Source organism: Zingiber officinale, chromosome 8B (assembly GCF_018446385.1).
Source record: "Zingiber officinale cultivar Zhangliang chromosome 8B, Zo_v1.1, whole genome shotgun sequence".
Lineage (NCBI taxonomy): Eukaryota > Viridiplantae > Streptophyta > Magnoliopsida > Zingiberales > Zingiberaceae > Zingiber > Zingiber officinale.
Window position 1 is genome coordinate 62,476,957 of NC_056001.1, and position 72,089 is coordinate 62,549,045.

The following is a 72,089-nucleotide window of genomic DNA, read 5'->3' on the forward strand; positions in this document are numbered from 1 at the left end:
AACTTCTTGTAGTGTAACAAAATCATGATCCACAACATCTTGTGGTACTTGTTCAGTTTCCATCAAGGCGTCGGTGCTAGTTTGTGTATCTTGAATTTCTTCAAGATCGAAAGTACTCCCACTAGTTCTTCTAGAAATAAATTCCCTTTCTAGAAAGACACCAGTTCTGACAACAAATACTTTGCCTTGCGTGGGATTATAGAAGTAATATCCCTTTGTTTTCTTAGGATATCCTACAAAATAGCACTTGTCTGATTTGGGTCCTAGTTTATCGGAGACTTATCGTTGAACATAAGCCTCACATCCCCAAATCTTCATAAAAGACATCTTGGGACTCTTCCCAGTCCATATCGTATATGGTGTCTTTATGACAACCTCGGATGAAACGCGGTTAAGTGTGAAAGCGGCCGTCTCTAGAGCATGTCTCCAGAAGGAAGCAGGAAGTTCTGTTTGACTCATCATCATTCGTACCATATCTAATAAAGTACGATTTCTCCATTATGATACACCATTCAATTGTGGTGTTCTAGGTGGAGTGAGTTGAGATATTATCCCACACTCAACGAGATAGTTATGAAACTTTTAGCTAAGATATTCCCCACCTCGATCTGATCGAAGCATCTTAATATTCTTACCAAATTGATTATGTACTTCATTCTTGAATTCTTTGAACTTTTCAAAGGATTCTGACTTATGTCACATTAAATACACATAGTCATATCTACTAAAATCATCAGTAAAAGTAATGAAGTAATTGTAGCCTCCTCTAGCTGCTATTCTGAAAGGGCCACATACATCTGTATGTATAAGTCTTAACAAGTCATTAGCTCTTTCACTATGTCCACTAAATGAAGTTTTTGTCATCTTGCCTTAAAGACAAGATTCGCATATCTCATATGATTTAAAATCAAATGAGTCCAAAAGTCCATCCTTATGGAGTTGGGATATGTGACTCTCATTTAGGTGACTCAAGTGACAATTCTAGAGATATGTTTGGTTCAAATCATTATCCTTGACCCATTTGGTATTTATGTTATAGATTGGGTTGTCAAAGTCTAGAACATAGAGTTCATTCACAAGATGTGCACTACAATAGAACATTTCATTGAAATAAACGGAACAACATTTGTCCTTTATTACAAATGAGAATCCTTTCTTGTCCAAACAAGAAACAGAGATGATGTTCTTAGTTAAGGCAGACACATAACAACACTCTTTAAGTTTTAAAACAAGTCCAGTGGGCAAAGATAAGGAATATGTTCCTACAGCTATAGCAGCAACTCTTGCGCCATTGCCTACTCGTAGGTCCACTTCACCCTTTGTCAATATTCTACTATTTCTCAAGCCATGCACATTAGTACAAATGTGAGATGCACATCCGGTATCTAATACCTATGAAGAAGAAATAGATAGATTGACTTCTATAACATGTATATATGAGGCAGAAGTTTCATTTCTCTTCCTTTTCACTTCCTATAGGTATAATTTACAGTTCCTCTTCCAATGTCGATCTCACCACAGTGGAAGCAGGTTCCTTCCTTAGCCACCCCACTTTGGGGTTCAATGCATGAGCTTTGACCTTGCCTTTGGCTTGGGTCTTAGCCTTACCTTTGGGCTTCCATTTACCTTTGCCCTTTAACACCATTAAAATGGTGCTAGGCATTGCCTTCTTAAGGTTGAGTTCAGCAGTTCTCAACATGCTCAACATCTCAGGCAATGATTTGTCAATTTCATTCATGTTATAGTTCATGAAAAATTTACTATAGCTTTCAGACAATGATTGTAAATTAGGTCAGTGGCCAATTCTTGGCCTAGTGGAAATCTCAGTCTTTGTAGGTTCTCCATATACCCGATCATTTTGAGCACATAAGGCCCTACGGGACTTCCTTCTTGAATTCTGCATTGAAATAGAGCTTTAGAGATCTCAAATCTCTCATGCCTTGCTTGTCCTTGATATAGTTGTCTAAGATGTCCAACCATATCATAAGCGTCCATGTTCTCATGTTGCTTCTGAAGCTCAGAGTTCATGGATGCGAGCATAAGGCATGATACATCTAATGCATCATCTTGATGCTTCTTATAAGCATTCTTATCAGCTCTAGTGGCAGTAGTGGGGGGGGGGGGGGGGCTTCAGGAATGGGCTGCTCTAGGATGTACAGTTTTCTTTCTTGCTTGAGAACTATTCTCAATTTTCTGTACTAGTCTAGGAAGTTAGCTCCATTGAGCTTGTCCTTATCAAGGATAGATCGCAGAGAGAGAGTATTTGACGTATTTGACGATATGGTAATCTACAACAATAAAATGTAGAAATAAGTATCATATTTTGATCATTTAACTAGGCCTTTAATTAAATGATTATCTCACTTAATTGTAAATCTTTGGTAGAAGCAAGTCATGGATGTGGTTTTACCCAGACTACTAGCTCCAAATCCAATCGCGATAGCATTTATATGGGATAAGATCCGTATTATACCGCATCTTGAGTTAGCTTGGCTAATCGGCCAAGAATTAGTATAATTTAGGTAGGCAACATTTACCAATTACATCATATGTAACTCTTGTATCATTGTGTGAACAAGACTATTTGTTCATTTGTCCATCTTATGAAATCCACATTATAACACATCTTGAGTTAGCTTTGGCTAATCGCCCAAGATTAGTATAATTGAATTACAGCGTATGGGATATGCCTCTAAGTTCTCAATTTAGTTAAGTTACACCCAAAGTTCAATAGTCGAACATCATTACTGTCCTGTCACACTCTACCAAGATAAAACGAGTCACTTTGCTTTGACAAACTTGACTACAAATGATCGAGGTAGTAGTGAGTATCAAACTTTGGTAGGCATATTTGAAAGACCTAATCATGATTAAACTACACATGCATCGTATACAATCATAGCATATCATGGCATACATCACATATATGCATAAAAGAAATCGTGACATGGTTATGGCCCAATTATCTATGATCCTCTCAAGCCAATGAGAAGATCGAAAAGTCAACCTAGGCAAAAGTATCTTATCCAAGTGCTTCCTTGGTCACCATGTGTTGTTGTCCTTCTCCCTTTCTCACCGTCGTCAAGTAGACTTATTCTTCTCTAATTTGTACATTACAAAATCTAAAGAAAACTCAAGTTACATTCGAGTGTAGTCTAAATTTACAACTAGAATAAAAGAGGAGAGGCACGACACGTAGGTCGTATTATGAATTACAACACACACATCCAATCACATTGGGGTTTAAGAGTCATAACCATGCACCATGTCATATAAAATTCTCAATCTATTATGACAAAATTTACTATGATTTAAACAACTAATTATGAGCCACAACGCCATGATGGTTTCGCTAAAACCTCTTGGCCGAAACTTGCTCATAATCATGCAAATCATAATAAACATGTCATGCAATTTCTATATCACATATGAAATTCTAACTACTTAGTATATGCCTTCACAAGTGGCTCTGATACCACTGTAAGGAACTAGGGCGCTAAACACACAAAAGCACAGTGGAAAACATCTAGTTCCTTTCCAGAAGATCCATGCGAAAGGAAACCATATACTAAGTACTAATTTTTATACATGAGAAAGTTATACCTTTGTTGCGTGCCCTTCGCAATCCCGATAGCAATGTTTCTTTAAATGCGGATCTTAGCGCAATCAAGTGGTCGTGCCTCTATGGTATCCACACGAACAAGTCTCGTTTGTCTCACAAACTCACCAAGTGGAGAATGAAACAACCAAAGGTTGTGCTAGCAACCCTTCTTGGAAGTTTCATCCAAGTGGAAGAGAGGAGGAGGAAGAAGAGCAAGGACACCAAAAACTCATCATGAAAATGAATCCAAAAACTCCCTTTTATAGATTCATGAAATTGCCTCATGCCTTAATGTCAGTTGCCTTGATTGACATTAATATTTGTCTTCATCCAATGAATCCAATGCATCCTATGCATGAGCAATTCAAATGGTTCACTCTTCATCCAATGAATCCAATGCATCCAATGCATGAACAATTCAAATTGTTCACTCTTCATCCAATGCATGAGTAATTCAAGTTGTACACTCCTCTTTCTTCATGAATTCAAATTCATGAAATCATATAATGAGTCCAACTCATTAATCATCAAATAATTCATGAAATCATATAATGAGTCCAACTCATTAATCATCAATCCAATTGATTCAATGAGTCTAATTTGAATTGGACTCAATCCAATAGTTGGATTTAATTGAGTCTTATTCAATGAGTCCAATTTGAATTAGACTTAATCCAATGATTCATCATATGAATCCATCTCCATTGACTTCTTCTTTGTGTGTGACCCAATAGGTTCTTGTAACGTTGGCAATGTATCCAAATCAATATTTAAATGCATAAGCAATGAGTGACATCTAGCAAGACATCATTGCTACCCAAGTGATGAGAATATCGAGATCCGACTTAACCTTTCCATGGCTATTATCTTGTATGACTCAATCCTTCTATCCTCGATATCTAGATTGATTAATGAGGCATAGACCGTGTCATCCTCTTATCAATCTTTATGTTTCTTGATCTCTAAGTAGACACACTCAATTAAATAAGCTCAATATCGCATATTGACTCATTTAAGCATGACCATGCATTCTTGTGTCCTACTAATCAAGGGGTCCATAGATATCACTTCCATCATATGGAAGGGATAGATCTCATCTACATCACTCACAAACCTCCGCATAATTCATTGTATACCCAGTGATCGACTTTATGGTCCACCCTATTACGGGTGACGTCTATCGATACCAAAGTACACAACTCCTTATGTAGGGAACCGTAGTGACTTCAGGTCTAAGGACTATTCATACTAATAGTCACATGAGAATGTTTATGACGCTCATATAATGATCTATGAAACATTCTCATGGCGGGTCATTCAGTATATATTCTCTAATATATACTCATGTGTCAACTTGATATATCATATTCATGACTTATGAGATTAAGTCATCCGTTGACCTACATGCTAATTTCAACGCATTAATATTGTCCTTGCATATTAATGCTTGACTAGGAATAGTTAAGAGTAGTGTTTTATGTATATCTGCAATATCTCACTATCAATTCACCAATTGATATGTTGTAGATTAAAATCTCCTACTCTAGGACATTATTATACTTATTCATTTGACACTGAATTGAAGTAAATATGATAACCAACTTTGCCTTTATTAATAATGAAATATGATACAAAATAAGCCCTTTACAATCATCTCATAATTGGTACTAGGGCTAATACTATCAGTTAGTTCCGGAGCAGATCCTGTCTTACAAGTTTCACCTCCGATGTCCCTTCATGCAAGGCTTGGAATTTCTCCAAGAGTTCTTTGGATGACTCATAGGCTCTAATCCAGTTGATTTCTTATGGTGGTAAGATGCTTATCAAATGAAATTCTGCTTTGATGTTTGCCATGAAGTCTTGATCATTTTTTGTCCACAGGTATTCTTTTTTATCGACTCTTTGCTGATCTTTAGGTGCTACAAAATCATATTAATAATAAATTAAAATTTGTTTTAAAAAATACCTCCATTTTATTTTTTTCATGTCGTAAACTCCCCCTCGAACTTAGGTAGGTAGATGCTTGGTCCGTCCATTTCTTGTGTGCTTCGGTCTACGGTTAGTCCTTCTGAAGTGTCCTCACTCTGATACCAGTTTTTGGTCTCATGCAGCTGACAATAGATGGTGAATTGCCTGCAAGTTAGAAATATACCCTTTTCACAACTTTCAACTTTGATTAAAAAACACTTGTTAGAAAATCAGAAATAAATTGCATAAAAAGAGGCTACCAAATTTTACTTGGTTATAATTGGGTAGGTTGTTAATCTAAGGCATTAAAAGCACTAACAAAGTTCTCCTTTGATGTAGGCAGAGAAGCCTCATACAGAAGTTGAAGTACGAATACTAAAATAGAAATCGAAGTAGTAATACAAGTGTTGTTCCTAAACTAAGTGAACCAGTGCTCTATTTATAGTGCTTTGGTTAAACTTATCTGTAGCTAACATGGCGGCCTTTGGGCGCCTGGATGGTGATCCGAGAGCCTCCAACGTGGCAAAGTTTATATCCACGCAATGGCTGAAAGATAGAATTTTCCATGTTCGGGTGCCTGGACCATCTCCGGGCGCTTGGACTATTGCTGATGTGGACCCGAAGAGTGATCCACTGTGATAAGACGCTTGTTCGGCACCCTAGTGGTTTGGGCTCTCGGACCAGTCAGCCCAGTCCTGACTCGTCCGGCGTCTTTTCCGATTGTTGGCTTCATCTCTAGTCGCTTGGGTGATCCTCCAGCCTTCCAGAGTTGAGTTCACCCAAACCCAACTCAGGCCTTCTCCTTGAGCAGTCTTCCTCTCCGGCTTCTCGTCCCTTGGAAATGCCACGCACATCCTTCTCGCTCCACTGGCATACCCTTTCGCAACTTCCCGTTCCTCTGATGCACCAAGCCCGTTAACTTGATTCCCATGCCATCCTTCTCATTCGCCGCATCTTCTACTAGACTTCTTGTGCTCCTAAGTCCCTGCGCACTTAGGCGCAAGACATCAAATACGCAGAGCCTAACTTGACTTGATTGATCACATCAAAACCACCACGGGGTACTTACATCAACAATTCATCTGTGATTATAAATGCATGGTAGCATAGGAGAATTCATTCAAGTTTATAGTACAGAGTTCATACTTTCATAGAATAACTAACTATGATTAAGCTAAGATATCATGTTTCATTAAGTTGTTGGGTCTGATATGTATCATATCATGCCCAACGTGGAGATTTTTATTGATTTTTTCCTTATTATATTTTAATAGCTCTGAAAAGTTGAAATAAATAATTGATAGCAATTTGAACTTCTTACAACCTTATAAATCCATTGAAACTGAAAATGGAGTAATCAGATCTCTCTAAGTCTATTAGTGGATTTCGGTCAAAATCCACTAATGAAGTTAGATATCTTAAATTGCACTGATTTCAGTTTCTGTGGATTTTTTGAGTTGTAAGAAGTTCAAATATATTATCCATTGTTTATTTTGACTTCTCATAGGTATTAAAATGTAATAAGAAAGAATCACAAAAAATCTCCACGTTAGGCCTAATATATCATATCAAGCTCAATGTGGAGATTTTTAGTGATTTTTTCTTATTACATTTTAACACCTCTGAGAAGACAAAATAAACAATGAATAATATATTTGAACTCCAGATATTCACAAAAACTAAAATTGGTACTGTTAGTATTAACCCTAGTACCAATTATGAGATGATTGTAAAGGGTTCATTTTTGTATCATATTTCATTATTAATAAAAGGTAAAGCTGGTTATTATATTTGTTTCAATTTAGTGCTGATTGAATAAGTATAATAATGTCCTTGGGTAGTAGGTTCTTATCTACAACATATCAATTGGTTGAATTGATAGTGAGACATTATAGATATACATGGAACACTACTCTTAACTATTCCTAGTCAAGCGTTAATATACAAGGACAATATTAATGCGTTGAGACTAGCATATAGGTCAACGGATGACTTAATCTCACAAGTCATGGGTATGAGATATCAGATTGACACATGGGTATATATTAGAGAATATATACTGAATAACTCGTCATAAGAATGTTTCATGAATCGTTATATGAGTGTCATAAACATTCTCATGTGACTATTGGTATGAATAGTCCTTAGACCTGAAGTCACTACGGTTCCCTACATAAGGAGTTGTGTACTTTGGTATAGGCAAACGTCACATGTAATAAGGTGGACAATAAAGTCGATCACTGGGTATACAATGAATTATGCGAAGGGATGTGAGTGATGTAGATGAGATCTATCCCTTCCATATGATGGAAGTGATATCTATGGGTCCCTTGATTAGTAGGACACAAGAATGCATGACCATGCTTAAATGAGTCAATATGTGATATTGAGCTTATTTAATTGAGTGTGTCTACTTAGAGATCAAGAAATATAAAGATTGATAAGAGGATGACACGGTCTATGCCTCATTGATCAATCTAGATATCGAGGATAGAAGGATTGAGTCATACAAGATAATAGTCATGGAAAGGTTAAGTCGGATCTCGACATTCTCATCACTTGGATAGCAATGATGCCTTGCTAGATGTCCCTCATTGCTTATGTGTCTAAATGTTGATTTGGGTATATTGCCAACATTACGAGAACCTATTGGGTCACACACAAAGAACAAGTAAATTTGGAGATGAGTTCATACGATGAATCATCGGATTAGACTTATTGAGTTAGACTCAATTGGATCTAATTATTAGATTAAGTCCAATTCAAACTAGACTTAAGGAGTCAATTCAAATTAATGAAATGTGATTCATTGAATTTGAAATTGCATGAGATTAATTGAGTAAGACTTGATTGAATTAGATTTGAGTTAGACTCAAGTGAATTAAACTTGAGTTAGACTCAAGTGAGGATTAATTGAGATATTCATTGAATTTCAAAATTCAATGAATTATTTCATTCAATTTTCGAAATTGAATTTGAAATGAGGAGTTTCAAGTGTGGTTCTTAATGGAGTGTAAATACTCATTAAAGCTCATTAATTAAATTAATGCTTATTAAGTGTTTTCATTGGATGAAAATAATTAAGCATTTTTCTCTTCATTTTTGGATAGATCTTCATTCTCTCCTCCCTCTCTTCTCCTCTTGGCCGAAACCCCTTCTCTAGGTTGCTAGCACAACCTTAGGTGGTTTCCTTCTCCAACTTGTGAGTTTGTGAGACAACCGAAGGCAAGGCTTGTTCGTGTGGATATCATAGAGGTGCAAACGTATAATCGTGCTGTGATTCAAGCTGTCTAGAGTCCGTGTGCACGCACCAAAGGTATAACCTTTCATGCTCTTGTAGAAAACTTAGTATATTTTTCTTTTCCCTTCAAATGGATCTTTTGGAGGAACTAGATGGTTTCCGCTATGCATAAGCGTGTTTAGCGCTCTAGTTCCTTACAGTGGTATTAGAGCCACTTGCGAAGGGATATACTAAGTTGTTAGAATTTTATATGTGATATAGAAATGCATGATAGGTTTACTATGATCTGTAAATTATGAGTTTCAACCAAAAATTAGTGTTTTATTGAGAACGAAACATAGTTGGTATGTGACCAGCAAGGTCTCGGGCAAAGGTGTTTTGTTCAGAACGAAACATAGTCGGTCTTGAGGGTAGGAGGGTCTCGAGTATACAACAACTCATAAAATGTGACCAGCAGGACCGTCGTGGCATTGCGGCTCATACTTTGATATTCACATCATAGTATATTTATGTCATAAGGATATTGTGAATATATATATGACATGATGCATGGTTATGACCCTTGCACCCTTATGTGATTGTGTGTGATGTTGTAATTCATAATACGACCCGCGTGTCGTGCCTTCATCCTTTTATTCTTATTGTAATTTTAGACTACACTCGAATGTAACTCGAGTTTCTTTAGATTTTGTAATGTACAAATTAGAAATGAGTTAGTCTACTGGATGACGGGTGAAAAGGAAGGAAGGACAACAACACACGACGACCAAGGAAGCGCTTGGAGAAGCTGCTTTGACCTAGGTTGACTTATCGCTCTTCTCATTGGCTTGAGAATATCGTAGTTTATGAGGATCATAACCATGTTACATTTTAATTTATGCATATATGTGATGTGTGCTTTGATTGTATTCGATACATGTCTAGTTTAAATATGATTAGGTCTTTTTAATATATGTCTACCAAAGTTTAATACTCACTTCTAGCTCGATCAATTGTAGTCAGGTTTTGCCAAAGCAAAGTGACTCAATTTATCTTGCTAGAGTGCGATAGGACAATTGTGATGTCTGATTATTAAACTTGGGTGCGACTTAACTAAGTTGTCTCATTTAGATTGAGATCTTAGAGGCATATCCCATAAGATGGAATTCAAATTGTACTAATCTTGGGTGATTAGCCAAAGCTAACTCAAAATGAGCTATAATATGAATTTCATAAGATGGGCAAATGAACAAATAGTATTGTTCATCTAGCTATACAAGAGTTGCATTTGATGCAATTGGTATATAATGCCTACCTATATTATATGAGTCTTGGGCAATTAGCCAAAGCTAACTCAAGATGAGATATAATATGAATCTTGTCCCACATGAATGTTATTGTGATTGGATTTGGAGCTAGTAGTGTGGGTAAAACCACAACCATGACTCGCTCCTACCAAGCTTTATAATTCTGTGGGAGAATCATTTAATTAAAGGCCTAATTAAATGCTCGATATATGATACTAAGTTTTACATTATGTTATTGTAGATTATCATGTCGTTAAATACGTCAAACACTCTCTCTCTACAATCTGTCCTTGATAAGGACAAGCTCAATGGAGCTAACTTCCTGTACTAGTATAGAAACTTGAGAATTGCTCTCAAGCAAGAATGGAAACTGTATGTCCTAGAGCAGCCTATTCCTGAAGCACCTCCTGCTACTGCCACTAGAACTGATAGGGATGCTTACAAAAAGCATCAAGATGATGCATTAGATGTATCATGCCTTATGCTCACCACCATAAACTTTGAGCTTCAAAAGCAACATAAGAACATGGATGCTTATGATATGGTTGAACACCTTAGACAACTATATCAAGGACAAGTAAGGCATGAAAGATTTGAGATCTCTAAAGTGTTGTTTCAATGCAGAATGCAAGAAGGAAGTCTCGTAGGGTCATATATACTCAAAATGATTGGGTATGTAGAAAACCTACAGCGATTGGGATTTCCACTAGGCCAAGAATTGACCACTGATCTTATCTTACAGTCATTGCCCAATAACTATATCCAATTTATCATGAACTACAATATGAATGAAATTGATAAACCACTGCCGGAGATGTTGAGCATGTTGAGAACTATTGAACTCAACCTTAAGAAGGCAAAGCCTAGTACCATTTTGATGGTTTCTAAAGGCAAAGGTAAGTGGAAGTCTAAAGGTAAGGGTAAGACCTAAGCCAAAGGCAAGGGCAAGACTCATGTACTGAAACCTAAAGGTGGGGTTGCTAAGGAAGGAACCTGCTTCCACTATGGTGAGACCGAACACTGGAAGAGGAACTGTAAGGTATACCTAGAGAAATTGAAACGGAAGAGAAGTGAGACTTCTGCCTCATGTATATATGTTATAGAAGTCAATCTATTTATTTCTTCTTCATGGGTATTAGATATCGGATGTGTATCTCACATTTGTACTAATGCGCAGGAGTTGAGAAATAGTAGAGCGTTGGCAAAGGGCAAAGTGGACCTACGAGTAGGCAATGGTGCAAAAGTTGTTGTTGTCACTGTAGGAACATACTCCTTATCTTTGCCCACTGGGCTTGTTTTAGAACTAGAAGAGTGTTGTTATATGCCCGCTTTGACAAAGAACATTATCTCTGTATCTTGTTTGGACAAGAAAGGTTTTTCATTTGTAATAAAGGATAAATGTTGTTCCGTTTATTTCAATGATATGTTCTATTGTAGTTCACCTCTTATGAATGACCTCTATATTCTAGACTTTGAAAATCCAATCTATAACATAAATACAAAACGGTTCAAATCTAATGATTTGAACCAAACATATCTCTGACATTATCGCTTGGGTCACATAAATGAGAGTCGCATATCCCAACTCCATAAGAATGAACTTTTTGACTCATTTGAGTTTGAATCATATGAGGCATGCGAATCTTGTCTTCAAGGCAAGATGACAAAGACTCCATTTAGTGGACACGGCGAAAGGGCTAATGATTTGTTAGGACTCATATATACTGATGTATGTGGCTCTTTCAGAATAGCAGCTAGAGGAGGCTATTATTACTTCATTACCTTCATTGATGATTTTAGTAGATAGGGCTATGTATATCTGATGAGACACAAGTTAGAATCCTTTGAAAAGTTTAAAGAATTCAAGTATGAAGTACAAAATCAACTTGGTAAGAGTATTAAGATACTTTGATCAGATCGAGGTGGGGAATACCTTAGCCAAGAGTTTCATGACCATCTCGTTGAGTGTGGGATCATATCTCAACTCACTCCACCTGGAACACCACAATGGAATGGTGTATCAGAAAGGAGAAGTCATACTTTATTAGATATGGTAAAATCGATGATAAGTCATACAGATCTTCCTACTTCCTTTTTGGGACATGCTCTAGAGACGGTCGCTTTCACACTTTACCGAGTTCCATCCAAGGATGTCATAAAGACACCATATACGATATGGACAGGGAAGAGTCCCAAGATGTCTTTTATGAAGATTTGGTGTTGTGAGGCTTACGTTCGACGATAAGTCTTAGATAAACTAGGACCCAAATCAGACAAGTGTTATTTGTTGGATATCCCAAGGAAGCAAAGGGATATTACTTCTATAATCTCACACAAGGCAAGGTGTTTGTTGCCAGAACTGGTGTCTTTCTAGAAAGAGAATTTATTTCTAGAAAAACTAGTGGGAGTGAAGTCGATCTTGAAGAAATTCAAGATATGCAAACTAGTATTGACGCCTTGATGGAAATTGAGCAGGTACCACAAGATATTGTGGATCAGGATTTTGTTACACCACAAGAAGTTGTAGAACAACAACCTGTTCAAGTAGCACATGCTCTATGCAAATCTGATAGGACTCGTCGTCAACCCGAGAAATATTCATTTCTCTTGTCTGACCACGGTGATGTAGTGCTTATTAATCTCGATGAGCCTACATCTTATCAAGAAGTTGTACAGGGCCCATATTATGAGAAATGGCTAGAGGCCATGAGATCCGAAATTGAATCCATGTACACTAACCAAGTATGGACTTTGGTTGATCAACCTGAAGGGATCAAACCCATTGGGTGTAAGTGGGTCTTCAAAGTGAAGACTGACATGAATGTACATATGCATACCTATAAAGGTAGATTGGTAGCTAAAGGTTTCAAGAAAATTCATGGTATAGACTATGATGAAACTTTTCACCAGTTGCGATGCTTAAGTCCATTCGGATTTTACTTGCTATTGCAGCTTACTATGATTATGAGATCTGGTAGATGGATGCCAAAACCACATTTCTTAACGGAAATCTATTCAAAGATGTGTACATGACACAACCTGAGGGTTTGTAGATCCAAAGAATGCTGGAAAGATTTGTAAGTTACAAAGATCCATATATGGATTAAAGCAAGCTTCTAAAAGTTAGAATCTTCAATTCGATGATGTGATCAAAATGTTTGATTTTATTAAGAATGAAGATGAACCTTGTGTCTATAAGAAGGTTAGTGGGAGCACAACCATCTTTTTCATATTGTATGTAGATGACATACTACTCATTGGAAATGATATCCCTACTCTTCAGTCAGTGAAGACTTGGCTTGAGAATTATTTTTCAATGAAGGACTTAGGTGAAGAAGCATATATTTTAGGCCTTAAGATCTATAGAGATAGATCTAAAAGATTGCTTCACCTAAACCAGAGTACGTACATTGACAAAGTGCTTAAATGTTTTGCCATGGAGAATTCCAAGAAGGGATTCCTGCCTATGTCATATGGTGTGAGTCTTTCGAAGACTCAATGTCCCTCTTCTAAGGAAGAAAGGGACCGCATGGATCAGATTTCTTATGTATCTGCTATAGGGTCTATCATGTACACCATGCTTTGTACTCGCCCAGATGTCTCGTATGCGTTAAGCATGACGAGCAGATACTAGTCAGATCCAGGTGAAGGTCACTGGATAGCAGTCAAGAATATTCTTAAGTACTTGAGAAGGACTCAAGATTATTTCTTAATCTTTAGAGGCGATAAAGAGCTTGTTGTAAAGGGTTACATTGATGCTAGTTTCCAAACCGACAAGGATGATTACAAATCGTAGTTAGGGTATGTGTTTTGCTTAAATGGTGGTGTTGTGAGCTGAAAGAGTTCAAAGCAGGTCACAGTCATTGATTCTACAACAGAAGCCGAGTACATTGCTGCTTCAACTGCAGCAAAGGAGGTTGTTTGGATCAAGAAGTTCATTACAGAGCTTGGTGTTGTTCCTAGTATAACAAACTCAATAGACCTCTATTGTGATAACAATGGGGCTATTGGACAAGCTAAGGAACCTCACTCTCATCAGAGATCCAAACATATACTACGGTAATTTCATCTCATTCGAGAGATCATCGATAGAGGAGATGTGAGGATATGCAGAGTACCGACCGATGCTAACATTACGGACCCTTTGACCAAGGCTTTGACACAGAAAAAGCATGATGGTCTGGTTGCTACTCGGAATATCGTACCGGTTCCCTTATATAAAATTTTGTACAAGTCCTGAACCTTTCCTAACAACCTATCGTGTTCTTTAGAAATTAAATTTGGAATCACAAACAGAACTTAACATTATTGATTCCAAATTCAACTTATCTGTTCTTAGAGGTTTAGACTTAGATCGCAAACGATGCTTAATATTATTAATCCAAATCCACCTATGTTACACATTTGATTAAATATTTATTTTAGAGATCGACTTCTAGGTTAAACATGGCGAGGCACTAAACCTTCTTGGGTATGGGATCATCTACCACTTCCTAGACAAAGCCTTTCAACAAAATTCAATATTTAATCTTCTTATAGTAACCCTAGGTCTAACCACTAAGAACAATCGAATCACAAGATCAAAAAACAAAAGAAACACAAAATCGAATCATAAATCCGAAATCTAGAATCGTTAGCCTCTTGTATTTGGTATTTCAAAATCCATATAAAGAAAACTAGTATGATGCAGAATAAGACAACTAGTTATACCTTTCTTTGTAGCTTATAGACCTCATGATCTTCTGTCATATTCCTCTTCTTATCTTGGACGTCGTGTGGGCGACGATCTACCAAGATGAGAATCCACCCAAGCCTCCTTCTTCTCCTTGCAAGTTTCGACCACCAACTATTCTTCAAGGGAAGCTTTCTTTCTCTTCTTCTTCTCCACAAGCAACCAGCCACCAAGATGAAACAAACCCTCCAAGTGCCGCCGACCTCAACAAAAGGAGAAGAGAGAAAGCAGAGAGGAGAGGGCCGACCACCAAGGAATTAGAAGAGAGGAATAATAGATGTGTTGTAAAGGTGAGACACCTCTACCCTCTCTTTTATATTCCTTGGTTTTGGAAAATAAGGAAAGTTTTAGACATAATTAAAACTTCCTTATTTTCCTTGCCAATAAAAGAAAATTTTAATTAAAAAATTCCTTCTATTCTTTTAATGGTCGGCCCCTACATGTTCTCCAAACAAGGAAAGTTTTAAACAAAAAATTAAAACTTCCTAATTTGTTTCCAGAAATTTTTAAAATAAAAATTTCTCTTTTAAAAATTCCCTTTATGGTTGGTTATAAAAGGAAACTTTTATAAATTAAAATCTCTCTATTAAAACATGCGGATGATTACAAAAATGAAAGTTTTCTCCAAAATTAAAATCTTCCTTTTAACTACAAATAAGGAAAGATATCAAACCTTTCTCTTAATCCTTTGTAGAAACTATAAAAGGAAATATTTAATTTTAAAACTCTCTTTTAAATCATGGCTTCCACATAAAGAAAGATTTTAAAACATAAAATTCCTTTTATTTTAATTATGGTCGGCCACCTTCTTGGGCTCCAAGCTAGGGTCGGCCACCTACTTGAACCCATCTCTCCTTGGTTTAGCCAACCCTAGCTTGGGCTCCAATCTAGGCTTGGCCGGCCACCTTAAAGTGGGCAGGAAGTTGGGTTTAGGTGGGTATAAGACTTTATAAATAAGAGGCTACGACAGAGATCGAGAGGAGAAATTGGTTTTGGTCTCCCGATGAACTTAAGCTTCCCTTGTTCGCCCCGAACACCCAACTCAAGTTCATCAATAATAACTCATACCACTAAAGAGTTATTATTGAACTACCGCACCAATCCCATATTACTATATGGGCTTCTTCTTATCATGAGTGTGTTAGTCTCCCTGTGTTTAAGATATAGAATGTCCATTGATTAAATGAGCTACTGACAACTCACTTAATTAATATCTGGCTCCAAGAGTAGTACCACTCAACTTCATTGTCATGTTGGACTAAGTCCACTTGCAGGGTTTACATGACACTCCTTATGAGCTCCTCAAGGGGACATCATCAACCTAGATTTCTAGGACACAGTTTCATTCTATAATCAACAATACACCATATAAATAATATCATTTCCCAACTTATCGGGCCTATTGATTTAACGAACTAAATCACACCCTTTGATAAATTAAAGAAATAAATATTAAGTATATGTGCTTGTTATTATATCATGATTAAGAGTACACACTTCCATAATAACAAAGGTATTGTTCTTTTATATAGTCAGTATAAAAAGAAACTACCTCAAATGGTCATGCTCAATACACTCAGAGTGTACTAGTGTAATTTTATAGTCAAGATAAACTAATACCAAATTACACTATGACTATTCCAATGGTTTGTTCCTATCCATCTTAGTCGTGAGCTACTATTTATAATTTATAAGGAACTGATAACATGATCTTCTGTGTGTGACATCACAAATCATGTTATGTACAATATAAATTAATTCAACAACTACACTTAGCATATAAATGTAGACATTTGACCAATGTGATTCTTTATTTCAAAAATAAATGTTTACAAAAAGCTAGGCTTTTAGTATACACTCTAACAGGTCACACTAGGTCAATGGGTATCCGATATCTCAGTGATTGGTACTAGTGCTAGTGGGAGATTGTTAGTATTAGCCCTAGTACTAATTATGAGATAATTGTAAAGGACTCATTTTTGTATCATATTTTATTATTAATAAAAGGCAAAGTTGGATATTATATTTTTTTTTCAATTCAATGCCGATTGAATAAATATAATAATGTCCTTGGGTAGTAAGTTCTTATCTACAACATATCAATTGGTTGAATTGATAGTGAGACATTGTAGATATACATGAAACACTACTCTTAACTATTCCTAGTCAAGCATTAATATACAAGGACAATATTAATGCATTGAGACTAGCATGTAGGTCAACGGATGACTTAATCTCACAAGTCATGGATGTGAGATATCAAGTTGACACATGGGTATATATTAGAGAATATATACTGAATGACCCGCCTGAGAATGTTTCATAGATCATTATATGAGTGTCATAAACATTCTCTTGTGACTATTGGTATGAATAGTCCTTAGACCTGAAGTCACTATGGTTCCCTACATAAGGAGTTGTGTACTTTGGTATAGGCAAACGTCACCTGTAACAAGGTGGACAATAAAGTCGATCACTGGGTATACAATGAATTATGCGGAGGGATGTGAGTGATGTAGATGGGATCTATCCCTTCTATATAACGGAAGCGATATCTGTGGACCCCTTGATTAGTAGGACATAAGAAAGCATGACCATACTCAAATAAGTCAATATGAGATATTGAGCTTATTTAATTGAGTTAATCCACTTGGAGATCAAGAAACACAAATGTTGATAAGAGGATGACATGGTCTATGTCTTATTGATCAATCTAGATATCAAGGATAGAGGGATCAAATTATACAAGATAATATCCACGGACAGGTTAGGTTGGATCTTGACTTTCTCGTCACTTGGGTAGCAATGATGCCTTGCTAGATGTCACTCATTGCTTATATATCTAAATATTGATTTGGATACATTGCCAACGTTACGAGAACCTATTGGGTCACACATAAAGAACAAGTAGATTTGGAGATGAGTTCATATGATGAATCATTGGATTATGTCTAATCCGAATTGAACTTATTGAGTTAGACTCAATTGGATCTAATTATTTGATTAAGTCCTATTCAAACTAGACTCAAGGAGTCAATTTAAATTAATAAAATATGATTTATTGAATTTGAAATTGCATGAGATTAATTGAGTAAGACTCGATTGAATTAGACTTGAGTTAGACTCAAGTGAGGATTAATGAAGATATTCATTGAATTTCGAAATTCAATGAATCATTTCATTCAATTTTCAAAATTAAATTTGAAATGAGGAGTTTCAAGTGTGTTTCTTAATGGAGTGTAAATACTCATTAAAGCTCATTAATTGAATTAATGCTCATTAAGTGTTTTCATTGGATGAAAATATTTAAGTATTTTTCTTTTCATTTTTGGGTAGATCTTCATTCTCTCCTCCCTCTCTCTCCTCTTGGTCGAAACCCCTTCTCTAGGTTGTTAGCACAACCTTAGGTGGTTTTCTTCTCCAACTTATGAGTTAAGACTTGTTCGTGTGGATACTATAGAGGCGCGAACGTGTGATCGTGCTGTGATCCAAGCTGTATGGAGTCTGTGTGCATACACCAAAGGTATAGCCTTTTATGCTCTTGTAGAAAACTTAGTATATTTTTATTTTCCTTTCACATGGATCTCCTGAAGGAACTAGATGGTTTCCGCTGCGCATAAGCGTGTTTAGCGCTCTAGTCCTTACAGGTACAATCTGAGGTCTCTAGGTCCATGAGTGAATTTTGATTGAAACTTACTGATGGGCCTATAGAGCTATGATTGCACCTATTTTAGGCCATGTAGATTTCTAAGGTTACAATGAGTTCAAATATGTTATTCATGGTTTATTTTGGCTTCTCCAAATGTATTAAAATGTTATAAAAAAATTAACTAAATCTTAAATATCATGGCTTGATATGATTTGTATAAGAAAGAGATTGAGAGAAAAAAAATAAGAGAAGTTGCATGGATCGAAGAAGCGAGAAGAGAGAAGAGAGAAGATAGGACAGAGAGAAAAATGGTGAAAAAAATAGAAAAAGTCTCATTTGTCCAAAGGATAAAATAAAAAATACACTTAAAAAGATTTTTTTTATAAATATCAAAACAGTATACATTTTTGATTAATTTAGAAATATAGTGTACTCTTTGATAAATTATCGATTAAAAAAAAAAAGTGTGTCTAATGACTCAACTACAGAGTCGGCCCTGGGCCAGGGCTACCAGGGCACCTGCCTAGGGCCCAAAAAGTTTTAGGGACCCATTTTATATAATTATATACACGTTATAGATATTAGATACATATCTCTTAACATTTTTTTTCCTTACCTAATTTTTTATTTATAAATGTTAACTTATAGATATATATCTCTTAACGTTTTTTTTTCTCTTAACTTATTTTTTATAAACGTTTTTCTCATCCCTCGTCAAAACCCTCGCCGCTTTCGCCGAACGCCAGTCGCCAGCGATCTGAAGCGCCGATTCTCCTCGCCGCGCCCTTGCGATCACTGAAGCCCTCCTCGCCGCACCTTCCCTCTCTCGCTGTGACAACTACAGGCCCTCTCTGGCTCTCCCAAAGGTGCCGAAGTGGCGAAGCCTCTTCACAGCGCCTTCCCTCTCTCACTGCGACGACGACGGGTCTCTCTGGCTCTCTCAAAGGCGTGCCTTGTTACTTCATGCTTCTGTAAACCCTAAAAGGTCATCATCTTTGCCAAATCCTAAAAGATCAAAGTTGTTCTCACTGATCTTTGCTTTCTATTTTGATATCTTCTGTTTCGATTAAACTGTACAACTTTGAATTAAAGATAGGGCTTGTGCAATTATGCTCCCACAGGGCCAATTTTAGCAATTAAGCATAACAGTGAGAACAATGGTATAGAATGTTAATAAAAAAACAAACAATACATTAATTTGGTGAATAAAGAGTGCACAATTTTAAAAAAATGCAGTAAATATTAATATTCATAATGTCTAATTGCATGTGCAGTATACTCTATGTAGATGTGGATATTGGAATCTACAACATACGGTATGAACAGTATGCAAGGATAGGATTAAATAGTAGTTTCACAAGATTCTAGCTCAATTGAGATTGTAGTATATCTATGTTATTGGACAAAAAAAATGATCACTCGTTTAAAAAAAAAATGATCCAGTTTGGTGAGGTTGACTTTAGTGTTATCTTTTTTTTTTTGAAACTTTATTTTACTACTGTTTTAATTATACGAATAAAGTCTTAACTCCTAAACAATTGAATTGTATTTTTTTTTATAAACTTGCAGGATATCTGTGTAAGGTCTTATATAAGTGGATTTCGAATCAAAAGAAAAATCTCCATATCAGGTTTTATTGTTCTTTGTTTATTGCTTTTTGTTCATAATTATCCGTTATCATGAAACAACTCTCTAGATATCAAAAAAGACAAAAAAAAAAAAAAAAAAAAAAAAAAAAGAAGAAGAGATAGCCCAAAGCTTAAGAGGTTCATTAAATAAATATTTTGGTAAAGAATCACATAACACAACAGAAAGCTTAGTTCATATTTTAACTAATGAATCCAATGTTAATGAAGATTTTGTTGAAAATAAGAATGATAAAAATAAAGAACTTGTGAGAAATGAAAGTGATGAGAATGAGAAATTTGTAGAAAATGAGAACAAAGATAATACATATTTTAATAATTTGGATGAAATTAAAATTGACACAACTAAAAATATTGATAAGTTTTGTGATGATGAGCATAAAAACAAATATCAATGTTCGACACCTAAATATGATTTGATATTTGATCCAAGAGTTTGGGATACTCTTGATACAAAAATGAGGGATTTACTTGTGGAAAGAGGTCCTAAAAGAGAAGATATTCTCAAGTTTCCTTTAGATAAAGAATCTCGACACTTTTCTCATACTTATTATGTTCAAATGTTACCAAATGGTGAGACTCGTGATCGAAAATGGTTAGTGTACTCGAAGGAGTTAGACAGAGTATTTTGTATTTGTTGTAAGTTGTTTAAAGTAATACACACCAAAAGTAATTTAGCAACAGAAGGAGTTAATGACTGGAAATATTTAGGTGACAAACTTAAACAACATGAAAATATTGTTGAACACCTCACTAATCTAAGAGCTTTTGTTGAACTACAAATGAGATTAAAGAAAACAATGACAATTGATAAGGAAATACAAGAACAAATTAAAAAGGATACAAAACATTGGAAACACATTATGCTAAGAATAGTTGCTATAGTCAAATGTCTTGCTATACATAATTTGGCATTTCGTGGTACACACGACAAAATTTATGAAGATGATAATGGTAATTTTTTGGGTCTACTTGAAATGATTGCAGATTTTGATCCAATAATGCAAGAACATTTTCGACTCATTCAAGATAAAAAGATTCATTATCATTATCTTAGTCATAAAATTCAAAACGAGTTAATATCTATTCTAGCCTTCAAAGTCAAGAATGCAATAATTAAAAAAGTAAAAGAGGCAAAATATTTTTCAGTAATTCTTGATTGTACACCGGATGCAAGTCACAAAGAACAAATGACTCTCATATTAAGATGTGTAGATGTTTTAGAGACTCCAATTAAAATAGAAGAGTATTTCTTAGAATTTATAAATGTAGAAGATACAACTGGTTTAGGTCTTTTTAATGAATTGAAATTTGTTTTACAATCTTTAGAACTTGATATTGATAATGTGAGAGGGCAAGGTTATGATAATGGATCTAATATGAAAGGCAAAAATCAAGGTGTGCAAAGAAGATTGCTTGACATTAATCCTAGAGCATTTTACATGCCATGTGGTTCTCATTCTCTTAACTTAGTTGTTTGTGACATGGCAAATTCTTGTGCTAAAGCAAAATCATTTTTTGGAGCATGTCAAATTATGTACACCGTGTTCTCTAATTCAACAAAAAGATGGAATGTTTTGCTTGAATATATTGATGGATTAACTTTAAAATCATTGTCAACTACAAGATGGGAAAGTCATATTAAAACAGTCAAAGCAATACTATCTCAAGCTTCGCAAATTAGAGAAGCTTTGTTCAAATTAGCAGAAATAAGTGAAGATAGCAAATTAAGTAAAGATGCTGAAACGTTAGCATCTGGTGAACTTTCAAGTTTTGAATTTATATTAAGCCTTGTTATTTGGCATGATATTTTGCATAAAGTTAACTTAGTTAGTAAAAAATTACAGTCAGAGGATATGCGTCTTGATGTTGCTGTAAAACAATTGGCCGGTCTTGTTTCTTTTTTTGAAAAATATAGAGAAAATGATTTTGCTTTAGCTATGGTTGATGCAAAAAAAATAGCATTTGATATGGAAATTGAGTCTGTATTTCCTACAAAACGTAAAATTAGTAGAAAAAGACATTTTGATGAGATTGCTAATACTGAAAGGGAAAATCAATCACTGGAAGAGTCTTTTCGAACAAATTATTTTATCTTAGTAGTCGATATTGCTCTTGGGCAATTGAAAAGTAGGTTTGAACAATTGCAATATTTTGAATCTATATTTGGGTTCTTGTATGATGTTGCAAAATTAGTTTCAATGGATGATGATGAATTGATGAGTTCTTGTGTGAATCTTGAAAATACTTTAAAAAATGATAACACTTCTGATATTGATGCAAAATATATGTTTTCAGAATTACAAGTTTTGCAAGTAATGTTACCAAGTGAATCTTATGAAACAAATAAAAAATGGTCTTCCATTCAAATATTAGAGTTTTTAAAAACAATGGATATATTTCCAAATGTGATTATTGCTTATAGGATATTATTGACAATACCCGTGACAGTGGCATCTGCTGAAAGAAGTTTTTCAAAATTAAAATTAATAAAATCTTATTTACAGGCCACAATGACTCAAGATAGGCTAAATGGATTAACAATTTTATGCATTGAAAAAAATATTTTGGAAAATATCGAATATGATGATATTATTGATGATTTTGCCTTTAAAAGTGCATCACGAAGACACTTTAAATGAGTTGTCTCTGTTTGTCTTAGTGATCCTTCTACACTTGCTAGTTTTGTAGCAGTATATACACTTTTTGGACCTACATTTCCTGGAACTTATGACAAAGATTGAGGGATATACACCTTATTTTACCCCGTATGTCTAATATCCTTAGTTTCATTTTTTATGATTTTGTTTGAAGTGTTTGCTTACATGAATTGATTTGCTGTTAGGAATTGTCCTTTGCTTTTTCTATCCCTAGCCAATATGCATATTGCTGCCGCTAGAATGCAAAAGGTATTAATTGATTAATTATTTTTTTTATGTTTGTCAGATTACTCAAGTCAGTACTTTGTATTGATTCCCTCGGTTCTTTTTTATTGTTTCAGTCTCAACCAAGTTGCCTCTTGAATTTCCTGATGGAACAACTCCAGTAACATGCCAGGTTTGCATATATGATGATTCTTCATATAGCGAGGTTGATGTAGGATCTAACATATATGATGATTCTTCATATAGTAAGGTTGACGTAGGATCACTTTTAAACCAAGCTATAGTCCCTCCATTGCCTGCTGATAGTCTATACATGGAAGAAGTGCACGCTAAGATTAGTATGCGGTATTAGTTGGACCCTCTTCTATTTGATATTGCTTCTAAATGATGCTTCCAGAACATCAATAATATGTTATTACTTAAGTTTCTTGTTTTGACTTTATTTGTGTGATTCAACATTCCACCACCACCGGTGGTATTCATTTCTTTGTTGAATATGTGGATTGAAAAGATGTAGAAATTCTAAATATTGATCAATTTTTATAAATTCCCTAGAAATGAGCTTTCTTTTTATTCATTGTCTGTAGCTTGGAGAGGAATTATGGTTCACTGTTGGAGGTCAGCATATTCCTTTTGGTGCATCACCACAGGTAAGTTTATTTTTCCTTTCTCTAGTTATGGTATGCTTCCTTAAATTATCTCTCATCATCTCTAGTGGAAATATTGCTGTTATATATTTAGTAGTCACTTCTTTCTCACATGCCTCTACACATCTCTATTTTCCTCAATAAATTGTAAAGTTTTATCACAGTTTCACCCAAATGTGTTTACACGACCTACAAATTCTTATGATTTTTGTAGGATATCTAAACTGAACTTGGACCTCCTTGTGGAATCTATCAGAAGCAAATAATTCTACCGTTCAGATATCTTTTTCTTGTGCTTTATTATTTTGAACTCCTGAGTAATATTTTATAGGGACTAGTATTTAGATTTTAATCTTAGCATGAATAAATTATTTAAGTTTTAGTGAAAAAATAAAATTGAGACATAATTAATAGTTTACCCAACATCTTTAAACAATCAGTACAGGCTTGCTCAACTATTACAATATGAATATTATAATAGTACTATAATTCAACTATGTAGGTGCAGTAATTACGTAACTACTGCGTAATTATTCTTTTTTTGGATGTTTTAATAATAAATGAAAAAAATATACTTTTGTGGATTCCAATAAAAGACATTTTAATTTTTAATCAAAAAACAGTTTAAAAAAAACTGAAATTTCCCCTTTGCTTTCACGCAGAAAAAACTCCAATTCTTTTAATAAATAAATAAATAAATAAAAATTCCCCTTTGCTTTCCCGTAGAGAAAACTCCGATTCTTACCATAAATAAATAAAATATTTTTTTTTTAAAAAAAAAAATACCCTTAGCTTTCACGTAGAGAAAACTTAATTAGATTCCTTCTATCACACACACATTTTATATTTCAGCGAGATTGCAGCTGGAAACGTATCTCCTCATTCATTGTCTAATGCTCTACTTCTCTAGCAAAAATGGCCGATATCATTTCCAGCATCACTTCATTCTTCACTTGTTTCAAGGATTGCTGCTTTCAATCTTGCAACTACATCGTGTCGTACGAGGGAACCATCTCCTCCTTTGCTGCGGAGCTGGCCCAACTCAAAGAGCAAACGCGAGGATATCAAGAGGCAAATCGACGCAGCCGAAAGGGATGGGCTCAATCCAAAGCGAGAAGTCATCGACTGGCTTCAATCCGTCGAAGCCCTCGCTTCTGAGGCTGAAAACATAAACGCCGCCTACCGCCAGATGTTCAAGTGTTTCTGTAACTTTCCGGTCAATGTGTGCTCCAGCTACTCCCTCAGAAACAGAGCTGAGGCGGCGCTCATGGAGGTAGCCGGCCTAAAGAAGAAGGCCGGAGAGTTTGCCCACGTGGCTGACAACTTGGACGTCGATCGCGTTCGCGAGATGCAGAATCCTAAAACCGTCGGCATGAATAGATAGTTGGTGGAACTAAAAGGCCATGCAAGAGATGATGACATCAGCATCATTGGGATACATGGCATGGGCTGCGTTGGCAAGACGGCAATTTTGAGAAGATTCAACAATGATTTTGAAGAGAAGGAACTGGACAATCTGGATGTCGTCATCTACCTCGAGTTATCGACGGGGTACAAAGTGGAGGAGCTCCAGAGGTCCCTCTTCGATCGATTGAAACTCAAATGGCAAGACGAGGAGCCGCAGAGGAACAGAGCCTACCGCCTTTTCCGCGTGCTGAGCAAGATGAGATTTTTATTGTTGCTGGATAGCGTATGGGAGCCCTTGAACAGCCAGGTCGTGGGAATTCCACTTCCCCAACCGCCGTCCAAGAGCAAGATCGTGTTCGCCACCCGCATGGAGGAGGTCTGCAGCCGCATGGGCGCAGAGAAGATTATCAAACTGGAATGCTTATCGGAGGAGGAGGCTTGGGATCTCTTCAGATTCAACGCGAAGCTGGATCTTGCCGGCACCAACCAATTGATACAGAATCTGGCGAGAACTTTGGCCCGACAGTGCGCTGGCTTGCCGGAGGCGCTCATCACCGTGGCGCGAGCAATGGCAAACAAAAGGACGATAGCGGAGTGGAGACATGTGCTGGCCATCATGAAGGAGGCTCCGTTCTAGCTTCCAGGAATGGAGGAGCATGTCTATCATCCTCTTAAACTCTCCTACGACCGTCTGAGCGACACATTGCGAACGTGCGTGTCCTACTTCGCACAAGCACCTGGAGCTGAGAAGGAGAGCAAATGGATGATAGGAGATCGACGTGGTCTAACAGAAGCACCTGGAGCCGAGAAGTGGAGAGTAGTCGAGAGGATTTCTTTGGGCTGTAACAACATAACTGTTCTTCCTGACGAGCCTCAGTGTCCTGACTTGATCTACTTGAGTCTCCGATACAATCATCCTCTCAAGAACATACCCAATGAGTTTTTCTCTCACATCCCTTGTCTCAGGAGCCTGGATCTTCGGAACACTTCCATAGAAGAGCTTCCAGATGGGATTGGCAATCTTTCCCAGCTTCAATATCTTGTTTATCCTTAACTAGGATTGTGTCTCTGCCAATGGAGATTAAAGGTCTGGTGAACCTCAGATTTTTGGCGATGTCATTAAGCTACACATTTGAGAAGCATTCCTTGCGCTGTCATTCCTTGTCTTCACCAACTGCAATGGCTGAATATGAACAACATTTACAGTGGGTGGAGGGTGATGGGTGCCCTGCAATTGGATGGAGAGGGGATACTTCTCGATGAGGTAGAAAGCTTGAAGAAATTAAAGGTTCTTGGCATCACCATGAGCTCAGAAACTGCTCTTCGAAGATTCTGCCAGTCGCAAAGACTAGCAGCCGCTGGCCATTGGCTCCAGATTGAAGGCTGCAGAGGCTTGGCTAGTCTCAATATTCCATTTACTTGCTGTCTTGGAAAAAATATGCAGAATATGATAATGATCCTACTCCATGCGATGCATGATCTTGAAGAGGTAATGATTGGTGGTGATCTTCATGTGCTCAATGCTCTGTCGTGCCTTGAATACCTTCGTCTCTTGGCTCTCCCAAAAGCTAAGATTATCTGGAAGAACAGGTGTTTAGTGAATCTATGTGTGCTGGAAATCAAAGATTGCAGTGTAATTGATCGGCTACTGAAGTTGGAAGACCATGAAACTAATTCTACAGAGACTATTGCAACCTTTCCTAGACTAACAAAAATTGTGCTTCGAAAGCTACCGGAGTTGGAGAGTTTGAGTGACAGAGATCGAGTAAGAGCATTTCCTTCTCTGAAAACCATGGAAGCGAGGAATTGTCCCAAGCTAAAGAAGCTGACATTGGTTGCTGAAAATCTGACTGAGATCAAATATGACAAAGAATGGCGGGATGAGCTAGATTGGTCAGATGAAAGAACATTGTCCTTCCAGAAACTCCTCAAGTAAGCGGATTGAAGAATCATCGTCTGGATTGGTGAGTTTTTCACTGGTTGCAGTGTGTTTTTGAGATAGCTATATCTGCATGACTAATAGACTCTAGTTACACTTGCTAATAGAATCTATCACAATCTCTGAATCACACAAGTTTTCTAGAAAGTTCATTGCTGTTCATTCTGCCGAATGACAGTATGTTGCGGTGGTGTCTTCTCTCTCGAAGTTCTTGAAGACGGTCCCTTTTTATCGCTTTGAAGTACTTTTGGTTTAGTCGGTTTGTGTGTGCTGGGAAAGATAACCCGTAGAGTTCAGATACAAGCTATTCTCTCGAAAGTTATGGGAATAAACTTTGCACTGATGGAGCAGCTTCTATGATGCCAGGGATTCCCAAAACTTGAGCACCTGAAGTTTCCTGTATTCCGATTCAGCTTCTACATCGGCCTGATGTTGTGTTGTTTAGTTTAACATTGTAAAAGCCTATTTGTATCCGACTGTTCTTCACATTGAGTGATGAAGTTTTTAAAAGTGAATTGTTCTTGATTCATGAATCCACATAGGACCCCATAGGTCATCCGAGTTGGTATGTGGTGAGATGCTTGCCACATGAGGTCGCGGGGTCGAAACTCGGGGTAGTCGGGGTGTAAATCTCCGGTCCCTGTGTAACTCACCCCACCTGTCACATGCTCGCTCAGGATGTTATGATTTACCTCTCTCGTGATGGCCTTGGGTCAGGTGCGGCGAGGGCGCTGGGGGCGAGCGATTTCACCTTTTTTGCCACCTAAATCCACATAGATTTGGAACAATTCTAAACTGGATCGTATATAGTGATTTTAAAAAACGAAAGTAAGAATGATGGTAAAATATAACTTGAATCCAGAATCATTGCCATTAAGATTGTTGTAAGAATAATCTGAAAATAAAAAACAGAACCTTTCCAGCTGGATGATCTTCGAAAGAAGCAAAGCGACAGCAGCCGTAATCTTCTACTGGATGGATAGAATAACTTACCAACAAGTGAAACATGATGACGAGATCGATCTACTGGCAGTAGGGAAAGTTCCTACCCGGCCCACCATAGTAGAGGAGGGGCTCCGTCCACAGAATCTCTGCGTAATTCTGTGCACTGTAGCAGTATGCCTGGTTCACGTAGATGCCGAATGGGTCAGGATACTTGTAATATCCGGAGAAGTCCATGATCCTCGGCTGCCGAATGAAGGCGGCGTCCATGAAATGGTAGGAGGCCAAGGTGCCGGAGCCCATGGCGGTGGACGGGTGCGGGGACTCCCATATCCTCGGACTGTACACGTCTCCACCGAAGAACACCAACGTGGCTGTTCTCCACAGCCCTCCGAAGAGGGAAGCTGGGTAGTACCCGACCGTGGTGTCGCCGTACACCACCCACCATCTCTCGTCGTCGAAGTCCTGAAAATTACGTTCTTGAGCTCGTCGACTTGGAATTCCAACCGTTATATATATTGATCCTCGTTTACCTTCCATACTTCTACTGAGAATTCATACTGAAGTTCGTCGCCGGAGACATGGGAAAAGGCAGCTCCGAGGGCTATCTCGCTGCTCGTCTGGACAAAGCCTGGGCAAAGGAGGTTGAAGCAGCCTGTCTCCTTCCCTGAGTCGGTCTGTGCTATTGAAGAAAGAAGCTAGCTAGGATCAGTGTGGAGATGGAAGCTAGAAGAAAATCATACCGTCCAGTAGACAAAAAATCTCGTCGTCTTGTCGCCAAAAACACTAGGGTTTACCTGGTAGATCAGAGGGCAAAACTCAAAAGGATTAGTAGCTAACGGTGTCAAATGTATAGATCAAGAACACTGACCATCCAGCCAAGTTCAATGGACTCTGAGTTGTTATACTCTCCATGCCTTAGCCAAATTTGGCAAGTGGTGTATTCGTCGTCGGCCCCGACCCAGGGGTTGTAGATGCCGAGGCTTGCTTTGGCGCCGATGTAGTTGTATCCGCTTCCAATTAGCACTGCATACTGGATATCAGAAGAACAGATTCAGAGGCACGCGATCGCATGACTTTGTGAATGAATTGGAATGGAGTTCGTGGAGGACTGACTGCGTGCAAGCCTTCGATACCGGCAGCTATCGTCCGATTCGATAAGTGGATTTCGTGCTCGACAACCCCATTCCATGGTTTTCTTCCATAGTTTTCAATGGAAGGAGCATTGAGCAAGTGATGGCGTTGGACGCGGAGGATTGGCACTGTTCCATTGGGACATGGTCCGCTCTTTTGCCATGTTTGTGTGGGCGTTGGGCCCGCTGAAGTAGTAGCCTGAGAGGAATCGTTATTTCTCTTTCTGGAGTGATCGTTAGTGGGTTTCATCTGCAGTAATCGACAACCATTTATTCATCTACATAGTCATTATTTATCTTATGAAAAAAACTCATATGTACCTTGATGATATGCTTTTTGAGAAGTGGGTGATCAAGAGCCGGTTGCTTGTAAAGATCGACACAGTCTATCACGTCACCATCTGCACTCTGAAAAGTTTCAAGAAATTGCAAACACAATAAGACTCGAAAGTCTATTAATTTTTTTGAATACAAATAGTGAACCTGAATGCTTTTCACTGTAGGTTTGTTGATCAGTTTTAGCTTTTCCTCCGCTAACAGTTGCTTTTCGAGGAGAGTTTTCGATTCCCTGCCCATGGCTTCTACGGTGAAACAGAGGAAGGTTAACAGAAGCAACCTTTTTTCAGACACTATAATGGCCGTCATTTGTACTGTGAAAGTCAAGTGCCTCTTCAGAAGATTTAAACAGTGCAATGCCCACATTGATTGGATGATTCAACAGATAGCCCACTCACTCACGCTTGTTGATGGGTGCAACTAACCAGATGAGTGCCCCCATAGCATGAAGCCATGCACGAAAAAACAGAAGAAACAAATATTTTTAGATGATCTTAAACACAACTTATGTGACGACTTTCAAAACATACATCTTTGTGTTTTATTAGGGTTTTAAACTCTAAGAGCATCACATTGAACAATAAATAGGATGTTATAACGTTCATGGGTGTTAAAACCCATGCACGAAGGTATTGTAATGTTCATGGGTCCACCAAGACATTTAACTCGTTCAATTTCTGTATCCGTCCATAGGGGTGGGTGCAAGGCTGGCCCACCCTCACATGGGCCAAATTTATTTTTTTAATTAATATATATGTTTTTTATTAGGTCAAGAATTGAGCACTTATCTTATCTTGCAATTGTTGTCTGACAGTTATAATCAATTTGTCATGAACAACAACATGAATGAAATTGACGAACCACTGCCTGAGATGTTAAGCATGCTGAGAACTGCTGAAATCAACCTTAAGAAGGCAAAGCCTAGTTCCATTCTGATGGTATCTAAGGGCAAAGGTAAGTGGAAGCCTAAAGGTAAGGGTAAGACCCATGCCAAAGGCAAGGGCAAGACTCATACACTGAAACCCAAAGGAGGGGTTACTAAGGAAGGGACTTGCTTCCACTGCAGTGAGACCGGACACTGAAGAGGAACTGCAAAGGGTATCTAGAGGAAATGAAACGGAAGAGAAGTGAGACTTCTGCCTCAGGTATATATGTTATAGAAGTCAATCTATCTATTTCTTTTTCATGAGTATTAGATACCGGATGTGCATCTCACATTTGTACTAATGTGCAGACGCTGAGAAATAGTAGATTATTGACAAAGGGCGAAGTGGACCTACGAGTAGGCAATGGTGCAAGAGTTGCTGCTATCGCTGTAGGAACCTACTCCTTATGTTTGCCCAATGGGCTTGTTTTAGAACTTGAAGAGTGTTGGTATGTGCCTGCTTTAACCAAAAACATAATCTCTATTTCTTGTTTAGACAAGAAGGGGTTCTCATTTATAATAAAGGACAAATGTTGTTTTATTTATTTAAATGACATGTTTTATTGTAGTGCACCTATGATAAATGGACTCTATATTCTAGACTTTGAAAACCCAATTTATAACATTAATACCAAGCGGTTCAAATCTAATGATCTGAACCAAACATATCTCTGGCATTGTCGTTTAGGTCACATAAATGAGAGTCGCATATCCCAACTCCATAAGGATGGACTTTTGGACTCATTTAATTTTGAATCATATAAGGTATGCGAATCTTGTCTTCGAGGCAAGATGATAAATATTCCATTTAGTGGACATGGAGAAAGGGCTAATGATCTGTTAGAACTCATACATACTGATGTATGTGGCCCTTTCAGAATAGCAGCTAGAGGAGGCTATCATTACTTCATTACATTCACTGATGATTTCAGTAGATACGACTATGTGTATCTGATGAGACACAAGTCAGAATCCTTTGAAAAGTTCAAAGAATTCAAGAATAAAGTACAAAACCAACTTGGTAAGAGTATTAAGATGCTTCGATCAGATCGAGGTGGGGAATACCTTAGCCAAGAGTTTCATGACCATCTCGTTGAGTGTGGGATAATATCTCAACTCACTCCACCTGGAATACCACAATGGAATGGTGTATCAGAAAGGAGGAACCGTACTTTATTAAATATGGTACGATCGATGATGAGTCATACAGATCTTCCTACGTCCTTCTGGGGGCATGCTCTAGACACAGCCGCTTTCACACTTAACCGAGTTCCATCCAAGGCTTCCATAAAGACACCATATACGATATGGACAGGGAAGAGTCCTAATATGTCGTTTATGAAGATTTGGGGTTGTGAGGCTTACGTTCGACGACAAGTCTCAGATAAACTAGGACCCAAATCAGATAAGTGCTACTTTGTTGGATATCCCAAGGAAACAAAGGGATATTACTTCTATAATCCCACACATGGCAAGGTGTTTGTTGCCAGGACTGGTGTATTTCTAGAAAGGGAATTTATTTCTAGAAAAACTAGTGGGAGTGAAGTCGATCTTGAAGAAGTTCAAGATACTAGCACTGACACCTTGATGGAAATTGAACAGGTACCACAAGATGTTGTGGATCAGGATCTTGTTACACCACAAGAAGTTGTGGAACAACAACCTGTTCAAATAGCACAAGCTCTACGCAGATCTGATATGATTCGTCGTCAACCTGAGAGATATTCTTTTCTCTTTTCTGACCACGGTGATGTAGAGCTTATTGGTCTTGATGAGCCTACATCTTATCAGGAAGTTGTACAGGGCCCAGATTCTCAGAAATGGCTAGAGGCCATGAGATCCGAAATGGAATCCATGTACACTAACCAAGTATAGACTTTGGTTGATCCACCTGAAGAGATCAAACTCATTGGGTGTAAGTGGGTTTTCAAGGTGAAGACTAACATGGATGGAAATAAGCATACCTATAAAGGGAGATTGGTGGCTAAAGGATTCAAGCAGATTCATGGTATAGATTATGATGAAACCTTTTCACCAGTTGCGATGCTCGAGTTCATTCGGATCATGCTTGTTATTGCTGCTTACTATGATTATGAGATATGATAGATGGATGTCAAAACAGCATTTCATAATGGAAATTTACTCGAGGATGTGTACATGACACAACTTGAGGGTTTTATAGATCCAGAGCATCCTAGAAAGGTTTGTAAGTTGCAAAGATCCATTTGAGGATTGAAGCAAGCTTCTAGAAGTTGGAATCTTCGATTCAATAATGCGATCAAAACGTTTGGTTTCATTAAAAATGAAGATGAACCTTGTGTCTACAAGAAGGTTAGTGGGAGCACAGTCAACTTTATCATATTGTATGTAGATGACATACTACTCATTGGAAATAATATCTCTACTCTTCAGTCAGTGAAGACTTGGCTTGGGAATTATTTTTCAATGAAAGACTTAGGTGAAGCAGCCTATATTTTAGGCCTTAAGATCTATAGAGATAGATCTAAGAGATTGCTTGGCCTAAGCCAGAGTACGTACATTGACAAGGTGCTTAAACATTTTGCCATGGAGAATTCCAAGAAGGGATTCCTGCCTATGTCATATGGTGTGAGTCTATCAAAGACTCAATGTCCCTCTTTTAAGGTAGAAAGTGGCCGCATTGATCAAATCCCTTATGCATCTGCTATAGGGTCGATCATGTACATCATGCTTTGTACTCACCCAGATGTCTCGTATGCGTTAAGCATGACGAGCAGATACCAGTCAGATCCAGGTGAAAGTCACTGGACAACAGTCAAGAATATTATTAAGTACTTGAGAATGACTCAAGATTATTTCTTGATATTTGGAGGCGATGAAGAGCTTGTTGTAAAGGGTTACACCGATGCTAGCTTCCAAACTAATAAGGATGATTATAGATCGCAATCAGGGTATGTATTTTGCTTAAATGGTGGTGCTGTGAGCTGGAAGAGTTCAAAGCAGGACACAGTCCCTGATTCTACAACAGAAGCTGAGTACATTGTTGCATCAGCTGCAACAAAGGAGGTTGTTTGGATTAGGAAGTTCATTACAGAGCTTGGTGTTGTTCCTATTGTAGCGAACCCAATAGACCTCTATTGTGATAACAATGGGGCTATTGCACAGGTTAAAGAACCTCGTTCTCATCAGAGATCCAAACACATTCTCAGGCGATTTCATCTCATTTGAGAGATCATCGATAGAGGCGATGTAAGGATATGCAAAGTCCCAACCGATGCTAACATTGCGGATCCTTTGACCAAAGCTTTGGCACAAGGAAAACATGATAGTCACACTAGGTTAATGGGTATTCGATACCTCAGTGATTGACACTAGTGCTAGTGGATTGTTAGTATTAGCCCTATTACCAATTATGAGATGATTGTAAATGATTTATTTTGTATCATATATCACTATTAATTAAGAGGCAAAGGTTATGGTTATTATATTTATTACAGTTCAGTGTCGATTGAATAAATATAATAATGTTCTTGAGTAGTAGGTTCTTATCTACAATAATCAATTGGTTGAATTGATAGTGAGATATTGTAGAGAACACTACTCTTAATTAATCCTAGTTGAGCATTAATATACAAGGACAATATTAATGTGTTAAGACTAGCATGTAAATCAACGGATGACTTGATCTCACAAGTCATGGATATGAGATATCAGGTTGACACATGAGTATATATTAGAGAGTATATATTGAATAACCCGCCATGAGAATGTTTCATGGATCGTCGTTTGAGTGTCATAAACATTCTCATGTGACTATTGGTATGAATAGTCCTTAGACCTAAAGTTATTACGGTTCCCTACATAAGGAGTTGTATACTTTGGTATCGTCAAACGTCACCCGTAACAGGGTGGACTATAAAGTCGATCACTAGGTATGCAATAAATTATGCGGAGGGATGTGAGTGATGTAGATGGGATCTATCCCTTCCATATGATGGAAGCGATATCTATGAGCTCGTTGATTAGTAGGACACAAGAAAGCATTGTCATGCGCAAATGAGTTAATATGATATATTGAGCTTATTTGATTCAGTGTGTCTACTTGGAGATCAAAAAAATATAAAGATTGATAAGAGAATGACACAGTCTATGCCTCATTGATCAATCTAGATATCAAGGATAGAGGGACCAAGTCATACAACATGATAGCCACGGAAAGGTTAGGTCGGATCACGACTTTCTCGTCACTTGGGTAGCAATGATGCCTTGCTAGATGCCACTCATTGCTTATGTATCACAAATGTTGATTTGGATACATTGCCAACGTTACGAGAGCCTACAGGGTCACATACAAAGAACAAGTAGATATGGAGATGGGTATTTTAGTTTGACTAAAATACAAAGGATATTAAGAATAATGGGTAAATTCAAAGTGTTGGTGTCATCTTAGTGGTGATTGGCACTAGTGCTAGTGGGAGATTGTTAGTAATTAGCCCTAAGAGCCAATCATGAGATGATTAGGCTTTTTGGATTAATCATTGAGTTAGACTCGAATGAACCCACTCATTGGATTAAGTGTAATCCAAATTAGACTCATTGAGTTAAACTTAAATAGATCCAATTGTTGGATTGAGTCGAATTGCATGGGAATCAATAGGTTAGACTCATTGGGTGAACTTGAGTTCACCAAGGAAGTTGAATGGTCGAAATTCAACCATTGGATTGAATGGTTGATTTTGAGCCATTGGATTAGAAGATGAAAGGGTGAAGACTCTTGGTATTCCATGGGATGGCTATAAATATCATTTGGATGATATTTTTCATATATAAGATTTTTCATCACTTGAGAAGGTGAAAGGTCTCTTTGCTTCTTCTTCTTCCTCCTTTCCTTGCTTGGCCGAACACACCCTTGAATGTTGCTATCACAACCTTGTGTGTTCTTCTCCATCTTGTTGAGTTTGTGAGACAAACGAAAGCAAGGCTTGTTCATGTGGATACCGTAGAGGCGCGAACGCTTGATCGTGCTGTGATCCAAGCTGTCGGGAGATCGTGAGCACGCTTCAAAGGTATAACTCTATCATGTTTTTAGATCTAACTTAGTATAAGATTATGTTTCCCTTCGCATGGATCTTCTGGAGGAAATAAGTTTTTCCGCCGCGCGTTTGCGTGTTTAAGCAACCTATTCCCTAACATATCAGCACTCGTATGGATGTAATCCTTGTCACCGGTGAGTAGGTATCGAAGTAATCAAGGCATTCCTTTTGCTTGTACCCTTTGGCTACAAGTCTGGCATTATACTTGTCAATCGATCCATCAACTTTATACTTGCATTTTAGTATCCATTTACAATCTAATGGTTTAGTACCAGAAGGAAGGTCTACTAATTCCCAAGTATGGTTATTCATGATGAACTCAATTTCATTATTGTCAGCTTCCTTCCACAGTGGGGTGTTGGGACCAGAGAGAACTTCGCTTAATGTTCTTGAGTTCATTTCCAACATAAACTTCATGAAATCCGGCCCGAACGATTTTTCAACTCTAGCCCGTTTACTCCGACGTGGCTCTTCGCTTTGATTGTCAATATCCCTTTTCTGACAACTAAGTTTTGGAACATCATCTTTGTTAGAACTTCCGTTGTCATTACTTTGAACGTTTCCCTTTTTATTTGAGAACATTTCTTCAAAGAATATTGTATTATGAGATTCTATGGTTGTACCCACATGAAAATCAAGAATGTCTGACTTATGAACTATGAAACGATATGCACTACTGTTTTGAGCATATCCGACAAATATCGCATCGAACGTTTTAGGTCCAATCTTAACTTGCTTTGGCTTAGGTATTTCGACCTTTGCTAAGCATCCCCACACTTTCAAGTATTTGTATGATGGCTCACGGTCTTTCCATGGTTCATATGGTGGTTTATCATTTTTCTTATGAGGGATTTTGTTGATAATGTGGTTTGCTGATAAAATGGCTTCCCCCCACAAGTTCTGGGATAAGCTTGAATTTATCAACAAAGCATTCATCATCTCCTTTAGTGCCCGATTTTTACGTTCGGCAACACCATTCGATTGAGGTGAGTAAGGCGTCGTTGTCTGATGGATAATTCCAGATTCTGAACAGAATTCAGCAAACGACACATCATATTCTCCACCTTTATCGCTACGAATTATTTTAATTCGTTTATCAAGTTGATTCTCAGCTTCCATTTTATAGGTTCTGAAAGCTTCTAAGGTTTCGTCTTTACTTTTTAAAAGAAAGACATAACAAAATCTCGTGCAATCATTGATAAAAGTAATGAAGTACTTTTTACCTCCTCTAGTTTGCATCAATTTTAAGTCACATAGATCACTATGTACTAATTCTAGAGGAGTTGTCGACCTTTCCACTGAATGAAAAGGTAGTCTCGTCATTTTCGCTTCCACGCACACTTCACATTTGTGTGTTTCATCAACATTGATGTTTGGTAATAAATTTAGTTTGACGAGATGTTTCAGAGTATTATTATTGACATGCCCAAGACGATCATGCTATAAATTGAAACTCTCAATAACATAGTTGGAAGCTTTTATTTTATTACCATCAAAATCACGATGTACAGTCATTATAACCATCTTGAACAAATTTTATTCCAAATACCCCTTTCCTACGAAGACACCGTTCTTCGTAAGTACAAAGTTGTTGCACTGGAACACTAGTTTGAATCTGACTTTAACAAGTGCCGATCCAGAAACTAAGTTCTTCCTGATGTCAGGAACATGGAGCACATCAATGAGAGTTAGCTCCTTCCCATATGTCATTTTTAGAATTACTTTTTTGAGTTCAACAATCGGGGATGTCATGGAATTGCCCATATAGAGCTTTCTTCCACTTATCGGGGTGTACTTGGAGAATATCGCCTTGTCAGAACAGACGTGGCGGGTTGCTCCAGTATCGATCCATCACTGCTTCGGGTTGTCCATCATGTTGGCTTCAAACATGACCGGAGTGAGATCCATGGTGTTGAGATCTATGTCAGCAGAAGTTGCAACCTGGTTTGCAACATTCTTCTGACTCTTGGTTGTCTTCTTTAGGCGTCTGCAGTCCTTAGACATGTATCCCGACTTTCCACAGTTGTAGCACGTGCCCTTGAACTTCTTGCCTTGAGCCTTCTGTTTCAGTTGTTTCAGCTTCTTAGCTTTTGGTTCCATCAGGTTGGGTATTTCGTCGACTGTCCGCTTCGTTCCTCTAGAGTCGGATAATTTTCTATTATCCTCCTCTATCCGCAACAGCAGGATAAGGTCTTCAAGTCTCATCTCCTTATGCTTGTGCTTTAGGTAATTTTTGAAATCCTTCCATGACGGAGAGAGTTTCTTGATTACCACATCAACCTTGAATGACTCGTTCAGAGACATTCCTTTGGCGTCCAGATCATGCATTATCAGTTGCATGTCTTGGACTTGAGACGTGATGCTTTTGGAATCACCATTTTGAAATCCAAAAATCATTCGACGATGAATTTCTTCAATCCGACGTTTTTAGTTTTGTATTTCTTCTATAGCGATTCCCACAGAGATTTAATCGTCTCTATCATGCAAAATACGTTATATAGCGCATTGTCCAGCGCGTTAAGAACGTAATTGTGGCATAGGAAGTCACCCCGTGACCACGCATCGCGAGCAACCTTACTACCGGAATTATCTTCTGTAGCAGCTGGCGGGTCTTCATGCAGAAACCATACAAGGTTTAGTATGGTTAAGTAAAACAGCATCTTTTGCTGTCATCTTTTGAAGTCAGCACCGTTGAATTTCTCCGGCTTCTCAGCGTGAGGGATAGTGGTTGGTGCATCGTTGATCCCGGCCAAATCAGTTTGCCGATATCGTTTTACGATTGTGAGGTCCTCGAACCTCTGGATTTGCTCCTCGGTATTTGACATAGTCGATTTTAGTCGACTGTCGGGACTTCCGGGAGATTGCTGTCGGGAGGAAGCAAACTGAGTTATCGTCGAGGCTAGTGTTCAATACTATCTACGTAAAACGATATTACTCTGCTACGGTGCTCACGGATAACAGCAATTCATTTCCAAGATACAACGACGACGTCTCGAAATAGTAGCACTTTAAATTTTGAGATCGATGAACCTTCTCGTAGGCTTTTTGAACTCTTTTTATGCAAGAGATGGACGAATGGTTTGAATGCAAATGCTTTTTGAATGAATGATTTCCAAGAATGAGAGGGATCTATTTATATTGGGTGAAGAGGTAAGTAACCCTTGGTTTGGACTGATCTGGATCGTTCTCTTTAAAAGTCCTTTGATCTCAGCTATCAGATCTGAAGAGATATAACTCTTCAGATGACTTTTAATTTCAACCATCAGATCTGAAGAGATATTACTTTTCAAATTCTGATATGATCTCGTCCCTTGATATGAAGAGTTATAACTCTTCAGATCTCATCTTGATCTCAGTCGTTAGATTACAACATTTAATCTGACGTTTCAAATCAAGCCTTCCCCTTCAACGCCAGATTAGAATCCGACGCTCCAGATCGCATCTACTTGCAATCTGTCATCATCTTTGATCCGACGATCACTATCTGTTCGCCCAATCCAGTCATTGCTCTCTACACAGTCATGTGCCACATAGGCATTCCCTCGTTACCCAACATGCCACGTCACTGCCACATGGCATCACCCGACCATGCCACGCCACTGCCACGTGGAGCATAAATTAAAGCTCCTCACGACGATGCGTAGTGCGCCAACAAAGCGCCCATTGTGCGGGCTCGTAGGTGCGAGCACCTGCTCGCCCAAGGGTAGAGAGCACCTATGCTTTTGTATTAACAACATTAACACAACAACACATATAAGGAAATGCTGGCTCTCGCCGGTTAACGATATGGGACAAAAAAAACCTCATCTTTTTCCTTAATATTAATTTGAGCACATCTTCGAACAATTAATTTCTCATTCACTCGTAATCGGTTTTGAGCAAATTAATAGTCCAGATTTATCTATGTGAAACGTAGATTTCGATTTTGAAGTCAAACTTGACTTTCAACGATCGATGGCATCAAGATTTTGGTTTACAAAATTGTATCCAACAGCTTCTACCGGAAAATGAAGAACTTAGGTTACTGGGATCATGCCAGCCTTCGTAACGCCATTTGCGGGAAGTCCACAGCACTGCTCAGTGAATGAAGAAGGGGAAACTCGCAAGAGAAGAAGATGAAATGACCGACTTCCTCCTTGGAATCTTCCGCTTCCGCAACGCCTTCCATAGAAGAGGCTCCACTGAGGAAGGGATGAAAAGGGGTGCTTGCAGGAGAAGAATGCTTTGCCGTCAAAAGGCCCTAATTAGGCTCCACCGCCTTTTGTCCAGAATCGGGAAATGAGAGGGGCTCACTGCGCCGACGCAGAACGCTCCACCGTAGAAGATGAACCCTAGTAGAAGTCATCGTTCACAGAAGTCACCGGCATTGTCATCCATCGCGGGCTTGAGCAGATCGGAGAAGAGGAAGAGGGAGCTTCAAGTGTCGAAGATGAAGAAACGCCAACAGTTGGAAGAGAAAGAAAAACCTGAGCCAAGTTCTACACTGTGCTAATTCCCCTTTTAAGCTACACTAAACCAAACCAGTCACTGAACCAAACCGGTCGAGTTCATTTACAATAGAGTAAGGGTTTCTCTTTGGGCTTTTGTAATTGGGCTTCTAAATTGACTTCTTTTTCTCTGGATCCATTCTACCTATTTGGCAATTCACCCACACCATGACTTGATCAACCCGCATTTCTCCTCTCAATTGTTGTCTCTCTCAATTCCTGCAAAATACAGTATAATCAAATAATATCCAAAATATCCATAAATTGTACAGGAATTGAAATGGAGACTAACAACGATTCAACTACATGAAACACACTAAAATTATATAATTGGATACAAAAGAGGATAGAAATATCGAGTTATGATAATAAAATAATGTGTCCAGATGTCGATTATCAAAGGGTAAGGGTTAAGTAAGAAAAAGATAAACTAACTTATATACAAGAATTGAAATGGAGACTAACAATGATCCAACCACATAAAACACACTAAAATTATATAATTGAATACAAAAGAGGATAGAAATACTGAGTTATAATAATAAAATAATATGTCTAGATGTCGATTAACACAGGGTAAGGGTTAAGTCAGAAAAAGATAAACTAACTTAAAAATATTAACCCTAAAATGATCAAGAGAATAAAATAGAAATTGAACTTACTTAATTTTTTTCTTTTGAATCAATTGTTATTACTATTCCATTTTTGCATATCTTTTTCTAACTTTAACCTAGGTTGTCATTGGATCAAAAAAGAGAAAATTATTAGTTCAATTTTCACTAACGGTCTAATTCAGGTTTTGATGAATGACAATTGAGTTAAGTTATGTGTCTTTGTGATCTACTGCATTTACCGAGGGTGCAAAAATTGATGGGTCTAGGGGACCTGACACTAGAATGAAACTCAACTATGTCTAAGGACTCGATAGTTGGTTCAAAGCCTAGATAGGTCAAAGGGATGACCCGATATCTGGTGGGAAGTCTGACTGAGTCCGCAGGGCTTGATAGTTGACCGAAGTCTAGTTGGGTCTCCAGACCTGACAACTAGCGAGAAAACCTTGTGGGTTGAGAGGCTTGTCAATAGATTGTAAGTTGGTAAGTGAAGGTGAGTCACTGGAGAAGAGTGACTCAGTGAGGATGCATCCTAGTTGAGGGGACAATAGGCTTTGGTCTAATTTAGGTCTATTTCAAAAACATAAATTGAGACCCTGGCTAGATCCTAGTCCGAAAGACAGGGCCTAAGTCATAAATTAATCATATTATTATTGTGCTAACCTTGTTTTGCAAGTTAAATATTTTTATATTAGACTAATACTATTTGCAGGGCAAAGGGAGCACCAAGGCCTTTGGTGAACAGTACCCAAGGCGCCTTCCAGGCAACGGAAGGCACCTTGAATACTGTTCATGGAAGATGCCTTTGAAGGCTTGGAAGACGTCTTCCATCGGATAAAATCAAATTTCATCAACAATAAGGAGTGTTTGTCAGGATAGATTTTTGCCTATGAAAGGTGTCTTCAGAGCTATGAAAGAAGCCTTCCACACTCTATAAAAGAGCATATCGACCAAGACTTTTCAATCAACTCTTCTACAAGCTTCTACGCATCTATTTGAAGTTCCGACTGCTTTGACTTCCCATTGTTGCTCCGTTACGACGTTGTTGTGTATGACTACTGCTGAGGAGTCATCCAACACCAAGCCTAAGCTAATCATCCTCGAAAAGTATTGGATAATGATAATTTAAATTCTGTACTTAATTCCTATTTAAAAAGAAAGTGTAGCATATTACACTTATCCTATTTCTTTTTGTACTCGATTCTCTCTTTTAGTGGTTCTAGAAGAGGTTATTAGTGGATTATCCATCAATTGGTCTGTGAGACCTAGGTCTTGGAGTAGAAGTCACCGAAGGCTCCGTACCAAGTAAAATTGAACGTGTGCCTTTTACTTGTTTTTGTTTTCGTGTCTTTTCCACTACGTACTTATCTTTTAAAACAAAAAAAAAACTAGTTTTTAAAATCATGTTATTCACCCCCCCCCTCTCATGTGTGTCTTAATTCAACAATTAGGACCTTTAAAAAGTTCTGATATTTCTGATTATAGTGGTTGTAAACTGGCCAAATTTTATGCCTTACCATTTTTTAAAAGTTTTTATTTTTCTTCTACTCCATTTGATCTTATCTATTTTGATGTGTGGGGATCATCTCCTATTCCTACAAAAGGGGGGGGGGGTCAAGGTATTATATTTCGTTTATTGATGATTGCACTCGTTACTCTTGGGTTTATCTTATGAAATACAAGTCTAATTATCTTATCATTTTCAACAACTTTTGAGCTCTTGTGAAAACTCAACATTCTAGTGTCATAAAGTATTTTTATTATGATTTGGGAGGTAAATACACTTTAAATTATTTTTCACATTTACTTACTTTTGATGATACTATTCATCAAATCTCATGTACAGATACTCCTGAATAGAATGATGTTGTTAAACGAAAATATAGACATATTGTTGAAACATCTCATTCATTTTTATTGCCTACCAGTGTTCCTAGTACCTTTTAGGGGGAAGCAATCTTTACCGCTGCTCACATAATTAATAGAATTCCAACCTCACACAATTCAAACTTGTCACCTTTTAAAAAATTATATGGGCATGCTCCTATCTATTCCTCTTTACATATTTTTTATTGTACTTGTTTCATTTTCATCCACATGTCGAGCGTAATAAGTTAGTCTTTTAGTCTATTCTTTATATCTTTTTGGATTATAGTGTTAGTCAAAAAAGATATCGTTGTTTTGATCCCGTTAGTCAAAAATTGTATGTCTCTTGTCATATTATGTTACTTGAGCATATTCCATTTTTTTTCTATTTTGGCTAGTTTGTATAATATGACAAAGTCAGATCTGCTTTGTATTGATCTTTTCAATACCAACAATGAGGAAGCTTCACCCACAACTCCTACTGGTAGCTCAATTGAATCTAGTACTTTGATTCCCAAGATATCCGCTCCATATGCTCCTCCTTCTACCACTACCCAATAATCTCCTGAGGTTGCGGATGATCCTTCTCATCACCATCGTTAATCCACTCATGTTTGTAAGTCTACTAAACTACCAGATTTTGCTTACTCTTGTTATTCTCGTTCTTTTGCTTCATTTGTTGCATATGTTCATTGTCTTAATAAGCCTGTATCTTATAGAAAAGTTGTTCGTAACCCACTTAGGCAGAGTGCTATGGCTGAGAAACTAATTGTTTTGAATCAAACTTATAAATGGAATTTAGTACCGTTGCCACTAGGAAAATACACTATTAGTTTTCGTTGGGTATATAAGATCAAAATTAAATCTGATGGATCTATCGAATGACACAAAGCTCGTTTTGTTGGTAAAGGTTATTCTCAGGAGATGACATGGATTATGAGGAAACATTTGCTCCTACTATAAAAATGACGACTGCTCATACTCTGATTGTTGTTGCTTCTGTTTGTTGATGGAGAATATCTCATATAAATGTCAAGAATAAATTTCTAAATAGTGATTTTCTTGAAGAAGTTTATATGACATCTCCTCCTGGTATTTCACACCAACCTGATAAAGTTTGCAAGCTTCGTAAAGTGCTTTATAGTCTCAAATAAGTATCTTGTGCTTGGTTTGAGAAGTTCTCTACAATGATTGCTTCGCTTGATTTTCATTCTAGTAATTATGATTCAATATTGTTTGTCAGATGTACGAGTACAGGTCATATTCTTTTATCATTATATATTAATGACATGATTATTACTAGTCATAATTCTGATAGAATTGTTTCCTTAAAGTCTGAGTTGGCTTGTTGTTTTGCTATGAAAGATTTGGGTTACTACGCTATTTTCTGAGCATTAAAGTTGCTTATTCCTCGAAAAGTTATATTTTATCCTAGTTAAAGTATATATCTAATTTGTTTAAGCGTGCTCATCTTACTGATAATAAAGTCGTTGATACTTCTATTGAGACTAATGTTCAATATTCTCCATCTGATAACTCACCTTTACCAGATCCTAGTTTGTACAGAACTATTGTTGAAAACTTGATTTATCTCATTGTGACTCGTCTAGATATTGTATATGTTATTTATATGGTTAGTCAATTTGTCGCTGCACCAACTACAGTTCATTGGATTGCTGTTCTTCATATTCTCAGATATCTTTGGGACACTCAATTTTAAAGTCTTTTATTTTATTCTACTTCATCTCTAGAGCTACGTGCATATTCTGATGCTATATATCACAAATCCACCACTGACTTCTGTGTTTTTTTATGACTCCCTCATTTCTTGAAAGAGTAACAATAAGATATTATTTCTAAATCTTCCACAGAAGATCTAGAATGGATAAAATATGTTGAAATTAATTATCACATTACTCGTTTCTTGTCTGAGACTCTCAATACTTAAATATATTTTTATTTGTTTATAGTTTTAGGATAGTTTATTATTTTTTCTTTTATATTTTAGGTTAGGATTTTTAACTTAATTATATAATACTTTATACTCTCTATTTTCAATAATTTTTTCTCGGTTAACAATTTATACTCTTGTATGTATAATAGTTTTTCCTCATATAATAGTTTTAGCTTTTTCTTTTTTTTTTAGTTAATCAAATGACCATCATTTGTACCCGTGAAAGTTGGATTATTGAGAGAACTATTATGGAGTGTCTCTTTAGAAGATTTTAGCAGTGCAATACTCACATTGCTTATGTATTGAAGTGACTCATGCTTGATGTATTCAAGTGACCAGATAGTTGTCTCATAGCATGAAACGACTAAAACATGACAAAAAAACACAAATGGTTCAACCCAATTCTGAACCAAGTGACTAAATAACTGTGAAGTCAATCATCTATGCGATGACTGAGATCAGATTTGGCAGCCCGCAATAAATCGGGCACATCGCCGCGCTGAGTGGCCTAGGACTTTCCTAAATTGTCCGATCCCGTCACTTCAACCTACAAGTTTGCGGAGTTTATACTCTCTATTTTCAATAGTTTTTTCTCGACTAACCATTTATACTCTTGTATTTATAATAACTTTTCCTCGTATAACAGTTTTAGCTTTTTCTTATTTTTTCAATTAATCAAATAGACATCATTTGTACTCGTGAAAGCTGGATTACGGAGTGTCTCTTCAGAAGATTTTAGCAATGCAATGCTCACTTTGCTTGTGTATTCAAGTGGCTCATGCTTGATGTATTCAAGTGATCAGATAGTTGTCCCATAGCATACTTTGCTTGTGTATTCAAGTGGCTCATGCTTGATGTATTCAAGTGACCAGATAGTTGTCTCATAGCATGAAATGACTAAAGCACGACAAAAAAACATAATTGGTTCAACCCAATTTCTGAGCTAAGAGATTGAATAATTGTGAAATCAATAATCTACGCGATAATTGAGATTAGATTCGACAGCCCACCATCACACTGAATGACTTAGGACTTTTCTAAATTTTGTCCAATCCCATCACTTCAATCTATAAGTTTACGGAGCATAGCTCATATATTATTTTATAGAGCATTTTAAATCGAGAAATTAAAGTTGTGGGACTAAGTAACTCCAAACCGAATTAGGAGTACAAGTTTATTATAGCAAAATATTGTCAAAAAACTGACAAAAAAAAAAAAAAAGGGTAAGAAAAGGACAATGAAGGGCGAATGAGGAGTGACGGAGCTCTCGAAGCTTGCGCTCCAGAATCGGAAGGAGTGGAGCGAGAGTATGGGCGACAAACCGCTCTGGAACAAAGATTTAATCAACATCTCTTTGAATCCGGAAAAGTCGCCTACCTTTTTCCTCTGGATTTGGATCCCTTTCCTGCTCTTTCGGCTCCTCTTCTATAAAACGCCGACCTACTGCTACTGCTTCCGCCTCTGTGTTCTCAGCCATGGTGCTCGAGGGTCATCCCCAGACCAAGGTTGAGATCGGCATTCCATCGAACGATTCGTGCGCGCCGGCGGCGGCAGCGATCAAGTCCTCAAAGAGGAGCAGGCTGAATAAGACCCCTCAGCGCGGCCTCGGGGTCGCGCAATTGGAGCGTCTCCGCTGCCTCGAAGAGCAGCACAAGAACGCCGGCGACGCTTCTTCCTCCTTGGACCCCTCACAGCCTTTTGGACTCTCGCCGCCGCCACGGCCTGTAACCGATGCCGCCGCCGTGAATGAGCAGCAACGGCCGCACCAGCAACAGCCGCCAGGATTTTCCCCGACGCTTTGGGATGCTGTCGATCTTAACGATGATCCTTCAGTGAAGAAAATCGAAACCCCTTTTTTCAGTAGCAATGCCCGATCGGCAAACTTGGTCTACATGAAGCGGCAACAGCGACCGCCAACTGAACTGGTTGGCGAAGCTTGTTCTCCGATTCCTGGTCTGCTTTTACTTATTTGAAATGATGGATGTTGCATGTTTTGCAGGTGAATTCTTCTTCGACATTTCTCATGTCACCTGGAGTGAATCAGCCTATGGAGCCCCCTTCAAACCAAAACACCTCTAACAATTACGACTTGCTTTCTTGTTGGAGAGATCAGGGAAAGGTATGAGGAAGAACTTTTGGTTCCAATGTTGTATGTATGTGTTGCGTTGTGATTGTTGTTAATTTTGCTAGAATTTAGTAGAAATAGTTGGCAACAAGCTGTCTCACCCTTCTCACCTCGACAATCCCACGGCCTATTACCCTCAAAATCCTTTGCTCTCCAGAGACGATTACTGGCCACCAATTCCGTACACTTGCCGAAAAAGGTCAGATGGATGCTCGTCGACAAATGACAGTAATTTGGGAAAACATGAATTCCAAGCTATTAGGTACTTGATGATTTTCTTGTTGTTAAGTTGAAATTTAGCTTGTTTAGCAAAGTAACATGCTCCATCTCAGAGGAACCACTTCAACTTCCTTCATGGACATGAGGAGTTCGGATAGTTATAGTGAGAAAAGGAACAAAGAAGGTTGCAGGGGTAATGATGGTGTTCGTTTTAGCTTAGGTTCGGTCTCCACATCGAGTTCGCGATCTATTGGCAACCCTGCATATCGTCAGTATGATTGTCCTAATTTTGGATTGCAACATAATCAGGCAAGAAAAATACATGGTGTCTTTGTTTTTGGTGGATAGTAGTTTGAGTAAATTGTTTATATTCTGCAGAAAAGCTCGGACAATGTCTCTTCATCTAATGGAGTACTGTTCTATAATTTCCTGCCTCCTGGTCCAACTAGAAATGAGAAAAGAGCATCTGAGATGAGAGAACCACTAGCTGGTGGCATTGATCTCGACCTGAAACTTTAGGAGATTTTTGTGCTTTGGATGGATTCTTCGTACAAATAATTATTCCACGGTCATCTTTGGCTATTTATTGTATCAAGGTAACAACAACTATGTTTATTTCCAACCATTGTTCCTTTCATATGTTACTTCTTTTCCTAGTTCAGTAGTCTCGCCATTCGTTGAGTAAAACATTAGTTTTGTGTTTATTTGTGGAAATCGTTAGTTTTATCAATGTTTCTTTCCTTAGTGTTCGTTGACTTTAAAGTCAAAATGGTTCACTATTATAATTCTATCTTCATTCATTGGTCTGATTCTTGATGACAAACTAAAGAAGTATTGTTAATAACTTTGTCAAACAATGCAATTAGATAAGTGGATCAGTGATTTTATGATAACAATTTGCATAAATGGTGAATTCCAATGCATACAAATTCTAAATTAAAATAGATAAAACAAGTAGATGCCTTAATGATATAGGTGTTTATCTCTTCATGCCCTAGATTTTTAAATGGAAGCACACCTACTTTTGTGTGTTGCTACTTGCTTATTCTTGCCACTCCATAATCTGCAATTTGAGTACAACTTAAGCATCAGCCTAATTGCTCTTATTATCTATTGGAAGCACACCTAACTACTCTCAAATAAAACTTTTTATATCCCATCTTTTTTGTGTAAACACAGTCATCTTAGCATTTTTATCCATGTCACATTTAACTTTTTGTCTCTTTTTCAGAAATGGATGAAAAGGCCATGCGAATGAAGAATTCCCATGGCTCAACTTGAAATGGAGAGAGTTGTTCACTTAACTACCAGAAACCTTTTGATGTAGCGTAATAAGATATTGATCTAGTGAATGTGTAAACTGGTATTTGATGAGAGGCCAAGAGTGGTGCATGATCATATGATCCAGAACTCTCTGACCTCCACAGCCACACTACCTGCTTTCTTAGGTTGGTTACAGTGTCGCTAACAAATGTGTCCTCCCCAATCTATTGGCAGACAAAGTGGCTGAGTTGATAGAGTCAGACACCAATGAATGTCTTGCTGCACACATGGAAAGGATCATGAATTTATAAGAGAAAGATATCTCCATTGGTACGAAGCCTTTTGGCTAGAGTCCAAAAATAAAACCATGAGGGCTTAGGCTCAAAGTGGACAATATCATATCATTGTAAAGATATCTAAATTCTTTTAGTCTTAACAATTGGTATCAAAGCTCAGACTGTCAGAAGGTCTAACCCTAGAGTCATGGTTCAATCGAGTTATGTGGATGGAATATTGACCTCTAATGAAGGAAGTGGGGGCTCCCATGTCTGGATCAAGACAACCAGATATCAGGCAAAGTAGTCCTAGTAGGTCAGGTCCTAGTAGATTGGTCGGACCGAGGGACATGATAGGCTTGAGGAGGAGGTACTTTGTTTGAAGGGGGATTGCTGGTTTGAATTGGTTGCATCCCACAAGAAAAACACATGGAAAGGATTATGAACTTATAAGGGAAAGATATTTTTATTGGTATGAGGTCTTTTGGATAGAGCCAAAAACAAAACCATGAGGGTTTAGACCTAAAGTGGACAATATCATTCCATTGCGGAGATATCTAAATTCTTTTGGTCCAAATAGTGTCATGGTGGAAGAGAACGAGAATAGGAAATCCATGATTAGCTAATAACAATAGAAATAGAATTGGAGATATAAAGGTAATCAATAGATTATATCCATCAGCCCTGGGTCTGTCCAGTTTGGGCAGACCAAAAACATTGGATAAATTAGAATCTTTTCCTTGCATTCATATTTTCTGCTCAGTTGTCCATCGTTCTACATACTACACTCTCATCAACTAGCACTAAGAAGTTTTATCTTACATATGATTAGTGAGTTCATCTAATATTAACATAAAGAGACAATGATTCATATCACATCAATTTCTGTCCCTTTATTCCAGCATCCTGCTTACAGAAGCTGCATTTTATCTTCAGCAAAGTAGTTAAGTTTCCGAATCATTTTCGTTAAACTAGAGGAAACCGAATTGTGATTTCTTCACTAACAAGTCATATTTGTTTGCATAGGGAGACTTGAATCACTAGAGGAGTTTCAGCACAGTGGACAGGCAGCGACAAGCACCGCACCCAAAATTTCAGCTACACCTTGTTGATGGGTCAAGAACAATCCATCATTCGCTTGATTCAAATTAATCGTATGGACAACCATATAAAACAGAGTAACGGTGTATCAAACGTTAAGATCTCTACTTCAATATTTGTCGTTTGTTCAGTGTCTTTTCTGATGGATTAAATGTATCCCATGCGGTTGTAATTCTTCTTTCTTTAGTAAAAGTGTAAAACCCACAGAGTGTTCCAGTTATGATGCAAGTGAGAATGAAAGACGCTGAACTTTTTCAATGGGAGCATCTAATGTCTTTGCAACTCTTCCTGGTGAAATTACCAAAGCTCTGATTGTGCTAGTTGATCCACACAAAATAGCTTTGATAGGAGAATATCTTAGCTCATCTCAATTGCCCACATGCATGCAACTGGTGTTTTGTGTTACGATTTAAGCATGAACTTATCGCTAAGCTGACTATGAGCTAGAACACTTACCATAAGGTATCGAGCCTCTGTTGCTTGCAATGTGCTGGGGGTGTCATAGATCTAAGAGCCTCAATTGCTATTGGTGCCGAGAAAGTCATCCTTGTTTGTTTGCTCTAAAAATATGTCAAACTCAATTTGGCGTGGCTCACTTATATTCTTTGTTGTCGAAAAAACATTTCAACTATTTGTAATTGGTAACTTTTAGATAGGATAAAGAAAATTAATGCTAATAGAGACATTGAAACTACTAGGCAAGTTTCATGTAATTTTTTTTCCATATTATTCTACATTATTAGTCTACTTAGTCATTCCTCTAAATCTAGAAAATATAGATAAGAATTATTGCCCTCTCCGTGGAGAGCTACATGCATGAAGATGAAAGGAGAGAGCAAGTAAAATGAGGAAGGTGTGACTATCGTCTCCATGCTACTCTTTTCCCACACTTTATTCCATTTTTATAGTTAGGTAACATTTAGGATTTATTTTATTCATAATTACGCTCACGCCCCTCACAACCCTAGGAACGCAAATCATAGATCAATATATAATTTACCATGACTAAGACATGGGAAATTTTCTTTCTTACGTATAGGATTTTTTTTTCAAAAAAGATAAATATGATAGCATCTTCAAGTTATAGTTATATAAAGAAAGATAAATCATGGATTAATTTATAATCAACCGTTAAATTGATTAGAGATAGGAAAATTTGGTATGCACTCCTTGGGAATTGATCTTTGCTCTATTATAGGAGTGCGGATCCTCTGATCCGCAAAACATGAATCAGAGGATGAACCATTCTCCACTATTGGTGGAGAGTGATGACCCCCACTTATTTTACAGATGGGGTCATCACTCTCTACCAATGGCCCATCCTCTGGTCCACGTTTTACAGACCAGAGGATCTGAGCTGCTATTATAGTAAGTCTATCGTCCTCTAGCTCACTAAGCATCTCGTGGGGACGGTAGAATTTTATTTATTTAAAAATAATAATAAATCAGATAACACCAAATCTAGGATGACTAATTCGACCTGTCAAAAATTTCTCACCAATAGAATTTCTTTTGTTGGATAAATACTACAAAAGTTTTCTAGTAGTGAAATTTATTTTATTGTGTAAAAGAGTGAAATCCACCATCTTAACCACCCATCTCCCACGACTATCTCACATCATTAGGAGAAAATAAATTAAGAGAAAATAAATTAAGAAACTAAAATTAGTCATCTCTTAATCACATAAGAGGATAATTCATCTATCATTATCATAATTCAACTCTTACTCAGTATTATAAATCTACCATATGACGGTGGAAATAAATGCAGAGGACCTCAAGAGAGAAGAAACCAGCTGGAGTTTCACGGGGCGAAGAACCAGCCAACCTCTTAGGATGAGGATGGTTAGCCTCCATTAATGACCCACACCCCACATCTCCACCTTCTCAAGTCTTCTGCGCCATATGGAAAGGCAGGACAAAACACATGGGAACAAAGCCAAATCTTCACAATACATCTATGGACTACATCAAGCTTTATGATCTTGAGAAATTTATCAAAACAGTTGGGGACAAGTCTCCATTCTCAGCATGTGATTCGTCCTTGAGCCAGACAATCCATGTTGAATCTTTCCTTTCTTTGTCACTGTTGTGTATAAAGTCCCAGCTATAACTGCTTTCCTCCACTCAACTACCTTCCCCTTTCCAACCCAAGCAAGCAAAACATGTTCCTCTCGGGTGCAAAGTCCAGTTTCCAGGCCTTTTGTCTTGTTGACTGCTTCCATGGGGAAAGCAGTGGCTACAGCCTCCCCAGTGACCTCCTGCCATCTCCGGGGGCACATATATCAACCAGTCAGTGAAGCTGAGGAGGTTCATGATATCGCCGTTCGATCCTCGTTACAGGTGAAGCACTGAACAATAGAATGATGGCATTCATCATTAACCTGCTGACTGACTGACTGACTGCTTAATCTTGAATCGATTCACAGAGCATGGCAGATGTTCCTGATTCTACTTGTCATTTATTCAGCCTGGATTTGCTCATTTGAATTAGCTTCCCTGAGATATATAACTCCCAGCAAAGCTTTTATGGATTGAGAACATTCTCAGCAGTTTCTTCGCAATTGATAGTTGGGAACAAGCTATCTCGGCCTTCTCATCTCGACAATCTCACGGCTTATTCTCCTCAAAATCCTTTGCTCTCCAGAGATGATTACTGGCCACCAATTCCGTACACTCCCGAAAAAGGTCAGATCGATGCTCGTCGACAAATGGCAGCAATTTTGGAAAACACGAGTTCAAAACTGTTAGGTACTTGATGCTTTTCTTGTTGTTAAGTTGAAATTAATTAGCTTGTTTAGCGAGGTAACATGCTCCATCTCAGAGGAACCGCTTCAACTTCTTTCATGGACTTAACGAGTTCGGATCATGAAAAGGAACAAAGAAGGTTGCAGAGGAAATGATGGTGGTTTTTTTAACTTAGGTTTGGTCTCCACGTCGAGTTCGAGATCTATTGGCAACCCTTGGTATCGTCAGTATGATTGTCCTAATTTCAGCTTGCAACATAGTCCGTATGTTGTTCCACTTAAGCTCTCAGTACCTTACCAGCATTGTTACTATTTACACTTTATTATAATCACTTGTTAATGATCATTCCACATCTGTTTTCAACAAGTAAATCTACTGTGAAGTAAATTGTCAAAGCCAAATCCTCAAGAGTGTGAAGTAAATCTACTTATTTGACACATAAGTCGAATCCTTCATTGGTGATGTACAACAATAAAACTATCTGCATCCTATGCTACTGTGTCTTTGAGTGATTAAGATCTCTCATAAAGGGCTAGACTTAAAAAATTTATTTTATAGCATTTATTTCATAACCATTTACTGCCTTTAAGGTTTGCAAATTAAAGTGTTATTACACTTTGTGTTTACACTATAGTTCATAGGATTGTGATGATCTATTTGAAGTCAGGATCTGAGCCGTAGGATTAGATCGGTGAGGATTGAATCGGTAGAATCAGATCTTTAGGGTCCAGAATCTTTGGGTTAAAAAAAAAAAAAGGGTCATAAGATGTCCTAGTTTAAAGGGCAACAAAATAGCCTAATAAAAAATAAATAGAATTGTTGCAACATATGATCATACCGTTTTATCGATCCTATGTGATCCCACTGATTTTGTTCTGATTTCATTAAAAAAAAATTCTAAACAATTCCGAAAGGATTTGGTACTTTTAGACAGTAGGATCCTACTATCAAGATGAAGATTAGTTAAATCATAATTTATATTCACTATAATTAATTTAAGTAACTACCATAATAAAATAATGTAATTATTTTAAATTTAAACTACTTTTAACTTTCTTTCATGCCAAAAGTTTCACTGTTAGAAAATATCTCAAGAATATGTCAAGGAATACAACCTAAAGAACAACATGATACTCTTGCATGAGACCATAGTTTCTAGGATCACCATCCTACGTAAAATTAATTTAGAATTAGAATTAGATTGGTCAGAATCGAATTTGTTGGATAAGGATACACGTGATTTTAAAAATTTCTCCTTTTTTTTAAAAAAAAAGTGATTTTAAAAATTTCTCTTTTTGTTTTAAAAAGTGAGTACGCAGTGGAATTAAAGTACAGAAACAAAAAGTCAAAACATAAGTACGCAAGCGATTTATTTGGTTCAGAGCTTTCGGCGACTCCTATTGCAAAACCCAGGTTTCGCAGAACTATCGATGGATAATTTACTAATAACTTCTTTTGGAATAGCCGAAAGAGGGGATCGAATACAAAAATAATAATAGGAACACTGTAACACACTACACTTTCCTTTTAAGTAATAATTAAGTACACGAAAAGAACTTTATTACCCAACACTTGTTGATAATCGGATCAGGCTCGGTGTTGATCGGCTCCTCAGTAGTAGTCGGGGGCAGCAGTGTCATAGCAAAGTAGTAATAGGAAATGAGAGCAGTTGGAACACCAAACAGATGTGTAGAAGCTTGTAGAATTGATGTTGAAGAACTCTTGGTCGAAGTGCTCTTTTATACGAGATGGAAGGTGTCTTCCATAGCATTGAAGGAGCCTTCAATGCCAAATTCTATCCCATTAAAAAGCGGCTCCTTATCGTCGATGACGTCTCTATCATATATGACCGAAGGTGCCTTCCGAGCACTTGGAGGCGCCTTCCATGAACAGTACTCAAGGCGCTTTCCGTTGCCTAGAAGGCGCCTCGGGTACTGTTCACTTGAGGTTTTTGTGCTCCCTTTGCCATGCAACAAGTATTAGTCCAACATAAAAATATTTAACATGTAAAACAAGATTAGCACAATATATAATAATAAGCAGTAATAATTAGTTCATGTCCTTTCAAGACCAGAAACTAATCTGGATCTCAGTTTAGGAATCTAAAATTGACCTAAACTGGACCAGTGCCTAAAGTCTAAACTTGGACTCGTCCTCATCGGAACTCTCTTCTCCAGTAAATTACCTTCACTTACCAACTTACAGTCTACTGACTAGCCTCTCGACCCACTAGGTCTTCTCGTAGTTATCAGGTCTGTAAACTAAAATAGACTTCAGCCAACTGTCAGACTCTACGGACCCAGCCGGACTTTCCGCCAGATATCAGATCGGCTCTTTGTTCTATTTAGACTTCATACCAACTATCAGGTCCTCAGACCTAATTGGATTTCATTCTGGTATCAGGTTCCCTAAATCCGTCAATCCCTGCACGCTCGGTAAATGCATTAGATTAAAAAAACACCTAACTTAACTCACTTGTCATTCTTCAAAACTTGAGTTAAACTGTTAGTGCAAATTACACCAACAATCTCCCCATTTTTGATGCAATGACAACCTGAGTTAAAGTTATGAAAAATAAGTGCATAAAAACAGTTAGAGAAAAATAATGCATAGAATAACTTGATAGGCATAAGTTTATTCTTTGTTTCTTCTCTTGATCATCTATTCTTTTTCTAACTTAGGCACATTCTTTTTCTAACTTAATCCCCTACTGTCCCCTTTTGGTATTCATAAAAAAAAATATATAAAATAGAATTCGTAAGTGTACAATTTATGAAAAATGTGATAAAACTTTCAGAGTAAGCATGACAAGTAATAAAACTTTCAAAGTAATCACAAAAATCAACAGGTTTATTAGAGGGAGGAGTTTAATAAAATTTTTCTAATGTATTTTGAAAGATTTTTAAACTTTTTCAAAAAGTTTTCAATATTTTAAAAATTGAATTTACAAAATAAAAAATAAATCATTTGAAAAATTAAATTTTGCAAGAATTTTACACACTATTTTTCAAGATAGATTTCAAAATACTTATTTTAAAAAAAATTATTGCAAAGTAATTTCAATTGTTCAAGGCAACTTTTGAAAAGCTTTGAAAATTATCTTTCCAAAATATTTTTTGAAAGTAGTTTCGAAGAATTTGTACAAGCAAAATAATTTTGGAAATATTTATAAAATAGTTGTCAAAAACAAAATTTTTAAAAGGTTTTTCAAAGTGAAAAAATAACCTTTGTAGAAAATTTTTTAAAAATATTTTTCAAAATATGTTTAAGCAATTTTTTCAATATAATTCTCAAAACACTTGTATTTTATTTTTCAAAACAGATATTTTGAAAAAGTGTAAGAATTTTTACAAAGCAAGTTTTAAAAGTATTTTGAAAAAAAGTCTTCACAAAGATTAAGTAAAATACCATCAGTGTAACTTTTGAAAGTAAATTTTTCAAAGCAAATTTTGAAAGATCTAGCCAAAATATTTTTAAAAAATTTGAGTAAGTTTCATAATTCTTTTTTTTGGTTTTCAAAAAGTAATAAGAAAGGAAATAAATTATTTTGAAAGTAGTTTTCAAATATCCTCCTCCTGAACTTGATATTAAAAAAATATTCATTTAAAAATTATATTTTAAAATTATTTTTAAATGTCTAACCATTAGTTACTAACTAACTATTAGAATATAGTAGTATTCACTTGGTTAGTCAAGTTAAGTACTAATATTCAGTTAGAAATTTACTGAAAGAGGAGTACTTAACTTACTTTTTATATTTTTCAACTAGACTTATATTGATACACTGATGTAAGTATCAAAAATCCAAGCAAAAGGCCTACACATCTCACGTTATTCTAAGTTTTTGAATACACAATCAAGGTAGACCTAGTGTGTTTGTGAGATACTCGTTATCTAGATCTATAGGATCATGCTTTCTAGAGGATTGTCCTAGACTAAGGTTAAAATAAATTTTAAAATACTAGGAAAAGGTAATTTTTTTTAGAAAATATTAGTAATTAATTTTTCTAGAATTTGAAACAAAACATAGTTAATGTAAGTCCTAGTCTATGAAGCACATTTCTAATTATCAACGTAAATTGCTAAATTCACTTTCAGGAAGGGGTTCGGTATATATGTTAGTTAAGTTTAACTTGGACTCAATGTAATTAAGTTCAATGTCTCCTTTAGTTATATGATCCCTAATAAAGTGGTGCTTAACTTCGATGCGTTTGGTTCTTGAATAATGCATTAGTTTTTTTTATTAAGTTAATTAAGTGAATATTATCAATTAATACGTTTATATTTTTAAAGTTTAGATTGAAGTCTTTTAGGGTGTGCATCATCCATAATAGTTGTGCAAAATATTTTCTACAAAATAAGTTTTTAAAGTATTTCAAAACACTTTTATTTTTAGTTTTCAAAACAAACATTTTAAAAACATATTTCTAACAAGTTTTGAAAGTAATTTTTTCAAAGCACATTTTGAAAAGAGTTTTTCAAACCAATTTCTTTTGCAAAGTATTTTTCAAAAACAAACATTTTGCAAAGCATTTGTAACTATTTTTCAAACAATGTTTACAAAGGGTTTTCAATGTAAATTTTAAAATAATTAAGTTGATCATACAAATTCTCCCCTTTAAATTGGCACTCCCTCTTAATCTGATACTTGTGGTTATCAAGGAGCTCTATCTAATTATTTAAATTAGTCAGGACGTATTTTTGGAAGATTAACCTAGGATTCATGTTAATTAAATTTTATAATTGGATACTAATATTTTATTAAATAAGATTTAAGTTAATTGATTGGTAATTTCATTGATCTGAATTAGGTTAGTTTAAAGTTTTAATTAGGTTAAATTAAATTAAGGTATTAATTAAATTATGTTTTCAATTGAGATTACCTAAATTATCAGTTAAGGTTAGATTAATATTTTGAGTTTAATTCAATTAAGAATTTAATTCAGTTTTAAGTTTAAGTTAATTAAATATTTCATTAATTTAATTAATTGCTTAATTAATATTTAGATTTAAATTAATTAATTTAAGTGAACTTTAAATTTAAATTAAGGTTAAATTTAAGCTTAATTAATTTAGGATTTCATTTAAGTTTTTATAGTTTCTAGTTAAAGTTTTATTTTATAGATTTAAAATGGTTTTAAACTTAGCTTTTAATTAATTAAAACTAAGTATGGTTGACAAATTTTAGATTTAGTTAAATGTTTAAGCTTGGTTTCAAGTTTATTTTATTTTAGCATGAGTAATTGATTTTAGATTTTATTTTAAGCAAGATTAATATTTTAATTTAAGTAAATGTTTTAATTAAGTTTTTTTTTATTTTAGTTAAATGTTTAAATTTTAACTAAGTTTTTGAGATAATAATTTTTTAAAATTTTAAATAATTTTAAGTGATTTCAAAATAATTTTTTTCAAAATATTTTTGAAAGAATTTTAAAAGAGTTTTTAAAATATTTTGTAAGGATTTTTAAAACATTTTTTAAAAGAGTTTTTAAAAATATTTTAAAAGGAATTTTTATTAAGTTTTAAAAGAATTTTTAAAATATTTTTAAAGGATTTTTCAAATAATTTTGTTAAAATATTTTTAAAGGATTTTTTGAAGAATTTTTAAAGGATTTATAAAATAATTTCTAAAAGATTTTTTTCAAAATATTTTTAATGGAATTTTCAAAATAATTTTTCAAAATATTTTTAAAGGATTTTTAAAATATTTTTTAAAATATTTTTAAAGGATTTTATAAAATATTTTTTGAAAAAAAATTTAAAGGATTTTTAAAAGAATTTTTTTAATATTTTTTAAAGAATTTTTAAAATAATTTTAATTTTAATTTTAATTTTAATTTGAGTGTAATTTTAATTTTTGTTTAAATTTAATTTTATTTAATTTTAATTTAATTTGTTAATTTAATTTTGAATTTATTTTTAATTTTTAATTTTTAATTTTTAATTTTTAATTTGAATTAAATTTAAATTTATTTTTAAATTTTAGTTTGAATTTAATTTATTTTTTTTTTAAAATTAAAATTTTATTTTTAACCTTTTCATCTCACTCGATCTATATTTTCAATCAAGAGAATCCTGTAATTTTGCGAGATGAGTTAATTTGAATTTTATGGTTTGGTTTAACTTGTGTTAGATTTAAGTTTATTTTTGGATTCAACAAGTAAACATTTTTTGGAGAAACGTCTAGGTGGTGAGTCATCTGGACATTATTTGAGTAACCACGCCTTAAAAAAATTTTAAATAGTTTTGTCTACTAAACTTAATACAAAACTTTGGTCTAACCAGTTAGAATTACTAAGAGGTAGCTTCAGTTAGTTCTATTAAACCAAATGCACCAGGTCGAAGTTATATCTTCTTAGATATACATAGACAGATCTTCCCTAACTTACTATCATCCAAAACTTCTCTAGTACTATTTGTCAAGTTAAACTTTTGTCTCTTATTACTCTAGTCCTAATTATCCAATCGAGTAAGGTTTATCTTTTTAAGGTGTCAACTAATTTGGAGTCTCCCTTAAATTATTGCTCTTGTATTTTATTTTTGATTTATGTTTATTTTCTTTATAATTATAATAAACTTGATTATAGTTTGAGTTTATATTAATTTTATATTTATTTAATTTAAGTTTAGTTTTTTTATTTATTTGGTTTCATTGAATTTAGCTTAGAGGGTTTAATTTTTGAGATTAAGGTTGAGTTATTTGGTTTATTTTGATTTAGTTTTAGGTAGTGTTTTTTATTTTTAGGTACATAATATTTATTTGGTCATACTTGCATGGTTAGACATGCTTTTGGAATCCAAGCTTTGGTATAAATGTTTTGTTAGTTGAGCTGGACTTATATCCGAGTCTGGATTTATTATACACAGCTCTTTGTGATCTAAGTATCATATCAAGGTACTTGGATCTAGTTGTGATTTTTTTTAGAAGTTGTTTTAGTTCAATTACTTGCCTTTTAATTAGGAATTGCCCTCCTCAAGTTTTGCAACTTGAGTTGGGATTCCAACTTGAATCCACTCAGTCGTTGAGGTTAATTTTAGTTGTTAATTAAGTGTTTTATTTTCTATACTTAATTCTTTATTTGATTTTCAAAAATAGTCAATTTCCTATATAAACATGCACTTATTTTGAAAAACTTTTTGCTTAAAATAGATTGTATCTCATTGGAACCTTCGAAAACAAGTGTGGACTCGTGGTTCGATTTGGGTTTAGACTTGTCTTTTGATTCACTTTCTGATTCTGGTCTGTATGCCATCAGCGTGAGGTACTTGGTGTGCTTTAGTTAGTCGCTATTTAATTTTTCTGTGGATGATTCGTCTCAGGTTGCCTTAAGGGCTTTCTTCTTTTTGAGATTTAGGCAATCATGCTTATAGTGTCCCTTCTTATTGCATCCAAAGCAGGTGACTTTTGCCTTGTTAGAAGTGGACTTAATCTTCTGCAGATCCTTTTTGGTGAAGTCTTTCTTTCTCCTATTAAACTTTTTTTTACTAGGTTCACTAGGTCTTCTTCATTGTCTGAGACTGGGTCAGACTCATCTTTTGGTTCTGGTTTGGTTTTGGACTTTTCTTTGAACGATCTTGTAATGAGAGCAATACCCTTCTCGGCTAGTTTGGCGTTAGTCTGTTCGTGCAGTTCTAGTTCACAGAAAAGTTCATCTAATTTTAATTTAGATAAATTCCTCAAAATTTTATAATCATCCACGATAGATGCCCACAGTCCATTTCGAGAAAATGCTTTTAAAGTATACTTTATTAGATCTCGATTTTTCATCTGGTGACCGATTATGTGGAGCCCATTGAGGATGTTCATGATCCTTGCGTGCAATTGATTTGTAGTCTCTCATTCTTGCATTTTGATATTAAATAGCCTATTTAAAAACAAATCTCTTTTAGTTACCTTTACGTTGTTGGTCCCTTCGTATAGTTCTATGAGCTTGTGCCACAACTTCTTTGCGTTCTCGTGTGGTCCAACATGGTTCAACTTGTTGGATCGAGACGCACATGAGAGGGGCGGGGGTGAATCATGTGGTTTTCAAAATTCTAACTTTTTTATTTTGAAAAATAAAGTGCACGGTGGGAAAAAAAATAGACAAGAAACAAAAAGTAAAAGACACGACACAAGCTATTTTACTTGGTTCGGAGCCTTCAGCGACTCTTACTCCAAGATCCAGGTCCCGTGAATCTATCGATGTGTAATCCACTAAATGTCTATTCTAGAACCGTTGGAAGAGGTAATCGAGTATAAAAAATAGGGACAGTGTAACAACCTACACTCCTCTTTTAGAGTAGTAGTATAAAGAATACAATACTAATAAAATGTTACCAACAAGTTAAAGCACTTAGTGTGTTGCTATCGGTCTACCGGAGATGATTGGATGACTCAGAAGAGCATCTCAATGGCAGACAGACTTCTTTGACACAGCAACAAGAAGTCAGAGCAATCAGAATGTCAATCGGATGCGTAAAATATAGGTCCACTACATTAACAACCCCCATAGTGTCGACCCCACGAATATGAAAGGAAGTACATGCAGGTACACAGGCATCAAGCACATGGTGGGGTAAACCTCAGGTTGTCAGTTCCTGAGAATCGACCCCTGACCATTACGCTAGAGATGTTATGCACCCACTGTCTGCGCTACGCCCTAGGGGCCAATCAGATGCGTAAAAGATTGTATATCAGTTGGTCCTTGAAGCTTGGTCGAGACACCGTTATAAATGATGTGGAAAGCGCCTTCTATGGCCTTGAAGGTGCCTCCAACCTATTAAGTTTGATCCTAAACTCATTGCTCCTTATCTGTGATGAAGCCTAAATTTTATCCTGCGGAAGGTGCCTTCCATGAATAGTGCAAAAGGTGCATGGAAGGCGTCCCGGGCACTGTTCACCCGAGGCCTTTTGTGCTCCTTTTGCTTTGTAAAATGAGTTGGTCCAATAAACCAAATAATAGCCTACAAGACAGTGTTAGCACAATAATAATAAGGAGTAGTAATTAAATCCTATTTCTCCAAGATCAGGATCTAGTCAACGTCTCAATTTAGGTCTCTAAAATAGGCATAAATTGGATCGACGCCTACTGTCCCTTCCAACGGGGGCATGCCCTCACTTAGTTACTCTTCTCCAGTAACTTACCTCTACTTACCAGGTGTAGAGTTATCTTCTAGAATTACACATCCAGATTTCAGGAATCTAACATCCTGACTTACCGGAATCGCACATCCGATCTTCACCCATCGGGAATCAGACATCCTAACCTGTCAAAATTGCACATCCGGTCTTCTCCACTCAAGAATCGCACATCCCAACTTATCAAAATCACACATCTAGTCTTCACCCATTGGGAAGCATACATCCCGACCCTTGCTAAAATCCCACATCTGGATTTAACCCGTCGAGAATCGAATATCCTGATTGGGGTTAGTCAACCCTGCACACTTGGTAGCAAGGTTGGATTGCAATACATCTAACTTTAACCTATTTATCATTCATCAAAACTTAGGTTTGACCATTTGTGCTGACTGCACCAACAATCTCTCTCTTTTTGATGTAATGACAACTTATGTTAAAGTTTTAAAAAATAATACAGAAGGAATAGCAATGAAAATTAAGCAAGTTCTATTATATTCTCTTGAGCATTTTAGGGTTAAGGTTTTCAATTTTTTAGTTTTATTTTAGTTTTTCTTAATTACTTAACCTTTATCCTCCCTTTTTGGTATTCATCAACAAAATACAAGTATATCAAAGTATTGAAACACACAAGTGAGTATAAACTTTTTTAAAATAAGTATAAAAACTTACAAGTTCATTATAGGGAGGAGTTTAGAGTTTAAAAAATTTCCACTAAATTTTGAAAATATTTTCAAAATTTATAACAGGTTTTGAGAGATAAATTTTACAAAATTTATAGTAGTTTAAAGTTTTAAAGTAGCCCCTAAGATATTTTCAAATTAGTTTTCAAATATACTAACTTTTTAAAATATTTTAAGATTGGTTTACAAAGTACTTTTCAAAATAATTTTCAAAATAAACTTTTTCAACAATTTCAAAAGAGCTTTTAAAAAAAATTCTAAAAATTTAAAAGATTTTCAAAAACTCTTTTAACCAAGAATTTAGAAAGATTTTCAAAATATGTTAAACAAGAACTTAGAAATATTTTTAAAATACTTTAAACAAGAGTTTTTAACTTAGAAATATTTCAAAGTTAAAAACATTTCAAAATACTTTAAACAAAAGTTTTAACTTAGAAATATTTTCAAACATAATTTTTAAATTCAAAAATAAAATTTTAGGAAGTTTCAAAATATATTTTTTAAAATTATTCTTTAAATATCCTCCCTTGAACATGACATTATTTAAGAAAAATATTCATCTAGAAATTATCCTTAAATGTCTAACTGTTAGTTACTAACTGACTATCAGAAGATAGTAGTGTTCACTTTGTTAGTCAAGTTAAATAAGTGTATCCAGTTAGTGTTTAACTAAAATAGATTACTTAACTTAATCATTGTAATTTTGGTATTTCTCACCTAGACTTGTGTTGATGCACTGATATAAGCATCTTAAGTTCAGGCAATTTACCTATGCATCTCACGCCGTTCTAAATTTTTGAATACACAATCAAGGTAGACCTAATGTTTTTGTGAGATGCTTGATACCTAAAACTATATGAACATATTTTCTAAGGATTTGATCTAGTCTAAGGCCAAAATTAATTTTAAAATTCTAAGAAAATGAAAATTTTTAGAAAAAATATAAGTAAAGAATTTTTCCTAGAATTTTTAAATCATTTGACAATTATTTTGAAAATGGCAGTCCTAGTCTTAAAAAAATTTCCTAGATTTCCCAAATAAAGTAGTAAAAAGTAGATAACTATGCAAATCAAGTCAACCAGATATACAATATATAGCAGTGTAAAAAAAATCAGGTCTGATCATCATCAGAAGGTGGAGGTGGGGCTGCTCAGGTGCTCGTAAATCCCGAAGAATCTGCTAAAATCTAGTGGTCATCTCCTCCTAGAGAGAGGAGAATCTGGTAGTCATCTCTCCACAAAGAGTGTTGAATCCGTCTGAGACTGATTGTTGGATCTATGCGGAAGACTCCTCAAGTGAAGCAAGTTGATCCTCAATAGATAGTGAAGTCGAGGGCTGAGTCGAGGTCGAGGGTTGGGTCAGAGTCAGAGGGTATCTAAAGAGATCCTCAGCCATAAATGCTAGCATCTCCTTCCCCTCGACTGGAATGATATAGAAAATCGTCCTCGGCCTCGCCTGGTACGTCTAGCTGCGATCCCACTCTCCACATTAATCCCCCCTAAGCGGTGATGTCTATATGTATCTTGGGTCATGTCTACCCCTATGGTCGAGACTATGTAAGTCAAAACATGATAGTAGAGCATATGAACCTGCTGCCTACTGATGAGACTGGCTGCATGGATAACATTCTGAAACATGTGTAATGCAATGTCGATATCTAGACGCTAGCATAGTGCATATAGGAAGGAGTGGAACGGTCATATCATCGCAACATCATGAGATATGATCAGCAAAATACAGGTGGTCCGGACTCGATATAGGACATAGTCCTGAACCCTATGATAGAGTGACCTAAAGTCAGTCACAATAGGTAGTCTCTCCTCCCCAAAAAAATACATGTGGATGGTATCTAATGAAACATGGGAGTAGATTCGCCAAATGGCAAATGCCTACTAGGGTAACACAAAAATTAACATACATACCTCCTAAGTCCTAGGCTATCATACAATAGAGTGGGAGAGAAGCTAAAGTCCTTTCCACCAACTCTAGTGGAGTATGTCAAGTCATTAACTTTAACTAGATTGTTATAAAACAATGCACACATGTCTAGATTTACTGAATGACTACAATAAAGTAGTCTATCTTGTTGGTGCAATATTCCCCAGGTCAAGGCTGACCGTGTTGACTGAGCTTGAATTGAGTCAAGCTCGAGTCTTGATGTTGTGGTTTCGATGTTTGACAATACATGTAGTCAATACATGAAGATTGCAGGTGCAATTGTTCATGTGTGAAGGAGAGTCAAGTAGGTCAAGGTTGACTGGATACTTGACAAGGAAATCCTAGTGAGTGAAGCCAGGTGAAAGACCTAGTGAGTGAATCTAGGCAGAAGGAAATCCTGGTGAGTGAAGTTAGGTGAAAGACCTAGTGAGTGAAGCTAGGCAGAAGGAAATCCTGGTGAGTGAAGCCAGGTGAAAGACCTAGTGAGTGAAGCTAGGCAGAAGAAAGTCCTGGTGAGTGAAGTCAGGTGAAAGACCTAGTGAGTGAAGCTAGGCAAAAGGAAGTCCTGGTGAGTGAAGCCAAGCACGAGGAAATCCAGATGGATCAAGGCTGATCGGACATCTGGTGTTGGAAAGTCCAAGTAGGTCAAAGGGATTGACCGGATACTTGGCACGAGGAGGAAAGTCCAAGTAGGTCAAAGGGATTGACCGGATACTTGGCACGAGGAGAAAAGTCTAAGTGGGTCAAAGGGATTGACCGGACACTTGGTGAGGGTGTCCTAGCAGGTTAAGGGTGACCGGATGCTAGGCACGATGAACCCACAGGTCATGGTTGACCAGATGTTGGTTTAGGAGGCTTTAGACTTGATTTTGGGAGAAAATAATGAGCTGGATCGATCAGCCGATCGATTGGCTCATGCCCAATCGATCGGTCGATCGATCAGGCGAGTCTTCGCAACAAGCCTCATCCCAATCAATCAGTGGATCGATTGGGACAAGTGCGCGATCGCACAGAACAGCCCTGGATCGATCGACTGATCGATCCAGAGCCCCCAATCGATCAGTGGATCGATTGGGAGCTGCGATTCTGCGCGATAAGCCCTGGATCGATCAGCCGATCGATCTAGGCAATTCCCGAGAGCACAGAGGCACTCTGGATCGATCAGTTGATCCATCCAAAGCCTCCCCGATCGATTGGGAGCAATCCAATCGATCGAGATCAGACCGTTGGCGCAGGATAAAGCCGTTGGCGTGCGATTCCTTCGGTAGAACTTGAAGAGCTCGCACTGTTCACTCCCGATCTTCACAGCAGCTTCTCCACAGCGTTCTCCACTCTCACCGCCAGTTCTTGAAGGATCTTGGAGAGACATCCAAGTCAAGAGGCGTGACTACAACAAGAGGAAGAAGCTAGGGTTAGGGTTTTCACTACATATCTTGTAAGATATTTCTTGTATTTGTCTTCCCTTGCTTTCTTATTGTATTGAGAGTATTGTAGGGCTTCTCCACCTTCGGTAGTTACCGAAAAGGAGTATTTTATTAGTGGAGGGTGCGTGAGTATGTGGATCCTTGGATTAGTCACCTCTTCTTGAGGTGGATACCAAGTAAATCCTTAGTGTTAGCGTTGTGTTTGTTTTCTTTGTATTTTCCGCTGCACATCTTTGAAGAAACAAGCAACGAAGAGCACGACGAGCGCACCGAGCTATTCACCCCCACTCTAGCTACATAATCGGTCCCAACAAGTGGTACCAGAGCAGGTCGCTCTTCACCCGAATCATCGCCGGAAAGGGAAAAGAGCTAGAGGGTGAAGAAGTTGGAGCAAAATTCTTCAAGTCAAAGATTTTATCAAGCTCAACTTCAATGGAATTCCAAGACGGACTTGGATTCGATACAAGGGTGCCTCCATCATTTATTTCAACAAACTTCGATCTTTGGAAATCAAGGATCGAGAATTTCTTGATGATGGAGATAGAGCAATGATTTGCTCTAATGGAAGGATTTGAAGCTCCAACAAATTCCAAGGGTAAAGTTCTCAAGAGGAGCAAGTGGAGCCAAGAACAAATCCAAAGATGTGAGGCTAATAACAAAATGACCAAGCTTTTGGTCAATTTATTGCCAAGCAACATCTTGGAGCAAATTAGAAATTTTGAAGATGCCAAAGAGCTATGGAGCAAATTAGCAAAGATTCATGAGATCCCCTCCACTGTACCAAACCAAGAAGAATCCAAAGAGGGTGACTCATTGGATTAAGATAAAGAGGAAGAGGACTCCGAGGTTGAGAGATGCTCAACTTCCAAAGAAAAAGTCCAAGAAGCTTCATCTTCAAAGGAATTCTATGAAAAGGGCAAAGATGGAGCATACTCTTTGTTTCACATACAAGACGAAGATGAAGAAGCCTCCACCTCTAGGATTGAGGGGGAGCGATCTTCATTGACACCGGATCAAGAAGAAGGAGAAGCTTCTACATCAGGGTCTAATGGAGAAGAAGACAATGCATCCTCCACAAGTCAAGTCAAATCTATTGGAGCAGCATCATTGTCAGATCAAGAGAAAGTTTCTACCTCCAGATTAAAAGGAGAAGATGTCATCCCTACACATGAAGGTATAAATGTTTCAATTAAAAATAAAAATAACATTATATGTTTTGAGTGTAGGGAACATGGGCACTACAAGAGCAAGTGCCCCAAGTTGGCCAAGAAGAAGGACCAAGTTGTACTAAAGGGCAAGGAGAAGCCCAAGGAGACCGTCCCCACAACACAGAAGAGCAAGGAGCATATTATGTGTTTCTCTTGCAATCAAAAGGGACATTATAGGAGCCAATGTCCCAAGGGGAAGAAAGCGGTCAAGGCTCATGGAGGAAGCACAACTCAAGGGGGAGCCTCCAAGGTAAAAAGAAAGGTATCATTTATTGAGCCTACTCCCTTGAATAATGGTAAAAAGCATGCAAGTTCTAAATTTTATCATTTTAATGCTATTTACCATAAGAATAGAAAGCATGAGAGCTTTAAGGAAAAACATGTGGCTCTACATGCTAAAACTACCACACCTAGGTTTAGAAAGGTAGATAAAAATCTAGACAAGGAAACTAAGAATTTTAGTTATAGGTTTAGAAATAAAAATGCTCATGAATTCATTGAAAAACCTAAAGCTAAGGACTTAAGGATGGAAAATCAAGTCTTGAGGTCAAGACTTGATAAGTTAGAAAAGACCCTAAAAAGGATGGAAAATATCCTAAAAGGGCAAAATGAGCAAAACCTAGGTTTAGGAGCATAAAGGTCATCCAATGGCCATAAAGGTTTGAGATACAAACCCAAGGGTAAGAAGGATGTAATTTCTTACCATAGGGTTCCATATAGCTATGGAACCGAGTCTAGGTCTAAGAGTCAAGTCAAAAATACTAGGGAGGTTATCCCTAAGAGTATTTTTGCAACAAATGTGACTAAGACTTCTGAGAAGTCTAAGAAAGCCACAAAGAATGTCACAAGGGAGGTTATTCCTAGGGTTGACCTAGAAAAGGTGATCAAGGATTCTAAGAAGCCTAACAAGGTCACTAGGAAGGAATCTAGGGAAGTTATCCCTAGTGAATACCTAGAGCATCCAAGGAGCACCAATAGGTTTTGGGTTCCTAGGAGCATTTTCTCTATCCCATAAATGGGTTAGAGAGTGTCAACTCCGATTAGAAGGGTAGTTAACCCAACTTTGATGAAGTTGACACTCGGAGAGCATTTTCAAGGTTATTGTTAACCTTTGAAAATGAAAAGAATTTTTATTTACTCTTATAAGAGTAAAATGTGTCACAATTTGATAAATTGGATGATATTTTAAGTGACACAAATTGAGAAAATCATAAGAACTACCAAGTTGGGATTTTGGTATGTTCTTGGGAAATTAAAGGCAAGTTATGCCTTAACTTAAAGTGGTTACTCTTTAAAAGAGTAAATTGTGCCAAAAATTTGAGGAATATGTTTAATTTAAATTGGCACAAATTAGGAAAAACAAAGGAAATGTCAAACTTGGATTATTGGCATTTTCTTGGGAAATAGTGAGCAATCTAGGTTTTAAATCTTAATTTAGCTAAGGCTTAAGGATACTTAGGTAGACAACCTAGGTGTTTCATTAATGCTAAAACTTGCCATGCTTTGTTTGCCCATCATATGTCATGACATCATGCTTATTTTTACATTCATATTTTAGTATGAAAAACACAAAAATACCATGTCATGTCATACATACATCATGTAGTTATAGAAATTTTCTTTTAAAAATGATTTCTTTTTTATGTATGCCATAACATCATCATGTATTATTTTATTTCCTTGTAAATTAAAGACTAATGACATTTATTAACAAGTAACATTCTTGGTGGATGTTTACAACTCAAAATGCCTAGATAGATATGCATGATCCCTAGATTAGGGCAAAATCAAGTTTACATCTCACACAAACTATAAGGTGACTTGTATTTGTTTTAGTACACATTAGATACAAGTGAGATGTTAGAATGATGAACAAAACTCAAGATGTTGATTTAGTGCATTCTTTTGAGTTTTAGATTCATCAAAACACATAGTTATGTGTTTTCCAATCATTGGAAAAGCTAATGTACAAGTGATGTGCATTGAGCCCAAGGAACATGGTTGGATATTGGTTTTGAAAATGATTTTAAATATATTTTGGAAAATCTTGATGAAGGCTATCTTTTGATAGTAATCATCATTGAATAGTTGAACACAAACTTGAAGAAAACACTAAAGTTTTTGCAAGTTTTCAAGTTAGTGTCAATCTTTGAAAATATGAAGTATTTTCTTAGAAAACTATTTTTCCATGATACTATATGCCCTGAATAATGTCTACAAGGATTCTTATAATTTTTGGAATTTTGTAGATTTTTCTAGGGGTTTCTGAAATTGACTGAAATGGAATTTCAGCTTTTTCAGAGCTTCAATCGATCACCCGATCGATTGAAGGGTCTCAATCAATAGGGCTATCGATTGAGAGCAAACTTCTCACGAACAGAAGCTTCCTGGATCGATCCATCGATCGATCCAGCCCTCCTGAATCGATCCACCAATCGATCCAACCCTCCTGAATCGATCAGTGGATCGATTCAAGCAGGTTCAATCAATTGGGACCCAACTCCAATCGATTGGGAATGCTGATTTTGGCTGGTAAAGCCTGATTTCAGCATTTTGGACTATCTTTAGTCTAGGTAACCATTCCTTACCCTTCAAAACACATTTGTATACATTTAGGGGGAGTTTTCATGTTGAAAACAAGAATGGATTGGTTAAGGAAGACTAAATAGAGGTTTATGTTGAGGTTTAGTTTCAATATTGAATTTATGAACCTCAAAACTTCTAAATTTGGATTTCCTAAAAGGTTTAGGGATTCCAAGTCATTGTTGGTGCAATGACAGAAATCACGGCCATGTCTTTAGGGGGAGTTACTCTTTAAGGACATGAAAAATACTTTTCATTAACCTTGGAAGGTGGTTAACCTTCTTTCATGGAAATGCTCAAGGTTGAGCATTTGAAAATGATAGAGAGTGGATATCTTCGTTATTCAAAGGGTGTCTGCTCAAGGATGAGCATTTAATGATAGTGAAGGGTATGAGACCTTCGTTATCGGATTGTGAGCAACAAGTGAAGTTGTGAACAAAGTTAGGTAACTCTTCAGGGGGAGAGTTTGCTTATTTTGATGTGTGCCAATAGGGGGAGAATGAAAGGGTTTAAGTTAGGCCTTCATTATCTAAGAAGGAGTTTGCCCTCTTAGGGGGAGAATGTAGGGTTTAACTTACGTCTTCATTACCTAGTGGCATAAAGAGGGTTAAGGCTATGAGATTAGCCTAACTTAAAGAAGGTATTGTCAAACATCAAAAAGGGGGAGATTGTTGGTGTAATATTCCCCAGGTCAAGGCTGACCGTGTTGACTGAGCTTGAATTGAGTCAAGCTCGAGTCTTGATGTTGTGGTTTCGATGTTTGACAATACATGTAGTCAATACATGAAGATTGCAGGTGCAATTGTTCATATGTGAAGGAGAGTCAAGTAGGTCAAGGTTGACTGGATACTTGACAAGGAATTCCTGGTGAGTGAAGCTAGGTGAAAGACCTAGTGAGTGAAGCTAGGCAGAAGGAAATCCTGGTGAGTGAAGCCAGGTGAAAGACCTAGTGAGTGAAGCTAGGAAGAAGGAAATCCTGGTGAGTCGCTAGGCAGAAGGAAATCCTAGTGAGTGAAGCCAGGTGAAAGACCTAGTGAGTGAAGCTAGGCAAAAGGAAATCCTGGTGAGTGAAGCCAGGTGAAATACCTAGTGAGTGAAGCTATGCAGAAGGAAATCCTGGTGAGTGAAGCTAGGTGAAAGACCTAGTGAGTGAAGCTAGGCAGAAGAAAGTCCTGGTGAGTGAAGCCAGGTGAAAGACCTAGTGAGTGAAGCTAGGCAAAAGGAAGTCCTGGCGAGTGAAGCCAGACACGAGGAAATCTAGATGAATCAAGGCTGATCGGACATCTAGTGTTGGAAAGTCCAAGTAGGTCAAAGGGATTGACCGGATACTTGGCACTAGGAGGAAAGTCCAAGTAGGTCAAAGGGATTGACCGGATACTTGGTACGAGGAGAAAAGTCCAAGTGGGTCAAAGGGATTGACCGAACACTTTGTGAGGGTGTCCTAGCAGGTCAAGGGTGACCGGATGCTAGGCACGATGAACCCACAGGTCATGGTTGACCAGATGTTGGTTTAGGAGGCTTTAGACTTGATTTTGGGAGAAAATAATGAGCTGGATCGATCAGCGATCGGGCGAGTCTTCGCAACAAGCCTCCTCCCAATCGATCAGTGGATCGATTGGGACAAGTGCGCGATCGCACATAACGACGTTGGATCGATTGGCTGATCGATCCAGAGCCCCCAATCGATCAGTGGATCGATTGGGAGCCGCGATTCTGCACGATAAGCCCTGGATCGATCAGCCGATCGATCTAGGCAATTCCTGAGAGCACAGAGGCACTCTGGATTGATCAGCCGATCGATCCAAAGCCTCCTCAATCGATTGGGAGCAATCCAATCGATCAGGATCAGACCGTTGGCGCAGGATAAAGCCGTTGGCGTGCGATTCCTTCGGTTGAACTTGAAGAGCTCGCACTGTTCACTCTCGATCTTCACAGTAGCTTCTCCACAGTGTTCTCCACTCTCACCACCAGTTCTTGAAGGATCTTGGAGAGACATCCAAGTCAAGAGGCATGACTACAACAAGAGGAAGAAGCTAGGGTTAGGGTTTTCACTACATATCTTGTAGGATATTTCTTGTATTTGTCTTCCCTTGCTTTCTTGTTGTATTAAGAGTATTGTAGGGCTTCTCCGCCTTCGGTAGTTACCGAAAAGGAGTGTTTTATTAGTGGAGGGTGCGTGAGTATGTGGATCCTTGGATTAGTCACCTCTTCTTGAGGTGGATATCAAGTAAATCCTTAGTGTTAGCGTTGTGTTTGTTTTCTTTGTATTTTCCGCTGCACATATTTGAAGAAACAAGCAACGAAGAGCACGACGAGCGCACCGAGCTATTCCCCCCCCCCCCCCCCCCCCTTTAGCTACATAATCGGTCCCAACATATCTAACTGGTAATAGTCAATGACCTCTATGATAGAGGCACAGTATCTAGTGAAGAATGACTTACTCAAAAATCTAGATTTAAGTGAAATATATGAATACTTTATGAAATCTAGTCTAAGTTACTCTGTGGAAAATCTAGCATCGGCAGAGGGGATGCTACTGGAATTAGGTTGTGATGGAATAACATTACATCATTTCCTAAAATAATTTATTCATGCAAATATTCACATAACAACATATAGATAGCCAAACTAACTAAATAATTGAGTTAGAGTGTACTGAGGATTCATTGTTGAGGTTTGGAAGGAAAAAATCAAAGTATAGAGTCTAAATCGCCGTTGGAAGGCTCCTTGAATGAGAAAAACATGCAAATAGAGCTAGCCTCTGTTTGCTGTGAAAAGTCTGGTCAAAGGCACCTTCAGCCTACCATGGGTTATGGAGGGCGCCTTCAACCGACTGAAGGCGCCTTCAGTCGGTTGGGGCGGGAATTTTTTCACCCTTTCAAGGGCGCCTCCAAATGTGTAGAAGGCGCCTTCGACCCCTCCCCTCTTTTTTATTTCTTTTTTTTAATCTCTTAATTTGAGCTCTAGTGTTAATTTTAATTTTAAGCTAATTTTAATTTTGATTGTTAAGTTTTAAAAATGTTATGTTTGATTTTTAAGTTAAAATTTTTAATTTAGAGTTTAGTTTAATTTTG

The 72,089-nt window shown here is 36.9% G+C and overlaps 3 protein-coding genes and 1 long non-coding RNA gene across 4 annotated transcripts; 3 read left to right on the top strand and 1 right to left on the bottom strand.

Annotated features, from left to right (window-relative positions):
- Positions 1 to 21,979: 21,979 nt before the first annotated feature.
- LOC122013889 (probable disease resistance protein At4g14610) lies at positions 21,980 to 27,425 on the top strand. Its single transcript, XM_042570102.1, has 7 exons — positions 21,980 to 22,253; positions 23,125 to 23,180; positions 23,596 to 23,658; positions 24,566 to 24,928; positions 25,040 to 25,698; positions 25,759 to 26,078; positions 26,187 to 27,425. The coding sequence occupies exons 1-7, from the start codon at positions 21,980 to 21,982 to the stop codon at positions 26,996 to 26,998; spliced, it is 2,547 nt and encodes an 848-aa protein (XP_042426036.1). The 3' UTR covers positions 26,999 to 27,425.
- Positions 27,426 to 28,787: 1,362 nt separating this feature from the next.
- LOC122013890 lies at positions 28,788 to 29,721 on the bottom strand. Its single transcript, XM_042570103.1, has 4 exons — positions 29,560 to 29,721; positions 29,398 to 29,484; positions 29,060 to 29,326; positions 28,788 to 28,976 (listed from the first exon to the last, which is right to left on the bottom strand). Exons 1-4 carry the CDS (start codon positions 29,719 to 29,721, stop codon positions 28,788 to 28,790), a joined length of 705 nt encoding a protein of 234 aa, XP_042426037.1.
- A 15,839-nt stretch (positions 29,722 to 45,560) lies between these two features.
- Positions 45,561 to 49,568, top strand: LOC122017907. Its single transcript, XM_042575623.1, has 6 exons — positions 45,561 to 46,252; positions 46,327 to 46,446; positions 46,518 to 46,714; positions 46,785 to 46,980; positions 47,050 to 47,267; positions 49,236 to 49,568. Exons 1-5 carry the CDS (start codon positions 45,803 to 45,805, stop codon positions 47,188 to 47,190), a joined length of 1,104 nt encoding a protein of 367 aa, XP_042431557.1. The 5' UTR covers positions 45,561 to 45,802; the 3' UTR covers positions 47,191 to 47,267; positions 49,236 to 49,568.
- A 1,891-nt stretch (positions 49,569 to 51,459) lies between these two features.
- LOC122017443 lies at positions 51,460 to 52,448 on the top strand. Its single transcript, XR_006121350.1, has 3 exons — positions 51,460 to 51,653; positions 51,740 to 52,061; positions 52,135 to 52,448. It is a non-coding gene; the product is annotated as an uncharacterized LOC122017443 (long non-coding RNA).
- Positions 52,449 to 72,089: the final 19,641 nt, after the last annotated feature.

Coding starts and splice junctions, on each gene's coding strand:
- LOC122013889 (XM_042570102.1), top strand. CDS start 21,980: ATGCGTCTTGATGTTGCTGTAAAACAATTGGCCGGTCTTGTTTCTTTT. Junction 22,254..23,124: donor TGCTCTTGGGCAATTGAAAA/GTAGGTTTGAAC, acceptor TTATTGTTTCAG/TCTCAACCAAGTTGCCTCTT. Junction 25,699..25,758: donor ATGAAGGAGGCTCCGTTCTA/GCTTCCAGGAAT, acceptor CGACCGTCTGAG/CGACACATTGCGAACGTGCG.
- LOC122017907 (XM_042575623.1), top strand. CDS start 45,803: ATGGTGCTCGAGGGTCATCCCCAGACCAAGGTTGAGATCGGCATTCCA. Junction 46,447..46,517: donor GTTGGAGAGATCAGGGAAAG/GTATGAGGAAGA, acceptor TAATTTTGCTAG/AATTTAGTAGAAATAGTTGG. Junction 46,981..47,049: donor TTGGATTGCAACATAATCAG/GCAAGAAAAATA, acceptor TATATTCTGCAG/AAAAGCTCGGACAATGTCTC.
- LOC122013890 (XM_042570103.1), bottom strand. CDS start 29,721: ATGACGGCCATTATAGTGTCTGAAAAAAGGTTGCTTCTGTTAACCTTC. Junction 29,485..29,559: donor CTACAGTGAAAAGCATTCAG/GTTCACTATTTG, acceptor GAAACTTTTCAG/AGTGCAGATGGTGACGTGAT. Junction 28,977..29,059: donor GTATCGAAGGCTTGCACGCA/GTCAGTCCTCCA, acceptor TCTGATATCCAG/TATGCAGTGCTAATTGGAAG.